This window comes from Equus quagga, chromosome 2 (genome assembly GCF_021613505.1).
Source record: "Equus quagga isolate Etosha38 chromosome 2, UCLA_HA_Equagga_1.0, whole genome shotgun sequence".
Taxonomy (NCBI): Eukaryota; Metazoa; Chordata; class Mammalia; order Perissodactyla; family Equidae; genus Equus; species Equus quagga.
The window spans coordinates 96,949,946-97,022,034 of NC_060268.1; the positions used below are offsets into that span (position 1 = coordinate 96,949,946).

General features: G+C 43.2%; 2 protein-coding genes across 2 annotated transcripts; one reads left to right on the forward strand and one right to left on the reverse strand.

Annotated features, from left to right (window-relative positions):
* Positions 1 to 12,971: 12,971 nt before the first annotated feature.
* Positions 12,972 to 35,130, reverse strand: DYDC1 (DPY30 domain containing 1). The gene is made up of 8 exons (XM_046652048.1): positions 34,998 to 35,130; positions 32,247 to 32,409; positions 31,704 to 31,805; positions 19,133 to 19,225; positions 15,967 to 16,023; positions 15,384 to 15,488; positions 13,979 to 14,180; positions 12,972 to 13,045 (listed from the first exon to the last, which is right to left on the reverse strand). The coding sequence occupies exons 2-7, from the start codon at positions 32,391 to 32,393 to the stop codon at positions 14,160 to 14,162; spliced, it is 525 nt and encodes a 174-aa protein (XP_046508004.1). The 5' UTR covers positions 32,394 to 32,409; positions 34,998 to 35,130; the 3' UTR covers positions 12,972 to 13,045; positions 13,979 to 14,159.
* An 84-nt stretch (positions 35,131 to 35,214) lies between these two features.
* Positions 35,215 to 50,187, forward strand: DYDC2 (DPY30 domain containing 2). Its single transcript, XM_046652049.1, is given in 6 exon segments — positions 35,215 to 35,348; positions 44,912 to 45,552; positions 45,702 to 45,858; positions 46,201 to 46,315; positions 48,434 to 48,441; positions 49,252 to 50,187. Coding segments are annotated over 4 exon segments (495 nt in total). The 5' UTR covers positions 35,215 to 35,348; positions 44,912 to 45,552; positions 45,702 to 45,711; the 3' UTR covers positions 49,477 to 50,187.
* Positions 50,188 to 72,089: the final 21,902 nt, after the last annotated feature.

Consider the following 72,089-nt stretch of genomic DNA (forward strand, 5'->3'; position numbering starts at 1 on the left):
AACACAGTCACAGTCAGGGAGGCAGGCAGGGAAGCCTGCTGAGGGGCCTCCAGGAACATACGCAACAACGTCCCAGAAGACACTTCCCGCTTCTTCCACGAGATGCGGTCATGTCTGCATATGACATTGGAACTATTTACTGCAGCCACACTAGGAACGACTCAGGAGCAACCTGAGTTGAAACCAGCAGAGGAAAAAGAGCCAGGAGATGGGAGCTGGAGCCCTGACCCGTTGTGGGTGAGCCCTGACCCGTTGTGGGTGCGCCCTGCCCTTCTCTGCACTTCTCACGGAGACAGCAGCTCATTTGATCCACTGAGCCAGTTGACTCAGAGTTTCAGTTATTTCAGCCAAAGTAAGACCGAGACAGTGTCATCTCCCAGGACAGAGTGGTGTGGCAGAGGAGGAAGCCAGGCTATTTCTGCACCCTCTTCTCTTGCTTCTGTCAAGAGAAGGATGAGTGGGTCTGGGGCAATGGCTGCAATTCATCCTGGCCTGCAGGCTCCTGCTCCTGCACGCCCCGGGAATCAGAACTGACCACAGCCCCTCCATGCTTCCGTCTCCTATATGAGGAGAAGATCGGACCAGGCTTTCCATCTGCCATAGGGAGAACTGAAGATCTCCAAGCTTTTCTCAAGACGCCAGAAGGAACAGGACACTCCATTTTGGCCAAAGTGCACTCCCTGATGTGGTTTTCACATTTGTAAAGTTGATTCTATGACTCCCATTTGGCCCCTCTACCTGCTTCCAAATAGGATGAGAGATGTAAGTCACTAGGCACCTCCAAAAGCCCCAAAATTCTTCTCAGAAGTAATGGCATTAAAGCTCATTAAATTAGGAGAGTTGAGTACAGCAAACGAAGAGTTTCCATGAGAAAGTCTGTAGCAGTCGATCTTTTGCTTCACGCCGAGATGGTCTAATGGGGACAGCACTTACCCTCACACATGAAACGACTAAAAACTAGGGCAAAATGCGTGAAACAACAGTTGTCAAGGCAGTGAACATATGGCAACGAAGTCCAGTAGCCTGTGAAAAATGGGAGACCAAGAGCTCCCCACAGCTGCCCGGGATACTGCCCTCAGAGTGTGGCTAAGCTACCGAGCAGGGAGGAGAATGTATGCAAAGACAGGGGGTCTCCTTGCACTAGGGAGAAGGAGCTGAGACTCCAGGGGTGTCTGCAGAGGGTGCCCTTTGAGCCTCAGCTGTAATAAACACATGTGTGTGAGGAAATGACATGAAGCTAAGAACCCTCTGAAAGGATTAGAGGGTATGCCCGTGGCTCAAACAGAGCCAGGAATAATTTCTCTTCCTGTCAATCACACCTCAATAAAGTAGTTGAAAAAACACGATAAAATAATTTATTTTCCCACAACCAAAGTGAAAATCCTCCTAATTCACAGCATTGGGTAGTGGACTCAGGGAGTGTTGCCTGAATAGCAGGGCTAAGCTAGCCTTAGACTAAAGGCTCCGCTGGCCACCTAACAAAACTTCTTAAAAGCAAGACCAGAAAGGATCAAACTATTTCCAAATAACTTAATTTTACCTAGGAACAAAGCTCAAAAATATTTATAGGAGTAAAAATATCCAGCACTCAAGAAGGCAAAATTCACATCTAATCAAAAATTACTAGGCATAGAAAGAAGGAGAGAAAAACTAATGACCTGTAATGAGAAAAAAGCTCAATCAATCAAAACTGCCCCAGAAATAAAGCAATGATAAAATTAGCAGACAAAGACGTTAACACAGTAATTCTAATTGTCTTCCACATGTTTTAGATGCTAGAGGAAAGAATGGACAGGTCAACTACAGGATGGATGATATAAAAAAAGCAGCAAATCAATACAAATGCTAACAATACCAAATAGAATTAACAGAAGATTAGACATCAGAGAAAACAAGTAAGTCTACTTGAAGAGACAGCAATAGAAACTTCCAAAAATGAAACAGAGAGAAAAAAAGACAAAAAAAAAGGAACTAAGCATCAGTGAGCTCAGTTCACTCAATGGAGAGAAGATAGAGTGAAAAAGTACTTGAAGAAATAATGACTAAAATGTTTTTCAAATTTAGTAAAAATCTGAGTCAAGAAACTCAACAAACCTCAGGCATAAGAGACTGAAGGAAACCATACCAAGGTACGTTGTAATCAAATTGCTCAAAATCAATGATAAAAAGAAAATATCAAAATCAGACAGAGGAAAACAGACATATTACATAGGAACAGTTAAGGATGACATTAGATTTCTTATCAAAAACAGTGCAAATGGGGCGCTGGCCCAGTGGTGTAGTGGTTAAGTTCATGCGCTCCACTTTGGTGGCCTGGGTTTGAGCATTTGGATCCTGGGCACAGACCTACATACCACTCGTCAAGCCCTGCTGTGGCAGCATCCCACATAAAATAGAGGAAGATTGGTATAGATGCTAGTTCAGCGACAATCTTCCTCAAGCAAAAAGGGGAAGACTGGCAACAGAGGTTAGCTCAGGGTCAATCTTCTTCACCAAAAAGTAAAAAGTAAATGAGCAGACAGCAAAAAATCATCTAAACTAAAAAAAATTTGAGGAAATAACAGCCCCAAACTTCCCAAATTTGATGGAACACATTAATCTACACATCCAAGAAGCTCAATGAACTACAAGTGAAATAAACTCAAAGAGATGCAGACTGAGACAAATCATAATCAGTCTATCCAAAGACAAAGAGTGAATCTTGAGAGCAAGACAGAAGCAGCTCAACACATACAAGGGATCCTTAACCAGATTAATGTCCAAGTCCTCATCAGAAGCCTTGGAAGCTAGAAGGCAGTAGGATGACATATTCAAAGTGCTGGATGAAAACACTGATAATAATTCTATATCCAGAAAAACTATGCTTCAAAAATGGACGAGACATTAAGATATCCTGGATAAATAAAACCGACAGAATTCATCACTAGCAGGCCTGCCCTGCAAGAAATGCTAAAGAGAATTCTTCAAGCTCAAATGAAAGGATGCTAGACAGTAACTCGAATTCACATGAAGAGATAAAGAGCATTCATAAACATAATTATGTAGATAAATACAAAAGACTATATAAATGTATTTTTCTTAACTTTTTTTCTCCTATATGATTTAAAAGCAACAATTATAAATCTGTGTTGATGGGCATATAAATTAGGAGATGTGATTTGTATGACAATAATAGCACAAAAGAGGAGGGAGGAAATAGAGCTACATGGCAGCAAAGTTTGTGTAAACAAGTGAAATTGAGCTGGTATTAATCTAAACTGTACTCTTACATATTAACATGTTATTTGGAAAGGAAAGTCTCTTCAATAAACGCTGTGGGGAAAGCTGGACAGCCATGTGCAGAAGAATGAAACTGGACCCCTCACTTAAACTACTCACAAAATTAACTCAAAATTGATTAGACGAGAACGTAAGACCTGAAACCATAAACGTCTTGAAGAAAACATAGGTGGCTCTTTGACAACAGTCTTGGCGATGATTTTTTTGGATTTGACATCAAAAGCAAAGGCAACAAATGCAAAAATAAACGAGTAGAACTAAATCAAGCTAAAAAGCTTCTGCACAGGGAAAGAAGGCAACAAAATAAAAAGGCTTTCTACTAACTGGGAGAAAATATTTCCAAATCACACATCTGATAAGGAGTTAATATCCAAAATACATAAAGAACACATACAACTCAACAGCAAAAAAACACATAATCTGATTTAAAAATGGGAGGGTATCTGAGTAGATATCTTCCCAAAGAAGATATATAGATGTCTAACAGGTATATGAAAAGCTGCTCAAGGGGCCGACCTGGTGGCAAGTGGTTAAGTCTGCATGCTCCGCTTCAGTGGTCCTGGGCTTGCTGGTTTGGATCTCAGGTGCAGACTTGCACACCACTTATCAACCACACTGTGGCAGGCATCCCACATATAAAGTAGAGGAAGATGGGCACAGATATTAGCTCAGAGCCAATCTTCCTCAGCAAAAAGAGGAGGATTGGCAGCAGATGTTAGCTCAGGACTAACCTTCCTAAAAAAAGTCTACTTAACATCACTAATAATCAGGGAAATGCAAATCAAAATGACAATAAGATATCACCTTATATCTGTTAGAATGGCTATTATCAAAAACACAAGAAATAACAAGTGTTGGTGAGGATACGGGGAAAAGGGAACCCTCATGCCCTGTTGGTGGGAATGTAAATTGGTGTAGCCACTATGAAAAACAGTATAGAGGTTCCTCAAATGATTAAAAATAGAACTACCACATGATCCAGCTATTCCACTACTGGGTATTTATCCAAAGAAAATGAACACACTAACTCAAGAAGATATATGCACCCCCATATTCATTGCAGCATTATTTACAATAGCCAAGACACAGAAGCAACCTAAGTGTCCACTGATGCATAAATGGACAAAGAAAATGTCATATATATACACAGAATATTATTCAATCATAAAAATGAAGGAAATCTTGCCATTTGCGACAACATGATGGACCTTGAGGATATTATGCTAAGTGAAATAAGTCAGACAGAGAAAGACAAATACTATATGAGCTCATTTATATGGGGGATCTTAAAAAACAAAGCAAAACAAAAAGGAGCTCATAGCTACAGAGAACAGATTGGTAGTTGTCAGAGGCGGGGGATGGGGAGTGGCAAAATGGGTAAAGGAGGTCAAAAGGTACAAACGTCTAGTTAGAAAATAAGTAAGTCATGGGGATGCAATACACAGCATGGTGACTCTAGTTAATAACACTGTATTGTATATTTGAAAGTCGCTAAGAGAGCAAATGGTAAATGTTTTCATCAGAAGAAAAAAAATTCATAACTATGTATGGTGACAGATGTTAACTAGACTTATTGTGGTGATCATTTTGCAATATATACAAATATTGAATCATTATGTTATACACCTGAAACTAATATAATGTTATATGTGAATTATACCTCAATAAAATAATTAACACTACCTGTAATCTCTAAGAAAATCACAAAAAAATACAGTAAAAAGAAACAACAGCAGAATTAAAACAGAACACTAAAATATTTATTTAACACAAAAGAAGACTGATGGAGGAATAAAGGAACAAAAAGACATAAGACAGAAAAAATAACAAAACAGCAGATGTAAATCCTAACTTGTCAGTAATTATATTAAATATAAATGGATTAAATATCAAGTCAAAAGTTATAGATTGGCAGAATGAACGGCAAACTGTCATTTACACTTTGTATTCAAAGACAGAAGTAGGCTGAAAGTAAGAGGATGGAGACAGATACATCATGAACAGAATAATCAGAGTAGAGCTATATTAGTTATATTAAAATCACAGGAAATAGACTTTAAGACAAAAATTATTGTTAGAGCCAAAGAAGGACATTTTATAATGATAAAAAGATCAATCCATTAAGAAAACATAACAATTATAAACATACGTGCACTCAACAATAGAGACCCAAAAACTCACAAAGCAAAAACAGACAGAATTAAAGGGAGAAATAGACAATAAGACAACAAGTGTTGGAAACTTCTATTTTATTTTCAAAAATAGAACTAGACAGAGAATCACAAAGAAAATAGAGGACTTGCGTAACACCAGACCTACAAATCTATGGAACGTTGCACCCAACAAGAGCAGAACATAGATTATCCTTGAGGGCACACAGAACGTTCTCTCTCAACAGACCATATGCTAGGCCATACAACAATTCTCAATACTTTAAATTTCTGAAATAATGCAAAGTACATTATGATAGAATAAAACTAGAAATCAGTTAACAAAGGGAAACTTGGGAAATTCACAAATATAAGGAAATTAAACAACACATTTGTAAATAACCAATGGGTCAAAAAAGAAAAGAGGAATTAGAAAATACTTTCAGATAAATGGGAATGAAAACTTCGTATACCAAAACTAACGAGATGCAACGAAAGGAGTGCTGAGAGGGAACCTCATGGCTGCACATGCACGGTGTCAGTCCATTCAAGCTTCTATAACAGAAATATCGTAGACTGGGTGCGTAAACAACAAACATTTATTTCTCACAGTTCTGGCGGCTGAGAAGTCCAATGTCAAGGCACTGGTAGATTCAGTGTCTGGGGAGGACCTGCTTCCTAGCTCAGAGACGGCTGTCTTCTTGCTGAATCCTCACCCAGGAGAGGGGGTGAGGGAGCTCTCTGGGGTCTCTTTTCTAAGGCACTAATCCCACGCATGAGGGCTCCACCCTCATGACCTTATCCCTCCCAAACCCTCACCTCCAAACACCGTCACGTGCGGAGTAGGTTTCAACACGTGAATCTGAGGGGGTGGGGTGTGCACAGCAGTCAGTCCACAGCAAGCATTAATCAAAAGGGTGAGCTCAAATCCATAATTTAATTTTCCTCCTAAGTAAACAAGTAGAAGAGGAGCAAAATGAACCCAAAGCAAACGGGAGGAAGAAAATAATAAAGATTACAGCAGAAATGAATAAAATAAAGAATAGGAAAAAATAGTCAAAAATCAACAAAAGAAATAAATCAAAGTTATTACTCTGAAAAGATGAACAAATTTGACAAACTTTTAGCTAGACTGGCCAAGAAAACAAGAAAGAAGATCCAAACTACTAAAATCAAGAATGAAAGAAGCGATACCACAACTGAACTGACACAGATGTGAGAGACCACAAGGGACCACCAACAGCTGCGTGCCGACGGCGCCCACGAGACAACCCGGACGGAAAGGACACAAACTACACACCGACTGAGGAGAAACAGAAACCCTGCCAGGGAAGAGGATGAACTAGGAACAAAAAGTTTCCAGCAAATAAAAGTCAAAGCCTAGACGGCTTCTTGGGTGAAATCCACCAAATATTTAAAGAATAATTAACATTAATCCTTCATAAAATCTTCCAAAAACAAGACACAAAGGACTACTTCCCAACTTATTCTATGAAACCGGCATCACCCCAATACCAAAGCCAGACAAAGACATCACAAGAAAACTACAGACCAACATCTGTTTTGATTATAGATGCAAATATCCCCCACAAATTACTAGCAAATTGACTCCAGAAACATATAAAAAGGATCACAGCATGATAAAAACACTTAACAAACCATGAATACGATGGAACTTCCCCAACTGGATAAAAAACATCTATGAAATACACACAGTAACGTCAGACAAAACGGACAGCTTTTTCCCTAAGATCAGGGACAAGACAAGGAGCCTGGTCTTGACACTTCTATTCAACATCACACTGGAAGTTCTAGCCAGATCAATTAGGGGGGAGAAAAAAGAAATCAAAAGTTATCCAAATTGAAAAGGAAGAACTAAAATTACGAGATATGATCCTGTGTATAGAAAATTCTAAGGAATTCGTTAAAAGAAAAAACTATTAGAGCTAATAAATGAATTCAACAAAGTTGCAGCATATAAGATCAACAAAAACCAGCTGTATTTAAATATACAAGCAACGAACAGTGTAAAAAGGAAATTAAGACAACAATTTCATTTATAATAGCATAAAAATTACTTAGGAATAAACTTAACTAAGGAGGAGCAAGACGTCCACTGAAAACTACAAAACACAGTTGACAGAAATGAAGAAAACCTAAATAAATGGAAAACATCGCGTGCTCATGGATTACAAGACTTAATATTGTTAAGACGGCGAGACGCCCCAAAGCTATCTAAAGGTTCAATGAAATCCCCATCAAAATCCCAAAGTCCTCTTCTTGCAGAAATGAAAAAGCCAATCCTAAAATTCATATGTAATTGCACAGGGGCCCTAAGAGTCAAAATGACACTGTAAAAGAACAACAAAGTCAGACGACTCACACTTCCCAATTTCAGAATTTACTGCAAAGCTGCAGCAGTCAAAACAGTGTGGTAATGGCAGAAGGATAGTAACACAGACCAACTGAACAGAACCGAGAGTTCAGAAATAAACCTATACGTCTACGGTTAACTGGTCTTCAACACAGCGCCAGGGCCACTCAACGGAGAAAGAGCAGACTCTCCCACAAACAGTGCAGGGATAGCCTGACAGGCACATGCAAAGGACAAAGTTGAACCCTTACCTCAAATCACATATAAAAATTAACTCTAAATGGATCAAAGACCTAAATAAGAGCTAAAACTATAAAACTCTTACAGGAAACCGTAAGTGTAAATATTTATGACCTTGGGTTTGGCAATAATTTCTTAGATATGACAGCAAAAGCACAAGCAACAAAAGAAAAAAATAGAGAAACTGGTCTTCATCAAAATGAAAAACACTTGGGATCAAAAGACACCATCAAGAGAGTGAAATAGATCACAGAATGGGAGAAAATATTTTCAAATCATGTGAATGGTAAGGGCCCAGTATTCAAAATATAAAGAATTCTTACAACTAAACAACAAAAAGACAAACAACCAAGTTTAAAAATAGGCAAAGGACTTGAACGGACATTTCTCTAAAGAAACACAAATGGCCAAGAGGCACATGAAAAGATGCCTAATGTCATTAGTCATTAGGAAATGCAAATCAAACCACAAGGACATACTACTTCACACCCATTAGGATAGCCACATATATACGAAAAAAAGAAAATGGAAAATATCAACTGTGGATGAGGATGTGGAGAAACTGGAGCACTCATATCTTGTTGGTAGGAATGTAAGATGGTGGAGGAGCCGTGGAAAATAGCTTGGTGGTTCCTCAAAAGCTCAACACAGAATTACCATGTGACCCAGTCCTGGGCATACACCCAAAAGAACTGAAAACATATGCCCACATAAAACTTTGTACACTCGTGTTCACAGCAGCATTATCCACAGTAGCCAAAGGGTGGAAACAACTCAAGGGCCCATGAACTGATGGACGAATGTGGTATATCAGCACAGTGAAATAACATTCAGCAACAAAACAGGACTGAAGCACGGACACATGCGACAACTTAGATGAACTCTGAAAGCATTATGGCAAGTGAGAGAAGCCAGGCCATATATTATGATTCCATTTATCTGAAATTTCCAGAACAGGCAAATTCATAGACAGAGATCTGATCAGTGGTTCCCAGGGGCTGGGAGGAGGGGAAAGTGGGGAGTGACTGCTTAAAGGATATGAAATTTCCATTTGGGGCGAGAAACAAGTTCTGGAACTAAATAGCAGTGATGGTTGCACAACATCATGTCTGTGCCTAATGACACTGAATTGTACACTTCAAAATGGTTAAAATGGTAAATTTTATGTTATGTGTATTTTACCACAATAAAAAATAAAATACACAAATACTTTAAAAGTCTAATACTCTTTGAGCATTGATCTATACAAATATAACTGTTTCAGATCTTTCTTTAAATTTTTGCTTTCAATTTTCTTGTCCCTATCCAGAGTCAGTATAGTGAAGGGGAAGAAAATACTGCCTTTGGGGCTCAGCAAAGGCTCCCTCCCAGGCAGGTCTGCCGCTAGGCTGGTATGCAGCCCCACCAACTGTATGAAAAGAGGCCAATTCTCCCTGAGCCTCAGTTTCTTCATCTGTAGATGAGAGAATAACATCAATTATTCAGGGTCATGAATATTGACAGTAACACTGACATAAGAAATAAAGGAGCTGCCACTCACCAAAGTTATGACAATAAAAAAGAAACAATTGTAACGGACTGAAAAACACTTAACAATGAAATACCATGAGTCCATAATGACAATCAATTGAAAGAGAGCCAGAAAAACAATCGCCACTGTTCACAGCTACTTTTGAAACGCCTTACTTTTTTTTTTTTAAAGATTTTATTTTTTTCCTTTTTCTCCCCAAAGCCCCCCGGTACATAGTTGTGTATTCTTCGTTGTGGGTTCTTCTAGTTGTGGCATGTGGGACGCTGCCTCAGCGTGGTCTGATGAGCAGTGCCATGTCCGCGCCCAGGATTCGAACTAACGAAACACTGGGCCGCCTGCAGCGGAGCGCGCGAACTTAACCACTCGGCCACGGGGCCAGCCCCTAAAACTCCTTACTTTTAAAATTGATCATTGAGGGAAAAGAATTAAACACTCATCTTGTTTTTCCAGAGGAATTATATTTTGGGGTGATCCAACAATTCCCAATGATGATGAAAAGCTTTTCAGAGGAATGTTAGACACAAAAGTAAAAGGAATACAGACTTAAAATGCATTTCACAAACTCCAACGCAAATTTTAATGTGGGTAAGAATCAGCAACTGGTATTAAAACAATTAGAATTGGACGGTCATACTGTAAAAGCAGCAAATTATTTTGTAGTTGCAAGAGGGGCCAGAATCTTAGAAGACATCAACCATCATCACCTTAACCCAATGGTTAACCTTAACTCTACTAGTGGTGGGTCAGACATCGTGCCTGCTGGGGTGCTACAGAGAAACTAGATCAGTGGTTGCCTAGGTTTAGGAAGAGAGAGGGTTGGGGTTGGGGGTGACAGCTAAAGGGCACAGTTTCTTCTTGGGGTGATGAAAATGTTCTAAAACTGATTGTGGTGACGGTTGCACAACTCTCTGAATGTACTAAAAACCAATGAACTGTAAACTTTAAATGGGTGAATGGTTTAGTCATGTCCATTCTCTCTCAATAAAGCTGTTACCCCCAAAAAATCATGTGTGGCTATATCCAGGACAAGTCAGCTTCAACACAAACAAAATAAAGAATACATCATCTATAGAAAAGAAAAGGGGATTTGAGAAAAATTAGGTACTCCAAAATATTAAACACAAAGAATATAGAATCTAAATAAAAAAAGATATTAGAGAAAAGGTACTCAACAATATCTTCTTCCTCCATTTTAGCTGAAAATAAACATTTACATAGTATCACAAATGTGCGCACAGTGAACACAAAAGTGACAGCAGTGAGAAACGTTGAGAAATTATAGCTCCAGCCCTATAACACTGAACTACCAAAATTTTAATCAAAGTGTCGTGGTTTTTTTTTACTGCTGTATCTCAGAAGGTAGCATAGAACTTCAGCCTTGACTTTGGCTGAATAGTTAAGATTAATGCTCGGTCATTTGAGATCCAGCCAAATGTGCATTTACTGCACCTGTATTCTGATGGTCTATCTCACCTTTTTTTAACAATTACTTTGTTGAGGTCACACTGGTTTAAAACATTGTGCAAATTTCACGTGTACATTTATATTTCAGCTTCCGCATAGACTGCATTGTGTTCACCACCAACAGTCTGGTTTCCATCTGTCACTGACCACACGTGCCCCTTTGCCCTCCCCCAGCCCCTTCCCCTCTGGAACCACTGATCTGTTCTCCTCATCCACGTGTTTATCTTTCACATACTTATATCTCGCCTTTTGCAGTGAGAAAATCTAGTCTAGTGACATGTTTGGACCCTTTATCTTTCTCTCTTCTTTCTCCCATTTCCTCCTCCTCTTCTGTTACCCCTGCTTACCAAGAGACCAGGTCAGCAAGAAAATCGAGAATACTTCAGCCAAGCCCAGGATGTCATCTAGCAGCAGAAAGTCCGCCAGAACAGGGGACATCCCCACCCGGTCACTGGCTGGGTCTAAGAGAAGGCTGGCCGCCACTGGCAAGAAGCTCTAAGGCCTAAGCACAGACTCGGTGTGGCTGTGGGCCCGCAGACTACAGCCTCGCCCCAGGCCCCGCGGGCCATGGGCACCTGCTCCACCTGCGAGTCGCCTCCCTGTGGGGACAGGAGCCGCGCCCATGTACCAGCCCACCCGCCTGCACCCTGATCACCTGCTGAGTCTTCGTGAGGCTCTCTCCCCAGAGGCTGATCCTGTTTCCTCTCCTTTTTCACCCCATTCTACCTCTTCCCTCCCATGCCCAGCTCTGATGGGAGCTCTTCAAACAGGACTACCCCCTGCCCCAGGACCATAGCGCCTCACCCTGCCCTCTGGGCCTGCCCTTCTGCCCCAGCCCTCTGTGATGGCACCGCACAGACTGAGGCTGAGGCCCGGAGGGATACTACGCCCTCTTGCTCTCTTGGACACTCCTGCCTGGGTGAGTGAATGCAGGTCACCCATGCTGGGCGCCCAGGGCCTGGCAGCCTGACTAACACACAAGTCACGTCTCCAGGGCACCTAGGACTTCTTACCCAAAAATGCACACGATGCTGATGTGACAAGATAACACTGCTTTTTAATGAAACCCGTATCTTTCGCATTTTTTCCCCTTTTTCTCTTTCCATTTAAGTAACTAGGCTGTTGTGTTCTCATGGCCACAGAAAGGTACGTTATAACCAAACCAGAACTTTCTTTTTTACAAGGAGCCTCTTCCCGGCATTTACGTTTCTCTGCCTAGACCCTTCCTTCAGGAACAGAAAGGACTCATAACACAGACTGAGACTTGGAAGAATTTTATAAAGGAAGCCAAGCTCTCCCTAAAACTCAAAAGATAGACCGGAAACTTCCACGACGCCAAACACACAGTCAGGGTCCACAGACGACACAGCGCCTACTCAAGGCAACATGTGCCCAGCTTACTTCCAGGGAGCTCTTCCCTCCAACGGCAGCCCAGTACTTCTGTCCCTTGGTTGTTCCGGAAGAAATGATGCTTCTCCGTACCCAGGAGCTCTGTATCCTTCCCCACCCCAGTCCCATCACAGGCATGGACTATAAACACTTCCCAGCAAACGGGAGACCTTTGAGTTCTCTCCCAGGAGGAAACGCCACGTCTAAGGCATGTTGAAAATGCCTGAGCCAACACAGCGGCGGCCTCTTCCACTCCTCAAGGACCAGTGACCTTCACCTCGGGTACCCTCTTTCTCATGTAGATACACGTGCTTTTCAGCTCATCTCCCATTTGCCCCTTTGGGTTACTTTGGGAAACCCTCCCTTTCCTGCTCTCTCAATAGAATCACATGAATAACCAGTTGCCTTGGGGAACCCAAAACAATATTTTAAGCTAATTTTAGGCCACCCTTGAATCCCATTTATGAAGCTGTCTTTAAAGGAAAAAAAAGAGGAGTTCAACTTTGGAAGAAAAAAATACAACCGGGAACCGTGTATTTTGAAACTCGAAACAGGCAGAACAATTTATTGCTCTTAAGTTGGTTGATCCTACAAATCTTGGTCAATGTTTAATGCAACCTAAAAGCAAAATAAAAAGTAAATATGCTTTAATACAACAAGCCAAAGAAAATAGAGTTTAGGTAATTTCTATCTGACTATGTATATAAAACTTTTTGATAGTTTCAAATTATTTCAAATAAAATCCAAATTCAATATAATAACCATTGTGTTCTCAACGTATTTATTAACCCATCCTTTCTTCTACTTCCCTTGCTATACTCTTATTGTCATCCTTGTCTTTCTTGCAGGGGTCGTCTTCCTGTGCCCACCCCTTAAATGTTGGAATTTCTAATGGTTTCACCCTGAGCCCGCTCCTTCACATTCTGCAAGCTCTCCCAGGTACCCACTCACTCTCCTAGCTTCACTTAGTACAGATGCCGGCGAATGCTGCATTCCCATCTCCTGCTGGGAGCTCTCTCCTGCCTTCCAGACCTGTATGATACAGTCACTGGTCTTCAGCCATTTTCACCTGCATATCTCAGAGTCACCTGAAACTCAACATGGCCTCAACTGAGGCCATCATTTTCACAAAACCAACTTCCTCTTCCTATGTTCAACAAATGATAAAGCTCAAAAAATGGTAAAGAGTCCAGTTGTCCAAGGCAGAAATCAGGGCATCATCCTGACTTCTTTCTCCCCCTTATCCTCCCAGCCAATATGGAATCCACTCCACTGTCCCCAGCTCTGCTGTCTGCACCCTGGTCCGTGGGCTGGTCATCTTGCATCGGGATGACTGTAAGAACCTCCCAAGTGGTCTTCTGTTTCCACTCCTGTCTATGCAAATCCTCTCTCCACCTTCTAAAAACACACGTCTAACCCTTACACAACCCTTCCAATGACTCCCACCAAAGTCCAAAATCCCTGACACGGCGTACAGAGCCCAGGGTGATCTGGCCTCTAACCCCTCGCCAGCTTCAAATCACACCATTCTCCCAGCTCCACACAACCTACCAGAATACTCGACCATTTCACATCCTCCAAAGCATCTTGCTTTCTCCATCCGCTGGGTTTATCTCAGGCTGATTCCTTAAAACTCATTTCCTCCAGAAGACTCATCCAGGCTTGGTCAGGTTTCCCTGCTCTGGTCCATTGGTTCCACGGCCCCCAAAGGGCAGGAACCACTCTGTTTTGTTCACTGGAACTTTCCAGCTCCCTGCATAGTACCAAAACACAGCAGACACTTAATAAAAATTTACCCACTGACTGATTATGATGAGCACCAAGTCTTTCCAGTTCCACTTTCCAAACAGCTCTTAAAAACACCATTTACTGCTTCAGGCCACCAGTGTCATCTCTCTCTAGATTACTATGATGGCCTGCTAACAGGTCTCCTCAAAGCTATTACCCATTCTCTTCACTCGCTGTAGCCAGGTGGCCGTTCTCATCACATCGGCCTCCACTGCCTTGAGGCACAAACTGGACATCTGCAGCACAAATCACAAGCCCTGTCGTGAGCCAGCCCCCCTCTCTCTGCCGCCTCCCCTCTCGTCCCTCCTGGCCTCACACTCTCCAGATATGTTCTCCTCCCGCTGGGTCTTCACACGTTCTCCTCACCCCATCACTGAGGGTGATGCCTGCCCTGACCAGGGTCCTCAGCTGGGTGCTGTCCCACCTGGTCAGTGCACAAGGCGAGTAAACGTACCACCTGCAGACAGCCCCAGTCCACACCTGCTGACCTGCCTCAACCATCAGTAGCTCCTCTCTCACTTCAAAGGATGCCGGTTTGCACACTAAGTTACCTGTCACTCTATCAGTGACTAATAACTGCTTGTCCAATTGTCTGTTTCTCCCCTAGACAAGGTCAAAAACTGTTTTATTCACAACAGGACTGGGCACCGTACCTGGCACATACAAAACACTGTGTGTTTATGAAACAAACAAATGGACTTACATCCTGTCAAAGCAGACACTTCCACTGGGATATTTATTTTTCCAGGGTTCACTTCTGAGAACCAAAATGTTGGCCCCAAAAACTTAATTTAAAGATTATGTATTTTGCCAAATGATTTCAAATATATGTTTTGAAGACATTTTGAAATTTTCAAAGCCTAACTTCAATGTATATGGATCACCCTCTGCACAGGAGGGCAGGCTGCTATCTCAATATCAGCTCCCAGCTACTTCCCATCCGCTCTGAGCATTTGTACGGGGCCAGACAGGCACCCACCCTCACCCGGGGCCAGCAGCACACGTGCACCAAAGGGCAGGAGGTCACTGAGGGATCCAGTCCGCACCCAGGAGCTGGTTTTCTTTCTTTGAAGCAAAAGGCCCAGTTGTCAACCAAACCCCAGCTCATCCGCGCTAGGGTTTCCAACATGACAAACTGGTCTTTCACCACTTTCCCAAAGACACTCACGTCGGACAGCATCGGCTCATCGAGCTCCTCCACTCTGCTCAGGTTGGGCGCGCCGTATCGATCACTGATTTCAGCGAGCGTCTTGCCTGAGTCTGCTGCTGCGTCCTACAGTCGTAAAGCCAGTTTTACTTTTAAATGACTTCAAAGATAATATATTAGTTTTCTTTCCATTTTGATAAGAAATTTCTGCATTATAACATCAAAATTCAACACTGTTAATTAATGGAATGAACCAATACTCATTAATGACCAAAGAATTCTAGAAATAAACACTAAGACTTATTAAAAAAGTACATTCAAAAATTTACAATATACCACTGTAAGTAATCGTGTGGTCAATATCTCACAATATTCTAGTTTTTGAAAAGACAAAGGCAAACTGAATGTCCAATTTTTATCCATTTTGAGATTTTCCTTTAAAGTGCATCATATTTGTGACTTGTCATTACTAGCATACATACTTGGACTATCAGCTTCGATAATCTTCTTACTAACAATTTAGCTATTAATGTATCAGAATTAACTTTGACATTCCAGGACACTCACTCCTTCCACATAACACAGAATAACTTCTCCTTCTCACCTCTGAATGTGAAGTATCTTCACTCTTAGCCATACTGTCCATATCCAGTCTCGCCTCCTGTAATACATAAAAATGAAGAAAAACACTTGGAATACTCTTTTAATCTTGATTCTATGTTTAATTTTCAAGCATTTCTCTTTTCACACAATGCTATGATCCATTTAACAGCAAAAACGTTGTCCTCTTAAGCAGTGATCCAAATACACTCAATACACAACTGCAGACCAGTCTCACTTAATACTTTATACCAACAGCAGATGGCTGTGCTTTGCTTATAATTACATACAACTTTTTAAAAAAATGAAAGGGGCTGAAACATTAAACCTGAAGCCAAATTATTAGCAAACGTGAAAAGTGACCAAAAATTTTAGTAAATTCTTAAAATAAGAGAGTTTAAAGAGAACCCGCAGTTAAGTAGAATTTTACACATAATAAGAAAGAAGAAAATATTTCTGAAAGAATGAATCTGGCCCAAGTCCCTATCCGATGGGTGAACCGTCTCTCTAGGACCTGAGCAGTGCCCTCGAGACCTCTGAGCACACGGGCGGCCTCGTTCTGAGTGTGAAATCATTCTTCTAACCAAGCCACACCTTGCCATGGCCTCTCTCTCCTCATTGTAAGGCAGCGGGGCACCTAGCTGACCATGAGCTGATTCATCTGGCTGCTCGTGACCATATATAGGGCTGCGGTAATTACAGGGGACATAGATGGATATGGTCACCCCGATTACACGGGACACACATGGCACTGTTTCTCAAGACCATTCCATTCTCCTGAGAACGTCTTCTCTCACCACCACGTGGCTGCAGTGGGAACCGCGTTCCTCAGCCACGTGCAGCAAACTGGGTCATAGTGAGAGACTGGAACTAACGGCCAGAGAAGAGCAGAGGTGACAGCCCTGGTGGCACTGGATTCTCTTGCTCCCAAAGGTCTGGAAGGCCCGACTGTACCAGAGTCCTTCACGGTTTAGTTTCTCAAACCCAGGATCCTTCCAATAAACTTCCCTTCACAAATGATAGTTTAAGTCGTGTCTCTGCAGCCACAAGAAGGTCAGGGTGGAAGGAGACGAATGGCCTCGCCTCTGTGCAACGTGTGAGGCATGGGTCATGGGTCCTCTGCAGGAGAGGTGAGGCGTGATAAGCCAGGAGGAATACAGATGACTAAGTTATTGTGGCTTTGGTCCCACAGTCCGCTGATCCTGCAGATAGTGAACAACATGGGTGTGACCCTCTGAAGCCATGAAACAGAGTCCAACTCCTCCTACAAACCACAGACTTTCTAGCAGTCAAACAGAGCTCTCAGGGCATCTTGATAAAAAATACTTTCAATTCTCGTATCATTTAGACACTGTCTTCTTAATGCATTCTGGGTTTTCTTCTTTCATTTTAGATTCTGAATATTAACTGAAGAGAAAGGGGGTATGCATTTATATGTGTGTGTGCGTGCACATGTATATCCATGCATCTGACTGCACTCAGACTGAGATGATGTCAGTAACACTATGTACAGGGCTTTGGCTTTATCCTTTTAAAATCTCATCTTTTTGATGTTCAACATCACTAATTATCAGAGAAATGCAAATCAGAACTACAAAGAGCTATCACCTCATGCCCGTCAGAAGGGCTATTATTAATGAGACAGGAAACAAGTGTTGGAGAGGATGTGGAGAGAAGGGAACCCTCGTACACTGCTGGGGGGAACCCTCCCACCAGTTTACACAAACTGGTGCAGCCACTATGGAAAGCAATATGGAGATTTCTCAAAAAATTAAGAATAGATCTCCCATATGATCCAGCTATTCCACTGCTGGGTATTTATCCAAAGAGCAAGAAGACACAAAGACATAGAGACACATGCACCCCTATGTTCATTGCGGCATTATACACAATAGCCAAGACTTGGAAGCAACCTAGGTGCCCATCAAGGGACGAATGGAGAAAGAAGACGTGGTATTTATACACGATGGAATATTACTCAGCCATAAGAAAGATGAAATCCTGCCATTTGTGACAACACGGATGGACCTTGAGGGTGTTATGCTGAGTGAAATAAGTCAGAGAGAGAAAGTCAAATACTGCATGATCTCACTTATTAATAGAAGATAAAAACAACAACAAACAAACTCATAGAGACAGAGATTAGATTGCTGGTTACAAAGGGGAAGGGGCGGGAGGAGGAGGAAAGCGGTGACTGGGCACATGTGTGTGGTGACGGATGGTAATTAGTCCTTGGGTGGTGAACATGATGTAGTCTACGCAGAAATTGAAAGACAATGATGTACACCCGAAATTTATATGATGTGATAAACCAACATTACATCAATTAAAAAAAAAGAAAAAACAATCTCATCTTTTTTATTCAATTCACCCTTCCAAATTTGTTTAATTGCTTTAAATAATGAAGCTCTCTTCTAAGCTATTAGTAAGCATATTCTGTGAAACCTGCTTCTGTTTTAAATTTTAACTATGGAATAAATGGGGGAGTAACATTTGAGTGATAGATACCAGCTCCAAGCACACAACCTGTAACATCCAGGTAAACAGTATAAGTCAGTCATTCAAAAGTTTAGTCTACATGAAGCAAATTTCTGGATACAAGGAAACACTGGTCAGACTAGAGGCTTGACATGAAGTACACAGACACAGTCAATGGAGATGGACTTTTTCGATATAAGTTACTAAATAATTTATTTAATGAAAGACATGAAAATACATACAAAAACGTGTGTAAAATGTAAATTATTGTTGATAATACATCTAACATAAAGAAAAAAGACATACTGCTGTCTCAGAGATCAGAATACTCCCAATATAATAAAAAACTTAACCTTCAACATCAGCTACCTTAATTAGGAACAACTATCTCTTGACTAAAATGTTGACAATGTTACTATTCGAGAACTCGACTGCTCACAAAGCAGTTTCACATACACGATCTTACCTGATCCTTACAACCCAGTGAGATGTTGCTAATAATATGACACTGTTATCCCTATTTTCAAAAAGGTAAACTGAGACTAGAAAGGTTTGAAGACTTGGTTAAGTCACACAGCTAATGTGTGGCAGGTCTTCAGACTATGAATCGCACGTGACAACAGCCGGAAGAAACAGTTCGAGGATTCTAAGAGGTTTTAAATAAAACAGACATTTAAAAAACTTCAAATTACCTTTTCCAATTGTTCTTGAGCTCTCTGCAGTTCCTCTGTTCTCTGTCTCTCTTTTTCCTGCATTTCCAACTCCAGCTGGAATGCCAGCTGTTGCTGAACATTCAGAAAGAAATAAGCCGTATTAGAGTCAGCTCAACGGCAAGGAGTTAACTCTATCACTCTGAAATGTCCCAGGACAATTAAGCCTATGCCCACCTAAGTTTCAGAAACTTACACAAATAAATGGGCACTAACACCCAATACTTTAGGTTTTACAAATATTTCCTGAAGTCCAAATAAAAAAGGAAACTTCCTTAATCGCTAATTTTAGAAAAGCACCGTTTATAAAATCAAGTTATTTTCTCTGTTTGTCTTGAAGCTGTAAATGAGATTGCCTTAATTTTTTCAGATACGATCTCTTTAAGCATAGATAGGTCTTCAAATAGGCAAACCTTGGTTGTAGAACAGTAGATGAGAAAATCTTAAGTATATTATCTGAAACTATAGACAATCAACAACATATTTGGTCCCAACTCAACATATATGCCACGCTAGAACAGAGGCCAGCAAACTAAATTCTGTGGGCCAAATCTGACCCAACTTCTGTTTGCGTACAGCTCACGAGCTAAAAACGGTTTTTATACATTTTTTAATGCCTGACAAATATCAAAAGAATAATGATATTTCATGACACATGAAAATCATATGAAATTCAAATCTCAATGTCTATAAACAAAAGTTTTATGGAAACATTGCCACGCTCAGTCCCTTCCTTGTTGTCTATGACTGATTTCCCACAATAGCACAGCTGCAACGGAGACCACAGGCGGTGCTCTCATCTCACCACAGATGACAGTGACGCCACTGTCACTCAACAGCATTAGGAGCCCTGGGATCACCATACTGCAACAGTTTTTCATCAGTTCATACTCATCATGTCAAAACGAGAAAAGAAGTGGATTTTGAATATTGTCCTTTTGGAGTGTGCATTACTTTATTATCAAATTAATCATTTATCATGCGATGACACTGTACTAAAAGAATGCAATGAATATCAACATCACCAGATTAAGCATTCATCACAACACTCTTAACTCACACGAAACCAAAGGTCAAAGATTTTAGAAAACTTAAAACAGACTTACTTCATCAGAGCAGAATTTCTTCACGAAAATTAAAAACGAAAATGAGGCTACAATGTAATTAAGTTTCCAAGTGGCCCATTTTCAGCCAAGCAAGGAAATACACTTATCAATGGTGATTTAACTGAAATATGTTTGATTTCAGTGTCCAGGAAAAAATAAACCAATTTAAGATTATTAGCCTTTTGGCAAGAACAGTTGCTCACATAGTTGATGACACTGGGAGCGACATCGATAGTCAACTGAAAAGAGGCAAATGATTTTGAGTAGTTTTCCCCGACTCTCGATGGGCAGGCAAAGCTCCCAAGTCTGCTCAGTTGTTGTCGTTTACGCAAGGAGTCGATACTGAGTTTGAAGTGAGTGAAAAATCAGCTCCTATGAATAGTCTTCATGGGATAAATATAGGGAAGAGTATTTTCGAAGAAGTTGAGAAACATTAACTCAGCACAACCAGAAGTGAACCCTGCTGAGATGTGCTACAGCCAACGGCGATAAAAACGTGTGCAACAGAAAAAGGACAGTTTAGTTGGACAAATTTACAAAGCTTGAGAAAATACAGTGTATAAAGGCTACAAGTATTCATTGTATTATTCAATAGCAGCTACTGTGCAGAAAATATTTGAAGTTATCACGTGTTATCGAGCCAGTGGTGTCAACAGCGTCCCTCATACACTCTCAGGAACTTATCAGTTCTGTGGATTTCTGTCAGAAACAGAAGCTGAACATATATCCTGACTTGCCCTACCACACAGCAGTTCCACGGCTTCACAGTGGTAACCGTCATGTTTTATTGTGAATTTTTGAGCTCAGAGCCAAGACTGAAACTTTTCTAAATGAAAAGAACCATTCTCGACCACTATTATCCAACATAAATGGCTTTGGAAATTAGCTGTTGCTGCAGACTTAATAATGTTTTTTAATCAATACACCCTAAAATCATTAGGCAAAACAGCACTTACATGTAAAACTTAAACTGCAAAAAAGTTATTTCGACAACAATTCAGGTTGTTTGAATCAAAATGTCAAGCTGCACTGTACACTTCCAGTGCCATCAAAAAACTGAAACATGAAACTAGATGTCCATCCCACACAAAGTGGCAGTGGATGTATTTTCAAAGCTCAAACTATTGTTCAATCTATTGTATTGAATGTTTTTAGGCCTTGCTGTAAGAGCAGAGGAAATTTCCATATTTCAAAACCCATTTAACTGTGTAATTGAGAAGCATTCACCAACTCTCTTTTGGAAGTGATTATCTACAAGGTAATGACACCCTAAAAGGCACACATCAAGAGAAAAGTCTAACAGAATTCTGCAGATGCCTTCCAAAAGATGAATATGCTCAAGTGAAATCATATGCACATGGACTGGTATCAATCTTTGGCAGGACCTATCTGTGTAAAAAGATATTTTCAAAGATGAAGTACGTAAAATCTCATTACAGATCAGCACTAACAGATAAACATTTTCAATTAATAGTGATGATAAAGAACATTAACTTTGAACTCCAACTAAATGAAATGTTATCTTTAAAACTAGAATTTGGGGTCCGCCAGGTGGCACAGTGGTTAAGTTTTAGCACTCCACATCCGCGGCCTGGGTTCACCAGTTTGGATCCTGGACGCAGACCTACACACCAGCCATAGGGCCTCGCTGTGGTGGCGTCCCACACAGAAGAGCTAGAAGCACTTAACGAGGATGCACAAATATGTACTGGGGCTTTGGGGAGGAAAAACAGGAGGACTGGCAACAGGTGTTAGCTCAGGGACAATCTTCCTCACCAAAAAGCATTAAAAAAGAAAAAAGAAAGAGGGAAGATCCAAGATGGCGCCGTGAGTAGTCCTCTTTGTCTCTCCCCCTTCGAGTCTACAATTATTTGGACACTCATTGCTTAACAAAGGATATCCAGATAGCATCTCAGGACGTCTGAGAGACCCACGCGACTATACACTGGAAGGCAGACGGACTTCCCTCCTGGAGGAGGTGGAGATAGGTGAAAACTCTCCGACCCTGACCGAACAGCCTAGTACCTGCAAGCGGCTTTCTTCCAGCGGATGCCCCCAGAAGATCAACACACACCTAGGGCAGGAGCGAGCACACACCAGAGGAGCGACGGTGGAAACAGGTGACCAGAACCCTACCTAACCCCCCCGCAATTACTCCTAAATGCAGAGGGAAACTCTAGAGTTACACACCTGAGCCCGCAGGGAGAGTCTCGTGTCGCCATTGGCGGGGAGATCCTGCCTGGTGTCCACGGTGCCCGGAGGGTCCCAGAGAGAATCACAGAGGGTACGGTGGGCCCCCAGCTGCCACTGCCTGCACTGTGGGGCAAGGGATTGCCGGAGATCTTGGAGAGGACTGGGGTTGGGTGAAGCTCCAGAGGCCAGCTCCGCAGCCCAGGGGGGAAGCTCCAGAGTTCTGCCTGGGCAGCAGACAAAACTCTCTGTCTGCCATTAGCAGAGGGCCACGCCCAGCATTCACAACTCCACGAAAGTCCCGGAGAGAATCCCAGAGGGCGCGGCGAACCCCAGCTGCCGTTGCCCGCCCTGTGGGGCAAGGGATTGCCAGAGATCTCAGAGAGGACTGGGGCAGGGTGGAGCTCCAGAGGCCAGCTCCGCAGCCCAGGGGGGAAGCTCCAGAGTTCCGCCCGGGCAGCAGACAAAACTCTCTGTCTGCCATTAGCGGAGGGGCCACACCCAGCATCCACAACACTGGGAGGGTCCCGGAGAGGAGAATATCAGGCAGGGCAGCAGCTGACCAGCTACCACTGAAATCAGGATCTCTGGCTATCCCCCAGACAGGGCAAAGGGCTCCCCGAGTTCCTGGGGAACAGGACTGGGGCTGGCTGGAGTTCCAGCAACCCGGCTCCGTAGCCTAGGGGGAAACCCTACAGGCTCACAGCAGCCTCAGCGAAAGCCTCTGTACAGCACTAGTAGAGAGCACCCATCCGGCAGCCACAAGGCTGGAAGACCCCGGGACAAAAGTAGCATAGTTAGGTGAGCTAACCACAGACTGTAGAAGGTGCCCATAGCTCTGCTGCGACCCATAGTGGACAAGTGAGATTTTGTAGGTGCTGACAGTGACAGAGCGGCAAATATAAGTGATCCTACCCCTAGCCGCTGGAAAAGCCCATGACACTGTTGCAGACCCCAAGGAGGGAGCACGTCTAGGTGGGCTGCAACAGTAGGCACCAGCAGCCTGAAGCCCCCCCGTGACAGCCCCCACGGCAGAAGAGGGAATCCAAAGGACCACTGTGACTACGAGGAGGGGCCCAGGCCCAGTTAGCAACTGTGGATAGGGTTCCTGGTTGGTGCAGTATAAACAGCTGCTCCCCCACCACAGCAGCAGAAACAAGCGGAAGGAGCAACTAAACTCTATCTCTATGCGGAGGCATAAATCTACAACATTAAGCAATATGAAAAAATACATTAAATCTCCAGAACAGAAGGAAAATAACAAATACACAGAAAACAATCCCAAAGATAATGAAATATATAACCTAAATGACGATGACTTCAAAACGGCCATCGTTAAAATACTCAATGAGTTAAGAGAGAATTCAGATAGACAACTCAATGAGTTCAGGAGCTATGTCACAAAAGAGTTTGATACGATAAAGAAGAACCAAACAGAAATACTGGAAATGAAGAACACAATAGAGGAGATTAAGAAAAATCTAGATGCACTGAACAGTAGGGCCGATAATATGGAGGAAAGAATTAGCAATTTGGAAGATGGGAATATAGAAATGCTGCAGGCAGAGGAGGAGAGAGAAGTAAGACTATAAAGGAATGAAGAAACTCTCCGAGAACTATCAGAAACAATTAGGAGATGCAACGTAAGGATTATAGGTATACCAGAGGGAGAAGAGAAGGAGAAAGGGGCAGAAAGCCTCTTCAAAGAAATAATGGCTGAGAACTTCCCAAATCTGGTGAGAGAGATGGATCTTCAGGTGACAGAAGCCAATAGATCTCCAAACTTTATCAATGCGAGAAGACCAACCCCACGGCATATAGTAGTGAAGCTAGCAAAAGTCAACGACAAGGAGAAAATACTAAGGACAGCCAGGCAAAAGAAACTAACCTACAAAGGAACCCCCATCAGGCTATCAGCAGATTTCTCAGCAGAAACTTTACAGGCTAGAAGAGAGTGGAATGATATATTCAAAAATCTGAAGGACAAAAACCTGCAGCCGAGAATTCTCTACCCAGCAAAAATATCCTTCAAATACGATGGAGAAATAAAAACTTTCCCAGATAAACAAAAATTAAGGGAGTTCATTGCCACAAAACCTCCTCTTCAGGAAATCCTCAGGAAAACCCTCATTCCTGAAAAATCAAAAAAAGGAAAGGGGCTACAAAACCAAGAGCAGAGGAGATAAGTAGAAGGACAACAACAGAGAGTAGCAGCTCTTCATCAGAACAGATTAAACCATGGGACGAGAAACAAAGGAAATTGAAGAAAACCGGAAAACAAGACATAAAATGGTAGTGGTAGGCCCCCACATCTCAATAATCACTCTAAATGTAAATGGATTGAACTCCCCAATCAAAAGACACAGAGTGGCAGGATGGATCAAAGAACAAGACCCAACAATATGCCACCTCCAGGAAACACACCTCAGCCCCAAAGACAAACACAGACTCAGAGTGAAGGGATGGAGAACAATACTCCAAGCTAATAGTGAACAAAAGAAAGCAGGTGTCGCTATACTAATATCAGACAAGGTAGACTTCAAAGCAAAACAGATAAAGAAAGACAAAGAAGGACAGTATATAATGATAAAAGGGACTCTCCACCAAGAAGATATAACACTTATAAATATATACGCACCCAACACGTGAGCACCAAAATTTGTAAAGCAACTCTTAACAGAACTAAAAGAAGACATCAACAACAATACAATAATAGTAGGGGACCTCAACACACCATTAACACCAATGGACAGAACATCCAGACAGAAAATCAACAAGGAAATAATAGAATTAAATGAAAAATTAGACCAGATGGACTTAATAGATATATATAGAACACTTCATCCAAAAACAGCAGGTTACACATTCTTCTCAAGTGCACATGGAACATTCTCAAGGATTGACCATATTTTGGGAAACAAAGTAAACATCAATAAATACAAGAGAGTTGAAATAATATCAAGCATCTTTTCTGATCATAATGCTATGAAACTAGAAATCAACTACAAGAAAAAAGCAGAGAAAGGTGCAAAAATGTGGAGACTAAACACGCTTCTGAACAAACAATGGATCATTGAAGAAATTAAAGAAGAAATCAAATATTATCTGGAGACAAATGAAAATGAGAACATGACATACCAAATCATTTGGGATGCAGCAAAAGCAGTCCTAAGAGGGAAATTCATTGCAATACAGGCTCACCTCACTAAACAAGAAAAAGCTCACATAAGCAACCTGAAACGACACCTAACAGAACTAGAAAAAGAAGAACAAACAAAGCCCAGAGTCAGTAGAAGGAGGGAAATAATAAAAATAAGAGCAGAAATAAATGATATTGAAACAAAAAAGACAGTAGAAAGGATCAATGAAACAAAGAGTTGGTTCTTCGAAAAAATTAACAAAATCGACAAACCTTTAGCCAGACTCACCAAGAAAAGAAGAGAGAAATCTCAAATAAATAAAATTAGGAATGAGAGAGGAGAAATCACAACAGATACCAATGAAATACAAGGCATCATAAGAGAATACTATGAAAAACTATATGCCAACAAATTGAACAACCTGGAAGAAATGGACAACTTCCTAGACTCCTACAACCTCCCCAAACTGAATCAGGAAGAAATAGAGAATCGGAATAGGCCAATCAGAAGTAAGGAAATGGAAATGGTAATCAAAAACCTCCCCAAAAATAAGAGTCCAGGACCAGACGGCTTCTCTGGAGAATTCTACCAAACATTCAAAGAAGACTTAATACCTATTCTTCTCAAACTATTCCAGAAAATTGAGGAAGATGGAGTACTCCCTAACACATTCTATGAAGCCAACATCACTCTGATCCCCAAACCTGACAAGGACAACACAAAGAAGGAGAACTACAGGCCAATATCACTGATGAACATAGATACAAAAATCCTCAACAAAATTCTGGCAAACCGAATACAGCAATACATCAAAAAGATTATACACCATGATCAAGTGGGATTTATACCAGGGACACAGGGATGGTTCAACATCCGCAAGTCAATCAACGTGATACACTACATCAACAAAATGAAAAACAAAAACCACATGATCATCTCAATAGATGCAGAGAAAGCATTTGACAAGATCCAACACCCATTTATGATAAAAACCCTCAATAAAATGGGTATAGAAGGAAAGTACCTCAAGATAATAAAGGCCATATATGCCAGACCCACAGCCAACATCATACTCAACGGACAAAAACTGAAAGCCATCCCTCTGAGGACAGGAACAAGACAAGGGTGCCCACTTTCACCACTCCTATTCAACATAGTACTGGAGGTGTTGGCCAGAGCAATTCGGCAGGAAAAAGAAATAAAAGGAATCCAAATAGGTAATGAAGAAGTAAAACTCTCGCTGTTTGCAGACGACATGATCTTATATATAGAAAACCCCAAAGAATCCATAGAAAAATTATTAGAAATAATCAACAACTACAGCAAAGTAGCAGGGTATAAAATCAACATACATAAATCAGTAGCATTTCTATACACTAACAATGAACTAACAGAAAAAGAACTCAAGAACTCAATCCCATTCACAATCGCAACGAAAAGAATAAAATACCTTGGGATAAACTTAACCAAGGAAGTGAAGGATCTCTACAATGAAAACTATAAGACTTTCTTGAAAGAAATTGACGACGACATAAAGAGATGGAAAGACATTCCATGCACATGGATTGGAAGAATAAACATAGTTAAAATGTCCATACTACCTAAAGCAATCCACAGATTCAATGCTACCCCAATCAGAATCCCAAGAACATTCTTCACAGAAATTGAACAAAGAATCCTAAAATTCATATGGGGCAACAAAAGACCACGAATTGCTAAAGCAATCCTGAGCAAGAAAAACAAAGCCGGCAGAATCACAATCCCCGATTTCAAAACATACTACAAAGCTACAGTGATCAAAACAGCATGGTACTGGTACAAAAACAGGTCCACAGATCAATGGAACAGAATTGAAAGCCCAGAGATAAAACCACACATCTATGGACAGCTAATCTTTGACAAGGGAGCAGAGGGCCTACAATGGAGAAAAGAAAGTCTCTTCAACAAACGGTGCTGGGAAAACTGGACAGCCACATGCAAAAGATTGAAAATCGACCATTCTTTTTCACCACACACCAAAATAAACTCAAAATGGATCAAAGACCTAAAGATTAGGCCTGAGACAATAAGTCTTCTGGAAGAGAATATAGGCAGTACACTCTTTGACATCAGTTTCAAAAGAATCTTTTCGGACACTGTAACTCCTCAGTTGAGGGAAACAATAGAAAGAATAAACAAATGGGACTTCATCAGACTAAAGAGCTTCTTCAAGGCAAGGGAAAACAGAATTGAAACAAAAAAACAGCTCACTAATTGGGAAAAAATATTTACAAGCCACTTATCCGACAAAGGGTTAATCTCCATAATATACAAAGAACTCACACTGCTTAACAACAAAAAAACAAACAACCCGATCAAAAAATGGGCAGAGGACATGAACAGACATTTCTCAAAAGAAGATATGAATATGGCCAATAGACACATGAAAAGATGTTCATCATCGCTAATCATCAGGGAAATGCAAATCAAAACTACACTAAGATATCACCTTACCCCCGTTAGATTGGCAAAAACATCCAAAACCAAGAACGACAAATGTTGGAGAGGTTGTGGAGAAAGAGGAACCCTCATACACTGTTGGTGGGAATGCAAACTGGTACAGCCACTATGGAAAACAGTATGGAGATTTCTCAAAAAGTTAAAAATAGAAATACCCTATGACCCAGCCATCCCATTACTGGGTATCTATCCTAAGAACCTGAAATCAGAAATCCCAAGAGTCCCTTGCACCCCTATGTTCATCGCAGCATTATTTACAATAGCCAAGACGTGGAACCAACCTACATGCCCAGAAACTGATGATTGGATAAAGAAGATATGGTATATATACACAATGGAATACTACTCAGCCATAAAAAAGACAAAACTGGCCCATTCGCAGCAACGTGGATGGACCTCGAGGGTATTATGTTAAGTGAAATAAGCCAGTCAGAGAAAGACGAACTCTATATGACTCCACTCATAGGTGGAAGTTAATATATTGACAAGGAGATCTGATCGGTGGTTACCAGGGAAAAGGGGGGTTTGGGGGGAGTGCACAAAGGGGGAGGTGGTGTACCCACAGCATGACTAACAATAATATACAACTGAAACCTCACAAGGTTGTAATCTATCATAACATTAATTAAAAAAAAAAGAAAAAAGAAAGAAAGAAAGAAATTTCACTTAAAAAAAAAAAAAACCCCAGGGGCCGGCCCCGTGGCCAAGTGGTTAAGTTTGTGCACTCTGCTTCGGCAGCCCAGGGTTTCGCCTGTTTGAATCCTGGGCATGGACGTGGCACTGCTCGTCAAGCCATGTTGAGGTGGCATCCCACATGCCACAACTAGAAGGACCCACAACTAAAAATACACAACTATGTACCAGGGCACTTTGAGAGAAAAAGGAAACATAAAATCTTTAAAAAAAACCCTAGAATTTATTTCCTCATTAATAAGCCTGTATTTAAAAAAATCGTATTCACATGTTATTACCTTTTTTAATTTCATCAATAAGACATTTGTGGAAATTTGTTTTCTCTCTTGCTATATCTACATAATAAACCATAATACCTACATAAGATCCTCAGTTTCACCTCTTGGCCTGCAAATCATAAACCATCTACCTCTCCAGAGAGAGTTTGCCAGCCTGAGCTAGAAAATACTTTCTCACCATCAGTCCAGCTCCATTCCATAAACAGGCTAACGAGCTCACTCCATTAAGAGCATCTTAAAACTACATTTTTTAAAATGCATTTTTAAAATAATACATTTTTACATATAAAGAGATAATAAACAGTGATTAATATTTAGTCTTGAAGAGTTGTTAAAGGTAATTTCTCGGTATTCCTGTATAATTCTCAGCAAGATAAGAGCGATGGGGCAGGTAGCTGAAACACAGGAACACATCCTTCAACCGACTTTCAGACGTTGGCAGAGGAAGTGAAACAACTCTAATGTCTCAACAATAATGAAAGAACAGTCGCTAAATATCAACCACGCTGGTCAACATACTCAGTTTCTTAACATTTTCAGGAAATTTTCAAAACCCAATTCCTTTCTCCACACATGAGTAAAACCATTTGAAAGATATTCAAACAAATACAAAACAAAAAAGCTTTTTCTTCAAAAATAAGCTCAAGTAGAAAATGGCAGTAAAAATGCTTCCCTGTCCACAAGGACCTGGGCTGGCTAGAGGGCACCTGAAGTCTCAAGGAATTTCAAGTCAGCAGTCCCGACCTCAAGGACACCTGCTCCGGCAACCACCAGGGAGGCGAGCAGTGTCTGACCCTCCAGCTCACTTGACTCGAGGGGCACGGAAAGGCCTCTCGATTGCTCTTCATCTCACCCTCTCTCTCTCTTAAGCTCTTCTCTGTTGGTCTACCTCTCCACGTGTCCCTTCTCTCATCTATTTCTGCCCCCCAAGCCACTTCTTTACTGGCCATAAAATCTCTGCAGAATATTACTGTATCTTCCACTCCCAATGCAATACTTAGGGTCTGATGCACAGTGGATTGCTTCATACGGTCTACATGACACAGCTGGAGAGATGTTTGATTTCCAGTATTGTCAGATTTTATCTAAGTAAGGTACAATGGACGAGCCAAAGACAGTTCAGCATCTCCACATTTGTGACGCCATCATCTTGGGGAAGGAGAATTGCTGAAAAGTTCTTATTCTGATAGACAGGGGACAGATACCAGCTACAGGAGCTGTAAGAGGAAGGGCAGCTCTTCACTCAGAGCTGGGACCACCCTGGCAGACACTTGCCCATTTGGATGATCATTTGACATCGAACTCAGCACTCTGCAACTTCCCAGAAGAATAAGCCAAATGACTCAACAAGGAAGACTCAGAAGCAGTCAAGTTTTCAACAGCACATCCATCTAAGGCGCCTAGAATGTTCTACCCCAGAATCAAGGATGGGAGATTGGGCAGAGATGCTATTTGCCATGTCTGTATTTTCCTTTTTATCCACACACCCCAATAACAGGCTTCTTTCCCGTTTTAAATATGTAGACTCGAGTTGAGACTCTAGAGTTAAGTACTATATGGTAGAACTAGAGGGGTGACTGAAATTTAGTTCAGACGCTCTCCATAAATTAACCGAGTCCAGAAGCCACTCTGGAACGTCCCCATCTTGTTTGTACTCCACGCCGTATCCCTTCAAGCACTCTCTTACCATCACATTCGCCTCCCCAGTGCTGCTACCCCAAACCTACTGCCGTCAAAGGTCTGCCTCTTCCACATCTGCGCTCAGATATCTAGGCTTAAGTGGAGAAAAATCACGTAATCAACAAAGCCCAACCAAACGGCAACATTTTAAATGCTGGGTCTCCAGCCACACCAGGTACTCAGTGCTACTAAGAAATTCGAAGTTTCCCTGGCCAGTTCTCTCTGCCACGGTCGGAAGCCACCACTTCACACCTTCACCACCCTCCCCGCACCTGCCAGCCCACCACCTCATTCTTGGAAGACAATCGTGGTCCCCACTTCATAAAGAAGAAACAAGTCACGCAGAAACTGCTTTCAACTGTGTGCCACAAAACCTATACACCTACACGTACCTACCCCAGCCTCTCCTCTTTCCTTCAATCAAAGAAGTGACCTTTGACCTTCCTAACCTATGTTCCAGACTCAATTTCCCTTTGTCTCTGTGGAAAGCTGACTTTAAAAATCATCTCCCTCTATTTCTTAACATCGACTACTCTCCCCCACTTCCACTGTGTTTCTTAAAGAAAAAAAAAACTCGCTCCCTGAAAACTTCCTTGAAAGCATCACCTACACTCCCCATCTCCCCTGCTCTGCCCCACCCCACCCACACCAGCCATGGTCGCCAGTGGCCTTGAAGGGGCCCTGCGCAGTCCTGTCCTCACCCAACCAGCGACAGGCCAGGCTCATCACTCAGGTCTCACTGAGAGGCTCTCCCCCTCAGCTCAGAGGAAGGCACACTCCCTGGGTTTTCCTCCTACCTCACTGCTGCTGCTTCTCCAGCGAAGACGGACACAAATGTGAAGAGGAAAACCTAAGAAAGCTACAGCCAAGTAACCCAAGATGGGGAGTTTTTCAGCTCTTGGGTTGCATCACACAGAGGCTGATGATGCTAATTCCAGTCACCGCTGAACTCTCTTACTCATCTCACCTGCTGAAACAGGAGCTCCTCTGCTCTAAGCCTCTCCATCATTTCCTGCTCCATCAGGGCGTGCTGTCTCTCTCGTGCCAAGTCAGCCATTTCCTGTTGTCTCTAGGATTGTTTAGAAACAATATCACATGACTAATTAGAGACAAAACAATTTTGAAAGCATCTTAATTACCAACAATAGGGAAAGGGCTAAGTAAATTATAGTCTATCCACTTGGAAACTATATAATGATTTGGGGAAATGTGTGTTTTATTCGAACAAGAAACACAAAATTAAAATTATCCATTGAATATGATCACAATTATATAAAAATATCTACAGACAAATGTACAGATAAAAAGACTAGAAGAAAACACCTAAAAATCTAAATAGAGGTCTTCTTTGGGTATTGTTTTCTTCTTCTACTTTTTCATGTTCAAGTTTTAGTATAATAAACATACTATTTTTATAACAGAAAGAAATAATATTGAACTTTTTAAAAAGCAGACAAACTGGACCAATTATTGTACTCTTCTAACTTTCTGAAAGAAGACCCACACTTACCAGCTGCTCCATGGTCACGTTCTCCTTATACTTGTAGATCCACAACGCTAAATACTCTATTGGGTCCACGGGGCGGACTCTCGCCACCTCTGCAAGACCTTGAGTTAGACACGCCCCAAGGTGCTTCTGAAGATACATTGACTCCATCTCGGACTCCTCACTTCTAAAGATAAGCATCTTTGCATTAATGCAGGAAATTTTCAATTAAGGCACAATAAAAGTACGGTCCGGGGAGGCCAAAAAGTGTTACATCCTGTCACCAGCCACGGGCACCTCCCATCAGGGACGGCACAAGCACGCTGGCCCCAGGAAACTTCTAACAGTTTCTAAAAAGGCTCCACAGAAGCCACTCCAACCAAAATAGTTTCAAAATCTTGAAGGCCCCTCCAGTCCAGGAGTGAGGAAAGGGCAACTGCCATTGTTGACTGCAAGATGACCACGTGCCAAACAACACTTCTCTCTCAATCCTCACAACACATCTGAGAGATGGGCGTCATTATCCCCACTGTCAGCTGAGGAGGCCCAGCACGAAGAGCATAAGGGGACAGTCCAGGACCACACAGTGGCACCTGGCGGAGGCAGGAGTCACACCCAACTCTTGATTCCAGGGTGGTTACCTTAATGACTACTAAGATGCTGCTCCCAAGCCAGGAGAGTCATTTTAGAAAGCATCACAAAGGTCCACCTCAAAAAAAAAAAAGGCCTTGAATCTCCAAGGCCGAAGAATAAAAAAATTCAAGCTTCCGAGAACAGCACATGAGGCTCCTCACACTCCGTCTCACCTCGGGGCATCTCTTCTGCCTCCAACATCCAGGCCTCTAACTACACAGAACATCCTGCCATCGGCTGCTCACATTTCACACTTGTCGATCGCCACACTTGCCACACGAAGACCCCACCCAACCTCTCGGCTCGGGAAATATCTCCCCACCTGCAAGATGCAGATCTCTCATTCCCCAAGCTTTCTCAGACGACACAGAAAGTTCCTCCTTCCCCAGGCAGTTCACACAGCACTTGTCACACTGCCTGAGGACTGCCTGTATGCACGTGTCTGTCCTCCCAGAGACCAGCTCCTCCAGCCCCTGGAGGAGTGTTTTCATCATAAGGCTGACACAGCTGGCTCTTTGTGGTGGCAAGGGAATGAGCTTCTCCCCTCTCCCAGGAATGTCCCAGTCTGTTCAGTTATGAAGATGCTCAAGAATAATCTTAGGCCAGATTTTTTTAAAAAAGAAGAAAGAAACGTAGCAAGCACTCCATCTCAGGTGCTTTGAAAGAAGTGACCACCCTCAGATGACTCTATGGAATCCGGACTCCTCTGAGAATCTAACAAAACACAATCATTATTTAACAGATCACACTCAGTGCTTCTGTATGTCAGGCATGAGCAATTACAGGGGATAGAATGCCAGCATGTCTACACCCGTCCCTGGACAAACGGACCTAACATGCTGCACAAAATTTCAGCAACAATGACCTCCTGAGGTTCATCCGTGGACCCCAATACAATGGGGTCTCTCTCATACAACGGTAGCGACAGTACAAGATGGTATAACTCCTTTGGAGGGAAATTTGGCAATATCTAGAAAATTACATATGTACTTACTCTTTGACCCATCAATCTCATTTCTGGGGTCCTATCTTGAAAAAATATAAAATGATATACGCAAACGGTTATTTTGCACCATTATTTAGAAAAACCAAAATGGAAGCCCATCCAAATGCTCATCATTAGGGGACTGACGAGATACAGCAACACAATGGATTATTGGGCAAGTGTAAACCAGAACGAGGAGGATCTCTAAAACAGGGGGTGGTCTCTAGGATACAGCATGATGTGGAAAAAGCCAGGTGCAGAAATTGTATATGGATGCCACCTTCTGTGCTAGCAACAGCTGCGGCAAAAGGAATGTGTCTGTGTGTATACACAAATGTAGTCATAAAAACTAAACATCTAAAAATTGAACAGTGGAGCAAATGAACCTCATTCCCTATCAGGTCGGCCTTGGTGTCCTCACTACACGGAGGAAAGAATTCTACAACTGAGTTTGCAACACAGCATCCTCACTGTACTTCTTCACCGGGATATACTATAAAGACAAAAATAACTCCGCCGACACCTCAATGTCATCTAAAGGGGAGTGACATAAAAAGGCAACGGCCTCCTGCAGCTACTCCACAAAGATAATACAGAGCAACGGGTAATACGGAGGAAGCGGGAAGCCTCTGGCCCAGGACTAGGGCCCCATCCAGGGCCCATCTCAGATCCATGGGCGCTGCATGCCATTCTCAGCAGGACCCCGGCGAGGCTCTTTACCTCACCATGGCAATAACACTCACCTTGCAAGATTGTTGTAAGGAATGGTGTTTGTCACACACACCAACAGGCATCTTAGCTAAACATCAGGGAGCCTCTTCCCAGAGAAACAACCCTGGAGAAGTTGTCAAGAGAAATAGAGGTCCCTGGCCGGTGCCTGGGAGAAAGCTGGCCAGCCGAGTGGCAAAGGAGAGGATCTGGGTAGGGCTGCCAGATTTAGCAAATAAAAATACAAGATGCTCAGTTAAGCTCGAATTTCAGATAAACAACGAACGATTTGTATTATACTATACTCATACTATAAAGCACAAGGATTCAAGTTTAACTGGGCGTCCCGTATTTATCTGGCAACCCTCGACTCGGGGCGGTAGGGTTCCTTTTCCTATCCCGGGTCCCCGAGGGTTGTCCCGCCCTCAACCAGGCGCGGCGCCACGCACCCTCGAGGAGGCGGCGGCGGAGGCGGAGGCAGCAGCGGAGGAGGAGGCAGCGGAGGAGGAGGCAGCGGAGGAGGAGGAGCCGAGGGCGCACCCGCGGAGCCGCCGGCGCTGAACTGACCCCGCTAGACTCGGGAGCGTCGCCCGCGCCCCGCACGGTCCGCGAGGGCCAACGTCCGAAACCGCCTCCGCAGCCGCAGCCCAGCCGAGCACCGAGCCCCTTCTCCCCGACGGCGCCTGCGTTGAGGCGCGTGCCCGCCCCCGACTCTTGGGCCGCGTCCCGTCGCTAGGCAACGAGCGCGCGCAGCCCGGGGGCCAGAGACGCAGGCCCAGTGAGGAGGGGCGCGCGAGCCGGTGAGCGGAGGGCGCTAGGGAGGGGGCCCGGGGGAGAAAGCGCTGCAGAGAGGAGGGGCGCGCAGGTGGCGAGAGGGGGTCCGGGGGAGAGTACGCCGCAGAGAGGAGGAGGCGCGCGGGAGGTGTGGAAGGGGCGCGGCACAGAGGAGGGAGCAAGATCGTGAGTGAGCAGAGAAGTGCAGCCTAGAGGCTGTTAGGACAGCGCGCCCGAAAAGACGATTTGATGGGGCAGTTAGGCCGGTGCGCCCTGGGAAAGATAAAGGGGCGGCTGGCTCTCGGGGTGGGAGAAGGGCGGGACGCCCCGACAGCCCCGGGCCGGAAGAGGCTGTTTGCTGCAAGCCCGATAGCCGAGTGTTTTCACTAGCCGGCACCTTTGCACTGCACTTGCGGGCGACCTCCGCGTGGTCCCTTTCAGAAGCAGCTCGGGCGCCCTGTCTCCAGGAAGCCCTCCCACCTCCCCCAGGCCTGAGCCCTTGCAGCCTTCTCTGCCGTCGCCGTTTGTGCACGGTGCTCCACTAGGGTTTCCCGTGTTCTGTTTGCATTTATGTGCGGCGCGGTGCCGGGCAGGAGAAGCCTCGCTGAACGTGAGTTGAAGTGGTAAGCGCCAGGGTGGGCGCGCACAGATCGGAAGGGACTGGGAAGTGGGGCGGCTTCCTGGGAATGCAGAGTCGGGGACTCCACCCTCCGGGGAGGGTGGTTCTACAGTGATAGAGGAACAGTGGGTCTGTAAGTGAGTCACCTGGGGATTTTGTGAAAATGCAAACTGAATCTGTAGGTCTGGGGTGGGACCTGAGGATCTTCAACAGGCCCCCAGGTGATGCAGTGCTGCTGATCCGCGGACCACACTTTGAGTAGGAGGGGTGTGGAAGGTTGTTTATCCAGGTGCGTCCATTCATGTGGGCCACAGAGTGCCAGAAGCAGACATCACGTACCCCATCCCCACCCTCCACCATTAATCCTAAACTCGGTAGCTTTAAACACGCATTTATTCTCTTACAGTTTTTCAAGTCAGAAATCCAAAATGAGTCTTACAGGGACAAAACCAGAATGCAGGAGGGCTGATTCCTTCTGGAGCCTCTGGGGAGAGTCCACTTCCTGGCTTTTCCAGCTTCTAGAGGCTGCCACACTCCTTGGCTGGTGGCCCTGAATCACGTCACCTTTTCTCCCTCTTCTGTCATCACATCTCCCTCTTCTGTCTGCCTTTACTGTGTCCCTCTTACAAAGACCCTTGTGATCGCCTGCGTTGTTCCTACCTGCATAGTCCAGATGACCTCCTCAAGTCACATCTGCAAAGTCCCTTTTGCCATATAAAGTGACATTTCATAGGTTCCAGGTACACGGACATAGACACCTTTGGGAGCCCTTATTCAGCCCCACTACACTGTATTTCCTAAGAAAAAGGGCATTTTCGTGCTTACGCATATTACAATTACCAAAACCAGGGAATTCCACCTTGATACAATCCTATTATGTGATCTACAATTCACAGTCAGTTTCCCCAACAACGTCCTTTCTAGAATTCTTCTTTCTGGTCCAGATCCAACCAGCATCCTGTGCTGGGTGCAGTTGTTAAGCCTGTTTAGGCTCCCTTGACCTGGAACGCTGCCTCATCTTTCTTTGTCTTTCGTGACCTTGACATTTTTAAGAGCACAGGCCAGCTGCAGACTGTCTCTCCGTTTCGCTTGATGTTTCCTCAGTTAGATTCAAGTTTTGCATTTGGGGCAGGAATCCGCAGAAATGTCCATGTCCCACTGAGTGCATCCCCTCGGGAGACAGGTGATGTCACTTCGTCCCTTTATGAGTGACATTTACTCTGACCACTTGGTTAAGGCTGTGAGGCCAGGTTTCACCCCTGTGAAGCTTCTGTGTTTCCTTTTGGGATTACAGTAGTTGCCCCCTTCTCTGTGGTTCCACTTTGCGTGGTGTCAGTTGTCCATAGTCAACCAGGGTCCAAAATTATTAAATGGAAAATTCCAGAAATAAGCAGTTCATAAGTTTTAAATTGTCTGCTTGTTCTGAGCAGCATGATGACTCATCCCTTTGTCCGCATCTGCACGCTGTATAGCTACCCGCCCGTCATCACTGAGTGGCCGTCTCTGTTGCCATATGGACTGCCGCAGTGTCCCAGTGCTTGTGTTTGAGTCACCTTTATTTCACTTAATAATGGCCCCGAAGCACAAGAATAGTCATGATGACAATTCGGATATGCCAAAGAGAAGCCATAAAGTGCTTCCTTTAAGTGAAAATGAGAAAGTTCTCAACTTAATAAGGAAAGACCAAAAAATTGTATGCCGGAGACACTAAGATCTATGGTGACTTTTATTACAATATCTTGTTATAATTGTTCTATGTTACTATTAGTTGTGGTAGTTAACCTATTACTGTATCTAATTTATAAATTAAACTTTATCATAGGTATGTATACATAGGGAAAAACATAGTATTTTTTTTTTATTGAGTTATTGATAGGTTACAATCTTGTGAAATTTCAATTGTACGTTAATGTTTGTCAGTCATGTTGTAGGTGCACCACTTCACCCTTTGTGCCCACCCCCCACCCCACCTTTCCCCTGGTATCCACTAAACTGTTCTTGGTCCATAGTTTTAAATTCCTCATATGAGTGGAGTCATACACAGATTATCTTTCTCTTGCTGGCTTATTTCACTTAACATAATTCTCTCAAGGTCCATCCATGTTATTGCAAATGGAATGATTTTGTTCTGTTTTACAGCTGAGTAGTATTCCATTGTATATATGTACCACATCTTCTTTATCCATTCGTCTGTTGATGAGCACTTAGGTTGCGTCCACGTCTTGGCTATTGTAAACAGTGCTGCAGTAAACATTGGGGTGCACAGGACTTTTGGGATTGCTGACTTCAGGCTCTTTGGATAAATACCCAGTAGTGGGATGGCTGGATCGTATGGTAGTTCTATTTTTAGTTTTTTGAGGAATCTCCATACTGTTTTCCATAGTGGCTGCACCAGTTTGCATTCCCACCAGCAGTGTATGAGGGTTCCTTTTTCTCCGCAACCTCTCCAACATTTGTTGCTATTAGTTTTAGATATTTTTGTCATTCTAACGTGTGTAAGGTGATATCTTAGTGTAGTTTTGATTTGCATTTCCCTGATGATCAGCGATGATGAGCATCTTTTCATGTGCCTATTGGCCATCAGTATATCTTCTTTGGAGAAATGTCTGTTCATGTCTCCAGCCCATTTTTTGATTGGGTTGTTTGATGTTTTGTGATTGAGTTGCGAGAGTTCTTTATATATTAAGGATATTAAGCCTTTGTCAGATATATGACTTGCAAATATTTTTTCCCAGTTAGTGGGTTGTTTTTTTGTTTCAATACTGTTTTCATTTGCCTTGAAGAAGCTCTTTAATCTGATGAAGTCCCATTTGTTTATTCTTTCTATTGTTTCCCTTCTCTGAGAAGGCATGGTGTCCGAAAAGATCCTTTTAATACTGATGTCAAAGAGTGTACTGCCTACGTTTTCTTCCAGAAGCCTTATGGTTTCAGGTCTCACCTTTAGGTCTTTGATCCATTTTGAGTTTATTTTGGTGAATGGTGAAAAAGAATGGTCAATTTTCATTCTTTTACATGTGGCTTTCCAGTTTTCCCAGCACCATTTGTTGAAAAGACTTTCTTTTCTCCATTGTATGCCCTCAGCTCCTTTGTCAAAGATAAGCTGTCCATAGATGTGTGGTTTTATTTCTGGGCTTTCAATTTTGTTCCATTGATCTGTGCACCTGTTTTTGTACCAGTACCATGCTGTTTTGATTACTGTAGCTTTGTAGTATGTTTTGAAGTCAGGGATTGTGATGCCCTCCTGTTTTGTTCTTTTTTCTCAGGATTGCTTTAGCAATTCGGGGTCTTTTGTTGCCCCATATGAATTTTAGGATTCTTTGTTCTAATTCTGTAAAGAATGTCATTGGGATTCTGATTGGGATGGCATTGAATCTGTAGATTGCTTTAGGTAGAATGGACATTTTAACTATGTTTATTCTTCCAATCCATGTACATGGAGTGTCTTTCCATCTCCTTATGTCGTCATCCAATTCGCTCAGAAAGGCCTTGTAATTTTCATTATATAGGTCCTTCACTTCCTTAGTTAAATTTACCCCAAGGTATTTTATTCTTTTTGTTGCGATTGTGAATGGTATTGTATTCTTGAGTTCTTTTTCTGTTGGTTCATTACTGGAGTATAGAAATGCTACTGATTTATGCAAATTGATTTTATACCCTGCAACTTTGCTGTAGTTGTTGATTACATCTAACAGTTTTCCAATGGATTCTTTGGGGTTTTCTATATATAAGATCATGTCGTCTGCAAACAGCGAGAGTTTCACTTCTTCCCTCCCTATTTGGATTCCTTTTATTCCTTTTTCTTGCCTGATTGCTCTGGCCAGGACCTCCAGTACTATGTTAAATAAGAGTGGTGATAGAGGGCATCCTTGTCTTGTTCCTGTTTTCAGGGGGATGGGGTTCAGTTTTTGCCCATTGAGTATGATGTTGGCTATGGGTTTGTCATATATGGCCTTTATTATGTTGAGGTAGTTTCCTTCTATGCCCATTTTGTTGAGAGTTTTTATCATAAATGGCTGTTGGATCTTGTCAAATGCCTTCTCTGCATCAATTGAGATGATCATGTGGTTTTTATTCCTCAGTTTGTTGATGTGGTGTATCACGTTGATTGATTTGCGGATGTTGAACCATCCCTGTGTATGATTCTTTTGATGAATTGCTGAATTCTGGTTGCCAAAATTTTGTTGAGAATTTTTGCATCTATGTTCATCAGTGATATTGGCCTGTAGTTCTCTTTTTTCGTGGTGTCCTTGTCAGGTTTTGGTATCAGCGTGATGTTGGCCTCATAGAATGTGTTAGGAAGTGTTCCATCTTCCCTAATTTTTTGGAATAGCTTGAAAAGGATAGGTATTAAATCCTCTCTGAAAGCTTGGTAGAATTCCCCAGGAAAGCCATCTGGTCCTGGGGTTTTATTCTTTGGGATGTTTTTGATTGCTGTTTCAATCTCTTTCCTTGTGATTGGTCTGTTCAAATTGTCTGCCTCTTCTTGAGTGAGCTTTGGGAGATTGTAGGAGTCCAGGAATTTATCCATTTCCTCTAGGTTATCCATTCTGTTGGCATATAGTTTTTGTAGTATTCTCTTATAATCTGTTGTATTTCTGCAGAGTCTGTTGTTATTTCTCCTCGCTCATTTCTGATTTTGTTTATTTGAGCTTTCTCCGTTTTTTTCTTTGTAAGTCTGGCTAGTGGTTTGTCAATTTTATTTATCTTCTCAAAAAACCAGCTCTTTGTCTCATTGATCCTTTCTACTGCCTTTTTCGTTTCAATAGTATTTATTTCTGCTTCAATTTTTATTATTTCTCTCCTTCTGCTGACTTTGGGCTTCATTTGTTCTTTTTCCTCTAGTTCAGTTAGGTGTGCTTTAAGGTTGCTTATTTGGGATTTTTCTTGTTTGTTAAGATGTGCCTGTATTGCGATGAATTTTCCTCTTAATACAGCTTTTGCTGTATCCCATATGAGTTGGTATGGCATGCTATCATTTTCATTTGTTTCCAGGTATTTTTTTATTTCTTCTTTAATTTCTTCAATGATCCATTGCTTGTTCAGTAGTGTGTTGTTTAGTCTCCACATCTTTGTGCCTTTCTCAGCTTTTTTCTTGTAATTAATTTCTAGCCTTATAGCACTATGATCTGAGAAGATGCTTGTTATTATTTCAATTTTTTTTAAATTTGTAGAGGCTTGCCTTGTTTCCCAACATATGGTCTATCCTAGAGAATGTTCCATGTGCACTTGAGAAGAATGTGTATTCAGCTCCTTCAGGGTGGAGTGATCTATATATGTCTATTAAGTCCAATTGTTTTAGTTTTTCATTCAGCTCCACTATTTCCTTGTTGATTTTCTGTCTGGATGATCTGTCCATTGATGTGAGTGGGGTGTTGAGGTCCCCTACTATTATTGTGTTGTTTTTAACATCTTCCTTTAGGTCTGCTAATAGTTGCTTTATGAATCTTGGTGCTTCTGTGTTGGGTGCATAGATATTTATAAGCGTTATTTCTTCTTGATGAAGTGTCCCTTTGATCATTATATATTGTCCCTCTGTGTCTCTCTTTACCTGTCTTATTTTGAAATCCACTTGGTCTGATATGAGAATTGCAACACCTGCCTTTTTTTCCTTGCTATTTGCTTGAAGTATTGTCCTCCACCCCTTCACCCTGAGTCTGTGTTTGTCCTTGGGGTTGAGGTGTGTTTCCTGGAGGCAACAAATTGTTGGATCTTGTTCTTTAATCCATTTTGCCACTCTGTGTCTTTTTATTGGAGAGTTCAATCCGTTCACATTGAGAGTGATTATTGATGCATGTGGACTTAATGCTGTCAATCTGTCGCTCATTATCTTGTTTTCCTGTGTTTCTTTTCCTGTGTGCTTTAGACTACCCACTTAATACTGCAATTTCTTATGCTGGGTTTCTTAGATTTTTCCTAATCTATGAGTTGTGACTCTGTTCTGTACTTTATTTTAGTGTCTACCTTGAAGTTTGTATTTAGAATCTCGTGTATAATATAGTCTATTCTCTGGTGGTCTCTTACTTACTCGACCAATACTGATTTAGACCCTTTGCTCTTCCCCTCCTAAATAATTATTTTCATTTTTTATTCCAACTCGTCTTACTAATTTGTAGTTAGAGTGCTAAGATCGTCCTTGTTTTGGTAGTTTCCTTACCTTTACCCTAATGCTATGGTTGAATATTTGCTATCCTGTTCTGGTTCTATCCATCGGTCTCCCTAGTCTGTGGATTGTGCCCCCTTTCTCCCTTTTTTCTTTTTTCAAGTATGAGAGCCTTCTTGAGGATTTCTTGTAATGGAGGGCTTTTAGTTACAAATTCCCTTAACTTTTGTTTGTCTGGAAAAGATTTAATTTCTTCCTCATATCTGAAGGAAATTCTTGCTGGATAGAGTATTCTTGGCTGAAGATTTTTATCCTTTAAAGCTTTGAATATGTCACTCCATTCTCTCCTAGCTTGTAGGGTTTCTGTAGAGAAATCCGCTGACAGTCTGATAGGGGCTCCTTTATAGGTTATTCTCTTTTTTTTTTTCTTACTTCCCTGAGTTTTCTTTCCTTATCATTCCTATTTGCCAACTTTACTATTATGTGCCTTGCGGTGGGTCTTTTTACATTGACAAATCTAGGAGATCTAAAACCCTCCTCTACACACATTTCTCCGTTGATCCCTAGATTTGGGAAGTTCTCTTCAATAATTTTGTTAACCACAGTTTCTGCTCCATTTTCCTTTTCCATATTCTCGGGAATTCCTATGATCCTTATGTTCTTACTCCTCATTGAATCCATTATCTCTCGGAGATTTTCCTCATTTTTTTTAATGCTTAGTTTTTCTTCCTCTGTCTGGCGCCATTCAGCCTGTCTGTCCTCGATTATGCTGATTTGCTCCTCTAGGTTGTCTACACGGGCATTCAGGGAATCCGTATTCTGTTTTATCTGGTCCATTGTGTTTTTCATCTCAAGTAATTCTGTTTGATTCTTCTTTATGATTTCAATCTCTTTTGTGAAGTAACTCCAGAACTCGGCTTGTTTCTCTTTCTCTCTACCTCATTGAGTTTTTTGATTATAGCTGCTCTGAATTCATTATCACTTAGTTTACCTAATTCCAAGTCCTCAGGACTTAATTCTGTGTTTTTATTGTTTTCCTTCTGGTCTGGGGCTTTTATAAATTGCTGGATGGTAGAGGAGCGGTTTTTTCTCATGGTGGCAGAATTCAGTTGCAGTTACAGCCTGTCCCCACTAGATGGGGGTCGAGAGCGGCATGTTAGCTCTCCGCCTTCGGGGCAAGATGGCTGCGCCCACTGGCTTTGTTAGGGGGGAGGGGCTGTTACTCACACGTGCCGGTCTGGGTTCAGATCAGTTCTGTTCTCTGGTCTCCCAAGGCCCTTGATTCATAGGGTCCCCGCGGACGGAAGCTTTCCCCCCCTTCAGCGGGTCTCCACTGAATCAGCGGCAGGAGTCCTGGATGATCCCCGGTCACGCAGCCCCTCCCCAGCTCCTTCCCGACCCGCGCCGCAGCGATCACAGACTCTAGGGGAGGGAGCGATGTTCTCTCCTACCGTTCCAGCGCCTCCGAAGGTGTAAGCAAGGTTATGATCTCCACCTTCTTGGTATTGTAGGTCTCTAGGGAGCTGGCATTATGTTTATTCTCTGAAATTCAGTTCTTCCAATCTTTTGTTGTATTTTGGAGGGGAGAGAATCCCGGGTCAGCTCACCCCGCCATTTTGCTCCGCCTATAATTCAAAAACATAGTATTTTTAGGATTCGGTACTATCCTCGGTGTCGGGCATCCACTGGAGTCTTGGAACATCTCCCCCGTGGAGAAGGGGGAACCACTGCAATACATAATTTGTGGGGAGAAACTTTGACACTATATAAATATCCTGTTCTTTGTCAAATAGTCACCAAGTTCTAGCACTCATTGGTGACTGGTTTGATTCAGTTATACTGTGATTGTTACAAACTGGTGATTTTTTTTAAACTCCATTATTCTTCACTCGTCTCTTAGTTGACATTCTATTTTAAGAAAGAACTTGCCTTCTCTTCCATTCGCTTATTCGTTCTTACATGGACTCGTGGATTCTTATTTTATTCAGTCAGTTGTCATCCATTACAGGCATTATTTATTTTGAAGGTCAGATTGCCCAGACTCAGCTAGGAGCAGCCGCCTTCGAGCCGTCTCCTGTGTCCCCAACCATTTTATTTTTCAGCATCTTCTTACTTTCTGGGACAACAAAATGTTCCAGGCTTATTGGACTTTTCCTGCCCCAACCTTGGAAGTAGCCACGTCTCCAGGGAGCCCTGATTCCTCTTGAGTAGGGAAGGCTGCTGGAAGCGAGTTCTCTGTGCGCCGGCTGCCCCTTGCCCCTCAGGTGTTTTTGCTCTTGGAACTTTGCGGTGGAAAGAGCTGGGAAGTTTTTTTTTCTGTATTCGCATCTATCTGTCTTTTCTCCCTTAAACTGAAAACTGCATCCAGAAAATGCTAAGACTAGATCTGAGCCTTTATTATTCACTTTATTATTAGCTCTTTTGAAGTTAAAACATGTCAACTTTGGGAATGTGGAGTTGTTCAGGAACAGTCTGGTGCTGGGCCATCTGACATCACAATCTTCCACTGCCTTCGCGAATATTTATTTTTTTTTAAGATTTAAGACTTTTTTTTCCTTTTTCTCCCCAAAACCCCCCAGTACGTAGTTGTGTGTTCTTAGTTGTGGGTCTTTCTTGTTGTGGCATGTGGGATGCTGCCTCAGCGTGGCTTGATGGGCAGTGCCATGTCCCCGCCCAGGATTCGAACCAACGAAACACTGGGCTACCTGCAGCGGAGCACGTGAGCCACTCGGCCATGGGGTCAGCCCCAAGCCTTGGCTAATATTTATTAAACACTTACTCGGTCGCAGGCTGAGTGCTTTACGTGTGTTTATCATCTTTTTTAATCTTCATGGTTATGAGATACATACTTTTGTTGCTCTGTTCCGCAGATGAGAAAACCGAGGCTCAGAGAAACTGAGTGACTTGCTGAAGATCACACAGCTAGTAGATGGCAGACCCGGACCCGGAACTTGGTCTGTCTGATCCTGGGGTCTACGTGCACACTGCTGCCCCCACTGCCTCTCCTTTCTTACGGTCCAGCTGGGGCTGTGTTGCCTCCAGCTCTTAAAATCTGATTAATGGTAAATCCAGGCACGTGGACCCAACCTAAAGTAGTTTCTTGCTTAAGCCATAGAGAGGAGAACGTGGTAGCGGTACCAGCAGAGCCCCGGCCGGCAGCAGCCGCAGTGGCACCATTTCCCTCCCTCCCCTCCCCAGGCCTCCCAGCCGTCCCCTGTGAAACGCAGAGGACTGCCTCATCTATGTCATAGGCGACTGGGGTTCCACCCTCACAATGGCACAGCTCACAGCTTGCTAGGTGCTCAGAGCCCCTCTCGGGACCTCCTGCCTGCTGGTATTTCCACCCTCCTCTAGGGTAGAAGTGTGTGGGTAGGTGGAGGCCTCAGCCACCCTTTACCACCAATGTTTCAAGCTGTTCTGAGGCCTGATGACCCCCAGGACCTGTCATCTCACCTAGTACAGCTGAAGAGCTTCAGAAAAAAGTCTGTTTAAACATACGAGCTATTCGCAGGTATGTGTTTATTGGTTCTTTTGGGAAGGGTGGGATCCAGAAGCATCTCATATTTATCCTGAAATGAATCTGAGTTGGTTAGAACCTGTCTATTTTTTAAATCAGGTTAAGTTTGTAAAACAGCGTGACTGTGTTTTGATGTCCCCCAGGCCCACAAGGATGGAAACCAACTACCTGAAGAGGTGCCTCGGAGACTGCCTGGCCCAGGCACTTGCCGAGGTGGCAAAGGTTCGGCCCAGCGACCCCATAGAGTACCTGGCACACTGGCTTTATCATTACAGGAAAACCGCTAAGGCCAGAGAAGAGGTGTGTCTGTGCGCCGGTCAGCCTAGGGAGCACTTTCCAGCTTTCCCAGAGTGACTTGAAATCCAAGGCGGGATTCCAGAGCCGGCCCGTAGAGTTTCCTGGTTTATTCCACTTGTGAGGCTTGCTTAGGTCCAGATATCCCAGAGGGCCGGGAGGCTGGGGGCTGAAGAGGGTATCCCACTGAGAGGAATTGTGGACTTGGTGGGTTTGGAGCTCCAGTAGGCTGACGCTAGTTACAGGAGCGAAGTCAGGAGGTGGAAGGGCCCGGGCCCTAAGGTCTGTCCCAGTGAGGGATGAGCTTCCCAGGGGCTGACCTGATTCCACTGGGTCCCATCACCCCAGGAGAGGCAGGAGGAGATCCAGCTGAAGGCAGAATGTGGTAATAGCCTCGGAGAAACAGAAGTAACGGAAATGCTAACGCAAGAAGAGTGTCAGATTCCACAGAGGGGTGAAAAGTATATGAGGTAGGGGAGGAACTCAGCCCTGGGCACACGAGCGTGATGGGCCCTAGGACATGCCTGAGTCAGCTGGCTGCAGAGTGGAGTGCAGGGGGCTCTGGTGGCCTACTTTTTCCTCCATGTTTATGTGTTTGTGTGTAAACTGATCTTATTCACAGTCCTTGTCAATGAAAAAAGAAAATGTTTAAAGGCCATTCCATTTTAGATTTTAGGAAATACCATAGATGCTAATGATTAACAAAATCCAATTTTTTTAAAATCTAATATGTCATTTGGATCAAATATATTTTCATAGATGATCCTTTGAGCTCTTTTCAAAATTATTCAATATTTTTCAGAAACCGAAGATGGTTATCAATATATACTTCAGGTATATTATTTTATTTGTTGTATATTATGTAAGTATTTTATTTATTATATACTATTTATGTATGTATCAAGCCACAGAGGCCTGCTGTGTGGTACTGTGATAGTGGTCGTGAATTATTCAATTGGAAAGAACTGTGTATTCATTAGTGTGACAAACATATCTTTTATCTCCCGCAATTTTTGCTACAATCTTCTGAAAAACGTCTCATGTCTCATTTTGTGCTTTCTATGAAGTACGTGCTACCCAGATAGGGAATTCACTTGTTGGGCTTGTTGTCTGACATCTTTTTGACTATCACTATACCCTGTGCATTAAGATTTTTAATGCAGCCTTGCCCAATTCACCAGCTTTTGCTAGTTTCCACAGCCAACTTTGGTGAAGACATGAAAATATTAAGCTTATGTACATATATACTAATATCCTCAGCTTTCTTCATAATTAATAGATTTGTCTTTTGAGTCTGGATGTTTTATAAGTAAATCTAAAGAAAGAGAGTTTCATACCGCTGTTTGACAATAATCTAAAGGAACTCCCCTCAGGAATAATTCATTCTTTGCACAGTTGTTGGAGATGGTAGAGGCGAGCTCATTAAGCAGAAGTTGTCATAGCTCGCTACCCACTCGTCCTTTTCTAACACCTGCTTCACTGTTAGTGGAAATTAAATATATAAGGCAGGGAGAGACTCCCAAACCTCCACCCTGATTTATGGTGCCTTTATTAAAGAAAGTTCTGCTCACATCGGTGTTTTGAATTGTCCTTTTGTACTGCACTCAGGTTTTACCCCCGGCAGCAGTATTCCTTAGCAGGACTCAGACGGGTAGAAGGCGTGCTATTCTTCTTCCCAGTGTGAGACAAAGGCAGTTGTAAGGGAAGATGGGAAACCGGAGCCAGCATGATACCTGGACCCTGTGCAAGTTCTCAGTTTTAGGAAAGAGTTCACATGCACGTTGTGGTGATGGAAATTGATTCCCTTTGTTATAAGGAAATAAAGAGAACACAACAGTGACCTAAAACAAAGCTGAATTTGTTGCTGACCTGCCAGGGGAGAGCCGCGTCATTCAAGAGCACGCCGCTCTCCTAGCACAGATTGAAAGGGCTGGGTGAGGGCAAAGAGGTGGGGGTACATCCAATAAGACGCAGTCCTAAGTTCCGATTTCTTGTCGGCTACAGGTGAATTGCAGACTAGCCCTTGCTATTGGTCACTGCCAGACTCGTTCCACTAGTGCTGTAAACCCTGCTCTCGAATGGGGTTGCATAAGATCTCACCAAGGCTGCTGATTCAGCTGATGGGCTCGCATGCGCAATCCCAGAGCTTTGCAAGATTTTCTGTAATATTTTAAAGCCATCCTTGCTTGCTTAAACCTTAGAAAGTCTTTGAATGCACCCAGATTGAATACTACTGGTCCAGTGGATGTGTCAAAAGAGGAGTAGAAAGAGAGCACTGTGTGTGGCAGAGAGCATATCCAGTTATAGGAAGCAAAAGAGATTCACGGAGCAGGTGGCGGTTGAGTCAGACCCAGAAGAAAGCTAACAAAAGGTGCCCTGGTGTTGGTTTCTCGTCGTTGAGCAGAGGCAGCTTTGACTAAGGAAACCATAGTTCAGTTTCTAAGTCTGAAAGCAGTCCCTTTGTTTACAAAGATCAGAGCCGTACAGAAATGCATTTTTACAGAATCGATACATAGATCTGCTGCATAGACTCGAAACACTTTGAAGGTAGAAGGGTCTTGGAGACCGTGTGGACATGTACGTCACAGGGTGCTCTCAGTGCCCCACAGGGTCCACTGTAGAATGGACTTTGGGACTTGAGGGCAAAGATGGCAGTAGAGGTGACCAGCAGAGCTTAAGCGCCAAAGATTCCAACCTCCACTGGGACTGCGATTCCACAGATATCAGACTGCTTGGTATCATCTCATAGGTCCCTGAGGCTGTCTTCATTTTTTGTCTTTTTTCCTCTGTGCTTCAGTCTGGGTAATTTCTATCACTCTGTCGTCAAGTTTACTGACCCTGTCTCCTGCACTGTCCAATGTCTTATTTAGGGATTCAGTTTATTTTTTCATTTCAAATATTGTACCTTTCAATTCTACAATTTCTATCTGGTTCCTGTCTGTAATTTCCATTATTCTCTGCTGATCTGCCCTATCTTTTCACTCACTATGTCCATTTTTCTTCTTTAAACTGTTAAAAATATTTATAATAGCTATTTTAAGTCCTCGTCTGCCAATTTCATCATCTTTGTCATTTTGGGGTCTCTTTGTATTAAATACTTTTCTCCAGATTATGGTTTACATTTTCCTACTTCATGTCTGGTAATTACTATTTATATGCTGAACATTATAGATGATGCTTCGTAAGAATCTAGGTTCTGTTGTTTTTCTAAGGCGTTGACTTTTGTTCTGGCAGACAGTTACGTTCTTGGCGCATCATCTCCATCCTATCAGGTTTTTGTTTTATGCTTTACTAGAGCGGATCTGTTTCAGTTCTGTTCTTAGTCTTGGGCGTGAAAATGGCAATATCGTGTCCTTCTCGAGTGTGTTTTAGTCTCTGCTAATGACTTTTTCTGTTTAGTCCCTGATTTCTGTGGCTAGTCCCACAAAGAAGACCGTCTTCCTGCAGGAGAGCACAAAGCCCCTTGCGAAGGAGGCCTTGAAGCAGGCATCCCTGCCGGGCGCTTCCAGGGTGGTTCCGGGAGAGCCTCAGCAGACTTCAGAGCCATCTGGCTAGACTGACTGGAACGTCCAAACTCCACGAGAGACAAATTACGAGGCTTTTGAGGATGAAGTTGCTCCCTAATGTATTCTGGCTCCAAGTCTCCCTCGTAGGTTATCGAAAGATGGATGATTCTAATAATGCTTCTCTCAAAGCCGCAAACTGAGATGCAGCCGCTAGAAGGGTTCCCACCTGGAGATGGTAACTGTGTGGATTACAGCAAGATTTGAGAGGAAAGAGGTTTCTGCAGGGGCTCACCGGCCCAAGTTCAGCTGATAGAGGCATGAAGACTCCTTAATCATGTGAAGATTTGGACTAGTTATACGATAAGATAAACTAATAATAAGGATTTAAAATAAGTAACCAAATGGATGAGACTTTTTCCTCTTGTTTTATCATTTTTTTTGGAGACCAGACCATGAAAACACGTCCAGCTCACGTGTTCACGTCTTGACTTTAGCTAAACTTTGCACTCAGACCCTCCACAGTGTTCACACACGTCCTGGCGTGGACCTGTGTCACTGACAACAGCTGTTTTCAAACAGCTCCAGTGACAGTAAAACTCAAAGGTTTGAATTTTTTTTTCAATTATTCTCTATATTCATTTAGATATCATCTGTATGCTGATGGCTTCAGATTTATATCTTTAATCAAGATTCCCTTGAGTGAGGGAGGGGCAAAATGGTTGAAGGGGGTCAAAAGGTACAAACTTCCAGTTATAAAATAAATAAATCACTATCGTTAATGATACCGTATTGCATATTTGAAAGTTGCTAAGAGTAAATCTTAAAAGTTCTCATCAGAAGAAAAAAAATTCTGTATGTATGGTGACAGATGTTAACTAGACTTATTGTGGTGATCATTTCGCAATATATACAAATATCAAATCATGATGTTGTACACCTGAAACTATGTCAATTATACCTCAATAAAAAAGATCCCCTTGAACTTGACTGTCTGATTGACATCTGTATTTGGTTGACCAATGGATATCTCAAACTTAGTTTATCCAAATGGAATCCCTGATCTTCCCTCCATTCTGCTATTTGCTCAGGTCAAAACTCTTGGTGTCGTCCTCAACTCCACTTTCTTTCTGGTCACCCTCCATCTGGTCTGTTGGGTTTCTATTTAAAATAAAGCCAGAATTCAACCACTTGGATGCCCAAGCCACACTCATATTTTCCTAGATTGTTACGCTAGCCTGTTGACTGGTCTCCCTTTGTCTACCCTTGGCCATCTTGAGTCTGTCCTCAACACGAAAGCCAGGATGATCTTGGTGAAACGTAAGTCAGATCATGTCTAATGAGCAGCCTCCTGTCCCAGTCACAGAAACGTTCAAGGCCCTTGCTATGACCTACCAGATCTGTAAGACCTGATTCCCCATCGCCTTTCTACTCTCCGTTTGTTCTCTCCATTCCAGCCACACTGACCCCTTTTGTTCTTCAAACATGCCAGGCATGGTCCCACCTCAGAACTTTTGCTTTCTCTTCTCTCTGCTTGGAATTCTTCCGTCTCCCCACACCCCTTGATTTCTGCAGATTCTCTCTTCCCTCAGGTCTTTGCTCAAAAGTTGCCTTTTCAGTGAACCCTTTTCTGGCCATCCTATCTATACTTCCTATATCTATATATCTCTATATATCTATATATGTACATCCTATGTGTATGCCACCCACATTTCATACTTTCTTCCATCAGTGTCCCTCAGTAGAATGTGAGCTCCCTGAAGGCAGAGATTTTATCTGTTTACTTTGGTACCTTGGTTTAGTTTCGCACCTAAAATGGTGCCCAGCACACAAGAAGTATGCAATAAATATTTGCCAAATAAGTGAATGAATGAATTGAACTCTTACAAGGGCTGGCAATTCATAGCAGACATGTGAAAATGGCAAGCTGCCCGGTTTTGATTGGCACAAGGATGAGTTTGCAGTTCCGCACGCTGACCCCTTCCTCCAGTCCAGGACTGGCCACACGATATGCAGGGCCCAGGACAAAATGAAAATGTGGGCTTCCTTGTTCAAAATTATGTTTTTCATTATGATGATAGCAGAGCATTAAATAAGTGTGCTGCCCTTCCAAATGCAGGCCCTGTGCAGCTGCACAGGACACACACTCATGAGGCCATCCCTGCTCCTGCCAGAGCTGCTGCCACATGGAGTATCTACTGGGGCCTTGTCTTCCCCAACCATAAGGTCAGAACTTAGGACAGGCAACTCAAAGCTCAAACCACTACAGACTCAAGCGTGGGTGCGGTCTCCCCTGGCCTTCCACAGCACACACACATCATCCAAGGCGGCCACAGGCAGGCCTACACGTGCCAAGCTTAAGGAAAATGCTCAGAACTTTGGAAGCCACTGCTCCTGCGGTGTCCCTTCTTTGTCTCATGGGTGTGAGTGGCTAACACAGGTCAGACGTGGGAGTGAGCTTTCCTCAGAGACCCCCAGAGTGAAAGGAGTCCCAGCCACCATTCATGGACATTATGGTCTGAACAGGCTGCTGTAGGCCAGCCTAGTAACCTAACATCATTCAGAATGGTGTTTCTACAGAAAACGCTTTCTTGTTGCAGGACAAGAGAGGTGGAGCATATTATAGACAATGATTCCTTTTAATGTTGGGCATCGCCTGAGTAGAGTTTCAGAGTCTCTCCATTTAGCCAATACATGCTATGTAAGAAATAATTCAAAAGTAAAGTCAGAGAATTTGGTCACTAAATAGGATGAAGAGGGTGGAGGCAGGGGAAATCCAAGATGGTGGCGAAATTTCTTGTTTGAGTGACATGGGTGGATGGTGGTGGCTTTTCTTGCAGTAAAGACACAGGAGGAAGGACAGGTGTGGTCATTGCTAAGGATTTAGTGCCAGTAAAAGGGACTGACATGAAGGCGCCACAAGGGAGGGCAGTCCTGAGCCACTGGCCCTTCCTTTGAGCCCCAAGAAAGTCCAAAGGCCCCAGCCCAGCCCTGGCTTTTCCGCAAGATGCCAGAGAAGGGGGTGAGATTTGCTCTCCATCATCTGAAGGGGCTTCAGAAGGTCTGAATTTCAACCCTGAAAATGGCAGTGTTCATTTCCAAGTTCAACTGTGTTAAATATTTGACATCCTGTGGGAGGTACTCTTGGATATTAGAAGATAATAACGTAATGCTTAGCTTGTAAAACCATCATTTCATTTATCTTCCAGAAGCAAATTTACCTTTGCAGCTATGGTTTAAAACCAATACTAAAATGGATATACACTGCCTGGTCGTTGGACAAGGCCACCTTGGGATTAGAATGCTATTACAAATGTTCCTTAAAGTGATTTTCAATCTCTGCCTCCCATGAGAGAGCAGGCCCCCTGTGGGACTGGCAATCACTGTCAGGGGCCAGCGTCCACTCCTCCAGTCCACAAGGATCCAGGGACATTCTCAGTCCACCCAGGACGTAGAAGAGACCCAAGAACTTAGAATCCCTTCTTACTTTCTAATGATGCTTCAGCTGAAAATGTGTAACATCATAAACACCATGTCTTCTTTAAAATTATAAAATTGGATTTGAGATATGAAAGGGACGTGGAAACCCAACAGTGTGGTAATATCAGTGAAAATGTGGGCTGTTTTAAAGTACATCTAAAAATCACATTAATGCTGTGCTCTCCTCTTCCGTTTTTCGGAGTGATCTGGGCACAAGCTCATTTGGCTAGTGCGTAGTGTTGATGAGTTCAGCCAAGTCAAGTAAATTCTTGTGTGGGACAAACACCAGTTGACTCAGTGGGGATCTGAGATAGCATAGAGGATGAGCAGGGAAACTTCATCATCAAAGGGCCATCGAGTGATGGGGGAAAAGTCAACTGAGAGCCATCAAGGTAAAATCATCTTAATTTTGTGTTTCGATAAATAGCAAAAATGGAAGAAAATGCCTAAATCATTTGCAGTAGTGATTGATAACAGAGGTGAACAGAATCAAGTGATGGCTCTTTCAGACGACCCCTCCCATCCCTGGGGAAAATCCTGCCGTGATGACCTGCAGTCACTGACACACTTTAACCAGTTCCTCTGGAATGGCAGGACAGAGAAAGGATTAAGGATCCTATGCTCTACAATTGAACATAGAAGGTGGAATGTATTAGTTTTCTATTGCCGTGTAACAAATTACCACAAACTAGTAGCTTAAAACAGCACCCATTTACTGTTCTGTAGGTCAGAAGTCCAGGCATGACTCAACCAGGTTCTCTGCTCGTGGGCTCACGCGCTCACAGGCCACAGGCAGGGTGCTGGCCGGGGCCACAGTCTCATCAGAGGCTCAAGGTTCTTTTTCAAGCTCATTGGTTGTTAGCAGAATTCACTTCCTGCCTCTGCGGAAGCCTGGTGTTTCCCCAAGCCCCTACCTTCCCAGCAGCTCGCCCGCCCAGAATTCTTCCGGCCTCCAACTGCTGCTCCCAGATCATTACTTGCCACCTCATTTTTAGCTGCTTCCCTTGAAACACAGGCCATCCCATGAAATAACTCTCCACCTCTGATGACTCTTAATATTAACGCAGTTGTATTTGCTTACATGCTTTATTAACTTTTTAAATTTGGACTGCTGTATTGCTGTAGTTATTACGTAATTGTCCAAAGGTCTTTGAGAAAGTGGAGTTCAAAACTAAAACTGTGCATGATAAATGACACTAGTGCCCATGCAGATGAAGGGTGAAAGAAGAGTGTTAGGCTGAAATGCAGTCACTTGTATTTTTCTAAGGTTTCCTTTCACGGCTTCTATCCACTCACTGTTCGGATCCCATTGGAGGACCCTGTGAGGGAAAGGTCTGTTTAACTTCTTGGCTATTGTCTTATTCTATCCCGTGCTCAGATGTACAACCCCACGGCCAGGTTTTGGTCTCTCAGTCTTGTTCTCCACTAAATGGAAGCAGCTCTCTTTAGAAAGAAGGTTCCTTCCAGGTGCAGGAGAGCAGAAGATGAATCTGAGACATCGTGTCAGAGGTCAACGATGCTTTCAGAGGCCCCTGGGTAAGAAGCCACCCTGGAAAGAGAGGCTACTGGTGACCCCATGGTGACACTGGAGCTCAATAAAAATCAGTGAATATAATTAATCAGAACTGTCTGAGCCTGTGTCATGCTGACACTCAGAAAGAATAAACCGTAAATACTGGAGCAGCACTTCTCCAGCTTCAATGTGTACGCAAATCACCCAGGGGGCTTGTTAAATGGCTGGCTGACCCCGGCCCACTGGCTCTGGGATGGGCCCAGAGTTGCTGCATTTCTAACATGCAGACTCTCCTTGGTGCCCAAGCTGCTAATCCAAAGACCACACCTTGAAGAGCACAGTGCTACAGCAGTTTCTCAACCTTAGCACTGTTGACATTTTGGATATCCTTTGTTGTGGTGAACTGTCCATATGTTGTAAGATGGTTAGCAGCGTCTGTGGCCTCTACTCACTAGATACAGTAGAACACACACACACACAGTCGTAACAACCAAAAATGTCTCCAGACCTTACCAAGATCCCCTGGGGGTAGGGTGACCAACTGTCCCAACTTACCTGGGACTGGGGGGGTTTCCAGGATACAGACTTTCAGAGCTAAAATCAGGAAAGTCCTGGGCACACTAAGACCGCTGGTCACCCTACCTAAGGGACAAACTAGCTTGCATTTGAGAACCACTGCAAATCTTCTAACATGGGTTAATTAGTAGCCATGTTCTTTTATTTAAAAATGGTGGTGTGCCGCCCCCGTGGCCGAGTGGTTAAGATCGTGCACTCTGCTTCAGCGGCCTGGGGTGTTGCTGGTTTGGATCCTGGGCACAGACATGGCACCGCTCATCAGGCCATGCTGAGGTGGCGTCCCACATAGCAGAACCAGAAGGACTCACAACTAGATTATACAACTATGTGCTGGGGGGATTTGGGGAGAAGAAAAAGAAAAAAGATGGGCAGCAGGTGTTAGCTCAGGTGCCAATCTTTAAATAAATAAATAAAAATGGTGGAGTGGGGTTGGGAGGAACAAACTGTTTGCTGGGAAAGAAATGTGAAATACTGTGATGCGTATAATTGATTCCTCACTGACTTCAGAGTGTTACTGTAGCAACGGAAATGTGATTTGTTTTGTTTTCTACCTGAGATGTAAGAACATTTTATTTTAAAAAAATAAGTTGAAAAGAGATTAGACCTACTGCATTACTGGTTAAAAAGTATGAAATCTTAGGTCAGGGAGGGGTTATAGGAACAGACTTCAGTCATGGATTATAAGAATAGGGCCTCAGGCCTGGACGTACCAGGGAGGGTGCGGTGGCCGCACACCAAGAGGGTGTGAAAGATTCGTTACTTTCATGATGAGGCATTCAGGGAAGAACAGGAGAGCTTCCCAAGCGGGTTTGGAAATCGCTGAGAGAGCAAGGAAAGGAGACCGGCTTGGGGTTTGTGTTGCGGCTGTGGGTGGGCCCAGGTAGGAGCTACTGTCCCCAGGAAGGGGCTGGCATGGTTTGAAACTGCCGCCGTGCCAAAGCTGGGAGCAGCTGAGCTTTCCAGCTTGCCTGGATGTGGGGCACCAGGGGAAGAGGGAGAGTAGAAGCCTCAGATGTGTCAGCAGTCAAACATCGAAACACAGAGTCAGGTTCCATTACAGAGGAGAAACGTGGGAAACTTGGAGTGGCCTGGACCAGCTCAGTCTTCAGTACATCGCTCCAGTTGTGTGCTGAGGTCTCCACTTCCAACTGGCACCTGGTGGGAAGACTTTCCAGAGTGGCTGGAAAAAGCCAGGGGACCCAAAACCCCACAAGCAGAAGCAAAGGGAGCTTTGCAGAGGGCCCAGGGGGACCCCTGGCCGATGAGGTGGTGTCTGCAGCGCTCCATGGGAAAGCGAAGTTCGGGATGCTTGTCCTCTCCCTGGGAGCTGTCGTCTCTGGGATGTCACAATCCATGTGAGGTGAGTGGTAACCTTTCCTTCTTTAAGGGACTCCAGACTTTTACCTTTGTCCCATTATTTGGCCCCACTGTTTGATCATACCACAGAGCAGTGATAATTGGGTCAATCCCTACTAACGTTCTTTACACTGTTTCCAGGGTGGGCTTTGTGGCTGTTGCTGTTTTATTCCTAAAATATTGTTACAATGAACTTTCTTGCACCTGTATCCTAGCAAATCTCCGCTGATATATCTATGAATTTACTAGTGAAAAGATTTTTGCATTTTGTGAGCAAAAGAGATGAACAGATATTTCACCAAAGATTATACAGATGTCAAATAAGCACATGAAAATATACTCAGCATTAGGCATTAGGGAAATGCAAATTAAAATCACAATGATACATCACTACATGCCTGTCAGAATGACTAAAGTTGAAAAAACAACACCATCAAATGCCGGCAAGGATGAGGAGAAACTGGATCACTCATACTTTGCTGGTGGGAACGTGAAATGGTACAGTTACTCTGGAAAATAGTTTGGCAGTTTCTTATAAAACTAAACATGCAATTGCCACACAACTCATTAATTGTACACTTGAGCACTTATCCTAGAGAAATTAAAACTTATGTTCACACACATGTGTTCACACACATTGGGGAAGGAAGTCTCCTATAAATAGGCAATAAAGAGGATTCTTATGGTGATGTAACAGTTTCATATTTTGATTGTGATGGTGGATACAGAAACCTACACATCTGAAATAAATTGCTTAGAGTTAAACACACACACGTACACAAGTAAGCGCAAGTAAACAGGAGAAACTGAATCAGATTGGTGGACAGTATCAATGTCAATATCACAGTTGTTCTAGAGTTGTTGCCATTTGGAGAAACTAGGTACAGGGACGCCTCTGAGCGGGTGGGAGATGGGAGTATGGGAGGTGGCCGCTGTCAGCTCCTGTCCTGACCTGGCTTCATTCGAGCTGTGCCTGATGGGCGCGCAGGTCTGGAAGCCGCTCGCCTCTCTTCGTGGTGAGCGAATGGAAGCATCCGTGTCCTGCAGCACGGTCCACCGTCTGCCGGGGACGCTGTGTCCAGGCCTGTCTGCAGGGCCACGTCTTGGGTGGCTGGCAGGTTCTCTTGCTCGCCCCATGGAAATTTTTGGAACCTGATGTTGGTGCCGAGGTGTAAATCAGATGGGCAAACTGGTGCAGCCGCTATGGAAAACAGTATGAGATTTCTCAAAAAATTAAAAATAGAATTATCATATGACCCAGCCATCCCACTACTGGCTATTTATCCAAGGAACATGAGATCAACAATTCAAAGAGACTTATGCACCCCTCTGTTCATTGCAGCATTGTTCACAATAGCCAAGACATAGAAAAAACCCAAGTGTCCATCAACTGATGAATGGATAAAGATACATATGTAATAGAATACTACTCAACCATAAAAAAGACAAAATCGTCCCATTTGCAACAACATGGATGGACCTTGAGGGTATTATGTTAAGCAAAATAAGCCAGACAGAGAAAGACAAACACCATATGATTTCACTCATATGCAGAAGATGATAAACAAACACAAGGACAAAGAGAACGTATTCATAGTTACCAGAGGGGAAGGGGGGGTAGGGGTGGGCATAAGGGGTAAAGGGGAACATTTATATGGCCATGGACAAATAATAATGTACAACTGAAATTTCACAATCTTATAAACTATTATGACCTCAGTAAAAAAAAGAAAGAAAGGAACAGAGTTAAAAAGCATTATCTTAGTTTTCGATGATAATATCTGACTTATGTTGGGTGTTTAATACGTGCCAGGCACTGTGCTAAGTGCTTAATAACAATATGTCGTTTAATTCTCCCAACACTCCATGAGTGGGCACTTTAACAATCCCTGTGTTATGGATGAGGAAACAACTAAGGGTCAGAGGCTAATTGCCGGCCCAAGGTCAGAGGGTCAGGGGGCAGTACTCAGGTCTGTCTGTCAGGAGCGCACATACTTGACTGCCCGGCTGTGCTGCAGAACACGGTCTGATTAAGGAATCTTCATCCTTTGTCCATGGACATTTTGTTCCAAGTCAACTACAGTCTTTTTCTTACCTCTTAGATGAAATTAAATCTTTAAAGAGCTTTCAAATGATCATTGTTATCCAGAAGCATTTAAGCTCACTCATGCATATTTTATCGCCTTGATTATCAGCCCAAACCAACTGATGCTCTAAGCATTTACGGTCACAAACAGGATGCTTTACAAGTTCACGTCAGATCATTTAGAGACACTGTTGTAACCACATAAGTGAGAAGGTCCATAAATTACGGTTCTTCCCAGTGATGGAGTAATAGTCCAGTGAAAGCATTCTTTTGAATAATTAGTACTGAGTGATATCATTCTACGTAAAAATTTTAAATATTTTTCAAAGGTTGAATAATATCCTATGGGAAATAAATCCCCCTTTTCAATCTTTAGAAAGGGAACAAGAAGAATGATCTTTGGGGAGCAAATACAAAAACTGTGATGTCACAACCAGGTATTTTCAGATGTGAGAATGAAATGGCTAAATCAACTAAAAATGTGGCTAGAAGAAGATGCTTGTCAGCCAGGAAAGACTGGTGAGTGGTTTTCCTGGTAGGATTAAAATTTACCGTTTGTATGAAGATAATTCAGTGTCTGAGCCAGCAGTTCCTCAAAGATGGCTCACGGCTGAGTCATGTTGCACGTCTCATGCTAGTCAAGGAAGGCTCTCTGGGTCTTTCTGCTTTCATGTTTGAGTTCTATCAAGAAGAAATTCACAAAACAAAAAGTAAGAGACTTCCTTCAACAAAAGGCAAGTCCAAATGTCACAGAGGGCAGAGTCCCCGGAGGTGCCCCCAGGAAGGAGACCTTCAGAAGCCCTGGTCAGAGTCATGCTGATGCTAGATTGGGTTTCTTGTGTCTACCATTGCCTAGAGTCAAGATCAAAAGATACCTATTCCAAAGAAATTATTAGAAAAGAAAAAATTCTTCAGTTGCTGTTGTCAAAAAGGATGACCTTCAGGAATAAAATGACAGGATCCAAAGATACCATTGTCTGAAAATACCACACTTGTAGATAAGTTTAGCCAAAGTGAAACGGAATAATCAAAAATATTAGGAGAAACACAGTTCACAGATAGGGCTTGTTGGTGCAAAAATTGCTCCACAAGAGGTGCCAGAAAAGAAAACACCCACACATCATGCCAAGAAGGGAGAAAATGATGAGGAATCATTGCCCCTAAGATGAAACCTGTGGCTATTTTCAGCCAGGCTACAATTATCCACCCCCCACCCCCACAAACACACAAAGTCACCACTGAGGACATATTCCAGGACCGTCATGGGCCAGAATGAAGAACCTCCAGACCATTTGTCTGCAGAAACTAAGCATGTAGATGACACTAGCTGAGGAGAGACCTTAAAAGCACCCATGAATAATGGCCAATAGAAAGCAATTTAGTGAGAAGTTAGCCAGGAAGAAATTCCTCAATATTCATCACTGTCACCATCAGTGCATGAAATCAGTGTTTACGAGACTCCTCAAAAATCAGCTGCAGAAAAAAGAAATTCCCTAAATAAAATTAGCTACAAAGTAAGCATCCCGGGAGGGTCCCTTGGAGGCCTGAGATCCCTGGATGAAGATATTCAAGATGAGGCCCTTCAAAAAGCAATGTTTCAAAATATATATATATTTAGCTCATTAAAAAAAATAAAAGATGATTGAGGCACATTTTCTCAAGTGACATCAATGGATATCTTACCAACAGACACATGTGACTGGGCTGCAATTCCCCAAGCTGCTCCTTCAGCGGGGTACCATGTCAAAAAGAGTTTGACCAAGACAAGATTCCTCACAGGTCTATTCAGGAGCATTTGAGTCAAACTGACAGAGAAATCCCGAGCAAAATTCCTCCCAAATTCTGGTCTGGAAAGGAGACTTTCCAGTTCTACACTTAGAACATAAATACTGGAAAAAAACAAAATGGCCTTAGAAGGAGAAGTTCCCACCAGTTGGATGGACCAAAACAGAAGATGCTCGGAAAATTCATACAGAAAAATACTGCCCAAAGATCAAAATGTTTGGACCAAAATCTCAGAAGAAGCTGACTCTGAAGAAAGGTTTGTTGACTCAATGAGAAATGATAAAATTAAGCAAATCTTGAAATCAGGAGGAATTAAACCAATGTAGAAGGGCAAGCCCCAGGGCAGAGTTTCTTAGGATTACTCTTCAGGAGTAGCCAGGCCTACCAAACAGATTCTGCAAAGTAATATTCCTGGGAACAAGCCTTGAGGCACATTCGTATCCAGACCCAGATGCCTTCAAAACAAAAGATCTAAAGAATCATCATTGTCATGGGTAAAGCTACTAAATAAAGAAGCCTAAAAGAAAGAACAAATTTCTCAGCAAATGTCACCACAAATAACAGTGTATGAGTCTAGTCAAATACTGCCATCTAGAGATAAAGAGAAGATTCATCAGGATAGAAATCTTCCAAGCAATTCTATAGGAGAGGAACAAGCAACCAGGGCAACGCTCCACAGCAAATGCTGTAAGAAAATCCATGGGGAGGACCCAGATCAGTGAAGCTCCCTGGCAAACGCTACCCAAAGGAGGAAAATCTTTAGGGAAAGAGAGCCAAGACAAAACGAATTAGGAACGAGGAGTATTTGGAGCAAGGCTGAGCTGACACTGAGCTCCCCACCGCCATCTGCTGGAGCCCATGAGAAGAAGTGTCCTGCATTTCTCCCCTGCAGAATCTACCTCTCCCGAGGAAGCGTCCATGATCTCAATTCATCTCTTCAGGAAAAACAGATCACCACGGTGAAGTAAGCCCAGGCCAGTATCCCCACAGATGTCGTCTTGTAGCAGGAGCTCTGTGGTCGGTGTCAGCCAGGCTAAAGCTTGAGAGGACGTCTTCCTTCAGTATTCTATCACTCATCCTAGCCACGAAGGCGTGAAGATTTTCTCCACTTCAAGTTTAGTGTACTTACCTTTAGTGCTTCAAAAATAATCTTTTCAAAAGTTTTCACATGCTATAACTCTAGTTTAAGATTAACAAAGACGATACGACTCGGCAGACAAAAATTAAGGTCATGGCATCCAGGGATGAGGTCAGTGAGGGTGACGTTACCCGAACAATGGTTCCCAAAGACTTTCTTTAAAAAGGAACGAAGTTTCCAAAGTATTTCCTCCTTCAGAGACAAGTTGGCAGCTGAGAGGGGATATTGGCCAATTGCATCTCCAGGAGAGGTGGCTGTGGGAGGGGAAGCCAGTGAACAGACACCACTGAGAAGAGATGAAGAATCCCGCCATGCTTCTCAAGTAAGTTCCATCACAAGAGACAACTTCCTGGGAGCTGTTAACCAAAGCTGAGTGGCTCCTGATGGCCTCCAGTCAAGGTCAAATTCCTTCCTGAGAGGGGTTATTTTATAAGTAACTATAATTTTTCCACAACGGTTAAGTGGTATTCCCTAGACATGAGTGATGATGGTGAAATTATCTAAGAAGCTATTTCTCAACAGATTATCAACCAAAAATATAACAAAATGTCAGGTCTGGAGAAGCGTGAAATACTTGAGATACTCAAGGAGAAAAAGCACATGTTCACATGGGCACCTGATGGATAAATGAGAGTGTAGCCCCTTAGCTCAGTGGAGAATGGAGACAAAACAAAAGTAAAGAATCGATAATAAGACTGGTCAGTTTCTTCTTGGTTTCCCCCTCAAGTGAGTTGTCATTTAATTGGACATCCAGCGGCATGACATAATGGTTAAGGGCATGAATCCCGCCTCGGTGAGACCTGGGTGCAAGTCCATGAGCAGGTCACTCGACCTCTCCGCGCCCCAGATGCGTGCCTCCCCCAAAGTTGACACCAATGAGCTTTACTGTGTGAAGTTGTTTTGGGATTGCCACAAGGCGATATATATAAATGCTCAATAAGTGGTAGCTGTTTGCCGTGTTTCCCCAGATCAATACCGGCCTTTGGAAACTGTTACATTGAGTGATTGCCCATATTATAGCGGTCTTATTCCACCTGCTAGTGCAGCTAATTCTCTAGATTACCTTTGTCGTTGCTGATGGATATTTCCTGTGAGCCCACGCAGGACGCAGGCAGTGTCTGTCCCTCTCCATGAACGTGCTCCCCAGCCTCTGCTCTCTGAGGAGTGGTTTGACGTGCCCGCCACCGAGCAGTCCCTGCTCCCTCCCACCTCACAGCCCTGCTGTAGCTCGGCTCACCCTTGGAGGGCTGGAGCGTCACCTTGCTCCCCAGGGGCAGAGCCCTGAGGCTACGTACGAGGCATTCTGGTAGAAGTAGAGAAAAGAACCTCTTGCCACTTTGTGCCACCCGTTTTCACTTGGCCTTGAAAGCAGGTGGTCGCTGCCCCGTCTCCAAGAATTCTCTTTGGAAAGACATCTTTCAGCTCCTGTCTGCAGCCCCTCTGCTCCCACAAAGGAAGGAAGTGTGAGAAAGGGCTTTTTAATTTATCAAGATGTATAAAGATACATGTACAAAGTTGTTCATCGAAATACGTCTATAATAATGAAAAACCCAAAGCAATCAGAATGTCCACCAACAGGGGGAGTGTGGTTCGGCTAAACGAGTATATCATCTCGGTATGTCTATGTGTATTAATGTGTATTAATGTGTGTTTGTGTGTGTGAGTGTGTGAGATGGAGAGAGAGAGAGGTGGGAGAGAGAAGACGGATTTGAAAGGATGCTTTAAAAACGTCAAGTTCTTCTACCTTATTCCAAAACTATTTTATTAGACTCAGAATTTGTATGACTGACAAGAAAGCTCTCCTTTCGGTGTTTCTTTTCTGCAGCCAAAGAAATGCTCTTCCAACACCCAAAGAAAGGGAGAAAGGAGGAAAAGACCAGACAGGATGGGAGCCCACTGAGCCCGGCCTTGACTGCCACCCCCGCCACAGGGGGCAGACTCAGAGACAAGGGGCAGGTGTGCAAGGGAGGGGCCCCGGGTTTCCTGATTCTCCAAGTCCTTCCTGCCTGCCCTCCCCCTAAGGGCTTTGTTTTAAGTCCCCGGCAGCAGGCCTCCAGAATCTTGTGGGCTTCTCGCCCAGGATCCAATCTGCTTGGCCTCTAACCTCTTCGGAAAACAAAGATATGAGCATTTCCTGAACAACCTCACAGACCGAAAACACACCCACAGAGACTGACAACAATTTTGAGAGCGGATTACAGAAAGGGTACTTAGAGTCGGTATTTAATGTCCTGTGTATTTCAGATAGATAGGTAGATAGAGCAAAAGGCGTTCCTGGAACCGTTCCAATACGACTATTATGCAGCCATTAGGAGCAATAATGTAGAAAGATTACGTGTTGACATAGCAAATGTATTATCTCAGAGCGTGTGTGTCTGTGTGTGTGTGTGTGTCTATGCATAAAGAAATATATAGAAAGACGGTCATTCGAGTGATGGAATACTGCTGAATTTTTATTTCGTTATACTTTTCTGTATCATTTAAACGTCTCTGTAACGATCATGAATCCTTTACAAAATTAAAAAGAAATGAATCTATTTTTTCATTTTGGAGAAATAACATTTATTTTTTAATATGAAAATTTATCCATATGAGTCCGAGCAGCTCAACATCTTTATTTTAAACAACTTGAAAGGCACCTGCGTAGTTTGGGCTCTCACTGTGACTGCTAGAGGGCACACTGCATCCCCGGTCCTCGGGTCTCAGCAGGACTCTCCTGCGCCAGCCTGGAGGATGGGATGGGAGCGAAGCGAACGCTTCTGGTTACTTTCTCCACCAGTCCTTGCTCCAGGGGGAAAACTGACTCTCTGGTGTCGAGACGGCTGGGTCCCTCTTCCCTGCCACACTAACGACATTGAACGTCCCCCTGTCTGGTTTTCCCCCTTGGTCTCTGGGACCTGTCGGGACGTGTCGGAGCTCAGCAGGTCTCATTCCGTTTCAGCTTCTCCACCTGCGATTTGGTGGGAAAGTCAGACTCACGGAGGGAGATCCGTGACACTGCCACGTTCTCCAGTCTAGCTGGTTACCTCTCTACACATAATCCTAAATAATCTATTCCTCCGCTGGAATGCAAGAAGAACCAACCGAGATGACTCTTTTGTCACGACACTGACCCTCAGATGATTATTATAACTGCCTCTGTAAGTGCTGTTATCCGTTGCTCACGGCTGTTATTGGGATCAGTAGTACAACCACCACTAGCCCCTAACTCTCCCCTACCAGGCACAGTCCCTCAGGTAGCTCGTGCTCCAGAAGGCAGTCTCCGCGTCCTCCCTCCGTGAGCATCCATCTCCACCGTCCACTCCCCTGTGATGCTTCAGTGAGTTAATTCCCATGAGGCACAGAGCAGGGCGCCTGGGATAGGAAATCCCGCAGAACGTCCCCGCCTGCTGCCCTTGGTGGTGGGGGTGGTTGTTACCCTAGACCCATGTGATTCTAAACCTGCAGTTTGTGGATGCCCCCCGTTCCCCACCATCTCCACCATTTCTTTCCGTTAACACAAAGCCCCACACTGTGATTCCTCTCACAGCCACGTGGTGTCACCAGCACTTCACCGTCGTTCGTCTGAAATGGCTGATTAACCATTACCAGAGGCCTTTCCTGGGGACTCTGATGGGGACCACGTGGCTGCTCACACAAAGGGCGAGGCCACACAGAGAGATCCTTCCACAACTGCAGAAGGTTTCCTTTTCGTGTTTGTTTTCATGCAAGTTTACTTAGCCCTTAATTTTGTGTAAAATACTCCTGCATTAGCCTCCCTATTTCTCATTAATTGTGCTAAGAACATACGTGTAGACCAAGGGACAGCTTGAAAACAATAATCTGTTGTTTACTGAGCACCTGTCATGAGCAGGCACTGTCCTCCAGCCTCAGTGAGCTGAGGCCAACTATGAAGGTGAAGCTAGAGAAACAGCAGAGGCCACAGGGCAGATCAGATCATCTTGTCCAGGCCAGGAGCTCGGCAACTTGGCAGCCTCAACCTGGGTCTGGACGTGACAGCCCCCAAATGGACAACCCACATCGACATGCTGGGCCAGGCTGTCTGGGGGAAGCCCAAGGCTAGCATGACTGATTTCAAGTGTGAGATGGAAATTTTGCAAATGCAGTGTTGTGTCTATGTGTGTTTCTCTTGGCCATCCACACATCTGAAAAGAGATTTTCACATACTGAGGTATGTGGAGTAACTGTTTGGGTTCAACACTAATTCGGCTTGAACTAAAGGAGCCTGACTTATGGACTATCGAACATACATCGTCTATCTGCTTTAACCATTAAAGAATGAATTCTCTTAAGATGAGCATGCAGACTTCCCCTCCTATACCCTATTGGTAACGCTGAACAAATTTTGGGGTTTTTTTTGAGGAAGATTAGCCCTGAGCTAACTACTGCCAATCCTCCTCTTTTTGCTGAGGAAGACTGGTCCTAGCTACCATCCATGCCCATCCTCCTCTACTTTATATGTGGGATGCCTACCACAACGTGGTGTTTGCCAAGCGGTGCCATGTCCACACCCAGAATCCAGGCTGGCCAACCCCAGGCCACCGAAGCAGAACGTGTGAACTTAACCACTGTGCCACCAGGCCAGCTCCCGAACAAATTGTTTAACAGCAACATGAGACAGTGGAAACTCATTCAGCTCCGAAGAGAAGGGACGCCAGCTCCTCCAGCTGTAAGGCAACTGAGAACCTAGTGGGGGTGTCTGGGGTTGAGCCTCAAGACACACAGTGGTCCCACAGGGAATTCCATCGTGATCATTCACTTTAAGTAATCGACACCTCGTCCAGGGACACACACGAGGATTTGTTGTCCATGAGCCCCAGGGTAGTTTTAGGCTGCCAGCAGGAGAAACCAGCAAACATGAGAGTGTTCACGATCTTTTTAGGGAGTAACACTCACAAGCAGCACACTTGTGACCCACTACGCAGTCCTTAGAAATTATTCAGACTTTATAGTAAAACAAAACTAAAAGAAAATGGGAAGTCACTCTTCTAAAAGCTAACCAGTCCTAGAACAGGCAACTTCCTCCTGGAACTCTGACTGGTTCGTGTACAGTATGTATGAAGCGGATATTTGCGAGTCCCTAACAGAATGGGGATGAGTGTAAATGGTCCGATCTTTGGATCAAGATGACCTGGGATAATTAAAGTTACAGTGGCCACTTTGGGGCTCCTTTGAGCCTGCATTGACCAGAAGAAGGAACATTCCAATTAGATAAGATCATTTAAGAAGTGCACTTAATAGTCATGGCTGCCTTGGAAGGAGGGCCCAACACGAGCCCCTCCAAGGGTTAATGAGACTCTGAGAGATTTTCTGGGAAATGCCTACCCTTAAACATCAAGCGGAAACTCAAATTAAAAAATTAAAGCTGCTGTTTAACACTGTCAGGAATAGTTACTGTTTGTCCTGGCTGAAACTTGACAAGGTATCTGTAAGGATTTAGTAACTTATGATCAGAAATTTCACCAAATTGGAAGCTGATATTTAAAGCCTGATAGGAATTTTTTTAGGCCGTCTTCCCTGAATTAAGATAAAGCTGTGTACCAGAGGGAAAGAAGCAAATTAAGGATAATGTAATTGGATGGGTGTAACTTTGATAAGTAACTAACCTCTCTGTTTATCTCAAAAGCTTGCGACCTCTCCGGGAGCTATTATCCAGACCATGCCAGATTCCTAAGACTGAAAGAAAAAAAGGGAGGGAGAGAAGTTTCTGGAGATGCAGACTGCTATGAAAGCACTCTTGCCGAAAAAGATAAGGGAAATTTTAAAGACAGAGGCGATAAAATCTTCATTGCATCTGTCTGTGTGTTTATGTGTGTCTATGTACATGTTATATATGTGATTTTTCTACCTCTGGATGGTACAATTTCTAAAGGAGCTCTATTTAATTGGCTTAAAGCAAGCACTCATATATACATAATAGAAACCCACCCACATGCCTTTCAAGTTAACATGATATAGGATGATCTTTGGTAAATGAAATCTTATTTAAGTTTGTTGGTTTGATTGAAGTAATCATGTCTTCAAACTTATCAGCACTGGATATGATGCAGACATACAGGCTTCATTCTACTTGGGTTTATTAGTCAAACATACTCATGTTATTTCTGTTACAAAATTTGTCAGCAAAATAATAGCTTAGAATGATAGCTGATTTTGTCTAATGTCCCATGAAGTTTTTGTAGGCAGTCTAAACATAATTATTAGAAACAAACTAAATAGATTTGAAAGGATAAAAGTTTTGGGTGAAATTTCAGCAATAATTAAGTATTATGGTGTATGTACTTAAAATAACTTCAAAACATTTCAGTGACTTGGAACCTTAGAGTTTTGTTAAATTAAGTTAAATGATAGAAATTGAGTGCGTATCTAGGTCATTTCCATATAAGATAAAATATTATACATTAATTACTAAACATAGATTTATTTACTTTTGGCTTTTTATAAATAATTTTATTTTTGTGTTTTTTTGTCTTTGTTTTTTAAAGATTGGCCCTGAGCTAACATCTGTTGCCAATCTTTTATTTCCTTCTTCTCCCAAAAGCCCCCCAGTACATAGATGTATATTCTAGTTGTAGGTCCTTCCAGTTCTTCTATGTGGGACGACGCCTCAGCATGGCTTGATGAATGGGGCTAGGACCTGCCCAGGATCTGAAATGGCAAAACCCTGGGCCACTGAAGTGGAGCACATGAAATTAACAACTCGGCCATGGGGCTGGCCCCTACCTTTGACTTCTTATTACGGACGAACTAGGAAAATAATTGGATATATTAATAAATATGTTTTGTGCCATGCTGAGAAATTTTATGAGGAAGCACAAGTTTCTAGAAAGTATTTGTGGGTCTGCCACTTCACAAGATGCTAATAAAAAAAATTGAAAAACATCTCTGTATACAAGGAAAGTAAGATGTATGTTTGGAGGTTTTTGTTTGTTTTGTTAAGAAAGGCAAAGTTGTCCTGAAGTGCTAGGAAAGAGGAAAAGCATAGTACAAAATCTGAATGTAAAAAGAAAATCATCGAAGCCTCATGAAAAAGGAAGCTTAAGAAAAGAGTTTTATGCATGGTCAAGCTGGCTAAGATTGGAATAAATTTAATTAACTAAATGAGTTCTAATATCAAAAGAGAGCTGGTGCAAAATTAGAATTTGATATTCTTTCTCTTAAAAAGACAGTTTCCTGGGACTTCTTGGGGAATTGGTTCCCTCTTCCTATAATGACAGAGATATCAAACTAATTAGGTTTCTTGGGTGTGTTAAATTCCTTGGGAAGCATTGTCAAGTAAATGATGATACACATTCTTAGGTTATATTGTGTAGATAAATATTCCTCATTATCTTAATCCTCCTACTACCTTGATCACAGCACCACAGGAGGGAAATGACCACGAGGGCACTTTATTATCTATTTTAATATTTATTTACAGATGGGTCCTCCTTACAAGGTAAGCAGGGGTATTACCAGTCTGGATATCCTGTCCAGCCTTGAGAATGTCCACTGCTCTCTGTGGACCCTGATAACCCAGTGAAAGATTTCCCTCTGCAGGCTCAAGAAATCACCATGGAGAGATGGTGTCAAGATGGTGGTGGAGGCGGACTCTGAACTCACCTCCTCCCACAGACACAACCAATATACAACTACTCTTGGAACAATTACCCCTAAGAGAGAACTGAAAACTGGATAAAAAGAACCCTGGCAACAAGGGACAGTGCTGACTGAGGTGGAAGAGGCAGAAATTCAATTCTGGAGAGAAAAAAGCCACCTTTGTGAGCCATGGAGCTTCACAGCTGGCCAGGAGCAATCTTAAGGTTTGCAGCCTTCCCTGAAGGAGCAGGGGATCTGAGCAGGGGCACGTTTCCACAATAAGCAACTTTTGGACCAAGAACAACTGAAATGAGGGCCACAACATCTGGCTTTGCTGTCTATTAACTACAGCAGGGAATACCCCCAGAAAAGCTATTGGACATAAGGGGGAAAAAAGCCAGCTCTTAAAGGGCCCACATACAAATTCACCCATTTCAGAAAGAAACCTAAACTCACCAGAAAGAAAGGTGCACAGTCCTTTGGTGAAAAGAGACTCACCTGGTAGGTCCTGGTGCATGTCAGTGAGAAGTGAGACCTCCCCAGTGACTGAGACATTGGGGGCAGCCATTATTGTGACCTAGAACAGGTGTACTGACACAGACGTTGGCAGATGCCATTGGAGTTCTTCCCCTGGCCTCTTAGCCTAGGGGTCTGCCCTGTCCACTAGAGCACCAATGTAATCCAGCTCAGCCAAGGCAGGCAGCCCATTCTAGGGACTGGCCCCACCCAACAGCAAGCCCTCGGGCAATGTGTGCGCCCACATAGGTGAGGGCCTAGAACCTCTGCAACCAGGGCGTGGGTCTGCACTGGTGGGGCAGGGTATGTGTGAGGGGCAGGCCTATATTGGTGGAGTGCTTAGGGCCTCTGCAGTGGTGTGACAGGGTCTACTTCAGTGGGTCAGGATGCATGCACAGGGCAGGACTGTGTTGACAGTGTGTGTGGCCCTGTGGGTGGTGGGGTCTGTCAGCTGCAGAAGACATGAGCTTCTTAAACAGCCACATAGGGGATCAGCTCCACCTTCCAAAATCTGAAAAAATTGGGTGCTCCGTGGCTGGGGCTGGCCCCACTCAGCTGCACTCCTGAGAGAGCTGACAACAGCCTTGCAGGCCAGAGGCCCACAGCAATGGTAAGCCCCTGAACCTAGCAACCAGCGACACTGGGGACCTACTCACTTAATAGAAAAACTGCAACAGGAATGTGCTATTAGACCTTGAGAGCAACTGTGCCGGGGCTCCTCCTCCCAATAAAGTGACTGAAGGGTCCATAGCAGCCACACACAGGTGAGCATTATAACCAGCTGGGCAGGGGGACAGCCTTGCCTCCCTGGGTACCTACAGTAAGAGCAATCCTGCCACAACAGAAGAACACATGTAGCCCACAGAGGGGACACTCCTGAAACATTTGGAACTGATGACAAGAGGGAAGCACACTGCTGGGCCTCATAAGTCATCTCTTACCTAAGGCCACCTCTCCAAGATCAGGAGATACAGCCTACTTATCTAAAGATTAGATATAAGCACAGAGAAAGACAAATGAGGAGGCAAACGAATATGTTCCAAGCAAGGGAACTGGACAAAACCCTGGAAAAATAACTAAATGAAGCAGAAATAAACCATCTACCTGACAAAGAGTTCAAACAAAAAGTCATAAGGATGCTCACTGATCTTGGGAGAAGAACGGAGGAACTCAGTGAGAACAAAAAATTGGAAAACATAAAAAAGAACCAGTGAGAAATGAAGAATATAGTACTGGAAAGGAAAACTTCACTAGAGGGACTCAATAGCAGAGTAGATGATACAGAAGAACGGATCAGCAAGCTGGACAAAAGACTACAGGAAATCACCCAAGGTGAAGACATAGAAGAAAAAAGAATTAAAAAGAATGAGAATGATCTAAGGGACCTCTGGGACAACACCAAGCACACTAACATCCATGTTATAGGTGTCCCACAAGAAGACAGAGAGAAAGGGGCAGAGAATCTATTTGAAGAAATAGTAGCTGAAAACTTTCCTAACCTAAGGAAGGAAACAGACATCCAGGTATAGGAAACACAGAGAGCTCCAAACAAGATAAACCCAAAGAGGCCCACACCAAGACACAGTATAATTAAAAGGGAAGACGTAACCATAATGAGAGAATCCTAAAAGCTGCAAGAAAAGGCAACAAGTTACAGAAAAAGGAAACCCCATAAAGTTATCATCTGACTTCTCAGCAGAAACCTTACAGGCTAGAAGGAAGTGGCATGATATATTTAAAGTGCTGAAAGGGAAAAGCTTACACCAAAGAATACTTTACACAGCAAGATTATCATTCAGAATGGAAGAAGAGATAGACTTTCCCAGACAAGCAAAAACTAAAGAAGTTTATTACCAAGAAACCAGCTTTACAAGAAATGCTAAGGGCACTTATTTGAAGTGAAAAGAGAAGACCACAAGTAGGGATAAGAATCATCAGCAAAAAATCATCAGCAAAAAAAAAAAAGCAATAAAATCATGGGTAAAGGCAAAAATACACTAAAGGTAGCAGATCAACCACCTATGAAGCTAATATGAAGGTCAAAAGACAAAACTACTAAATTTAACTATTTCAATGATAAGAGTGTAACAGATACACATACACAAAAAAAGACGTTAGATGTGATATCAAAAACATAAAATGTAGGGGGAGGGGAGTAAAAGAGTAGAGCTTTTGGAAAGAGGTCAAACTAAAGAGAACATCAACTTAATATAGGTTGCTATATAAGTAGGTTATTATATATGAACCTCATGGTAATCACAAACTGGAAAACTATAATGAATACGCTAGAAATTAAGAGAAAGGGACACAAAGATAATACTAAAGAAACCCATCAAACCACAAGGGAAGAGAGAAAGAAAAGAAAAAAGGAAAGAGAAGAATTACTAAAACATCAGAAAAAAGGTAACAAAATGGCAATAAGTACATACTTATCAATAGCGACTTTAAAAGTGAATGGACTGTGGCTGGCCCTGTGGCCAAGTAGTTAAGTTCGTGCACTCCGCTGCTGGCGGCCCAGTGTTTCGTTGGTTCGAATCCTGGGCACGGACACAGCACTGCTCATCAAACCACGCTGAGGCAGCGTCCCACATGCCACAACTAGAAGGACCCACAACGAAGAATATACAACTATGTACTGGGGGGCTTTGGAGAGAAAAAGGAAAAAAATAAAATCTTAAAAAAAAAAAACCAATCATATAAAAAAAA

What these genes read in the sequence shown, in the direction of transcription:
- DYDC1 (XM_046652048.1), bottom strand. Translation starts at nt 32,393, where the DNA reads ATGGAGTCAATGTATCTTCAGAAGCACCTTGGGGCGTGTCTAACTCAA. An exon ending in ACGTGACCATGGAGCAGCTG is followed by an intron (nt 31,806 to 32,246) that starts GTAAGTGTGGGT and finishes AAACAATCCTAG; the next exon opens with AGACAACAGGAAATGGCTGA. An exon ending in ATGAGCCGATGCTGTCCGAC is followed by an intron (nt 14,181 to 15,383) that starts GTGAGTGTCTTT and finishes GGTACTATGCAG; the next exon opens with GGAGCTGGAAAGTTCCAGTG.